At 39.0% G+C, this 70683-nt stretch overlaps 6 protein-coding genes across 6 annotated transcripts; 4 read left to right on the top strand and 2 right to left on the bottom strand.

Moving 5' to 3' along the window:
• Nucleotides 1–15969: 15969 nt before the first annotated feature.
• lbx1b (ladybird homeobox 1b) lies at nucleotides 15970–17256 on the top strand. The gene is made up of 2 exons (XM_063475471.1): nucleotides 15970–16297; nucleotides 16769–17256. Exons 1-2 carry the CDS (start codon nucleotides 15970–15972, stop codon nucleotides 17254–17256), a joined length of 816 nt encoding a protein of 271 aa, XP_063331541.1.
• Nucleotides 17257–24523: 7267 nt separating this feature from the next.
• Nucleotides 24524–31960, top strand: cenpk (centromere protein K). The gene is made up of 10 exons (XM_063475469.1): nucleotides 24524–24611; nucleotides 24844–24933; nucleotides 25699–25755; nucleotides 27410–27473; nucleotides 27596–27642; nucleotides 27727–27809; nucleotides 27976–28074; nucleotides 28739–28874; nucleotides 28955–29008; nucleotides 31250–31960. Exons 1-10 carry the CDS (start codon nucleotides 24609–24611, stop codon nucleotides 31403–31405), a joined length of 789 nt encoding a protein of 262 aa, XP_063331539.1. The 5' UTR covers nucleotides 24524–24608; the 3' UTR covers nucleotides 31406–31960.
• Nucleotides 31961–32427: 467 nt separating this feature from the next.
• On the top strand, nucleotides 32428–40306 carry LOC134628718 (stromal membrane-associated protein 1-like). Its single transcript, XM_063475468.1, has 10 exons — nucleotides 32428–32704; nucleotides 33164–33297; nucleotides 34332–34417; nucleotides 34533–34608; nucleotides 34806–34868; nucleotides 34997–35072; nucleotides 36887–37014; nucleotides 37851–38067; nucleotides 38734–39071; nucleotides 39752–40306. The coding sequence occupies exons 1-10, from the start codon at nucleotides 32587–32589 to the stop codon at nucleotides 39884–39886; spliced, it is 1371 nt and encodes a 456-aa protein (XP_063331538.1). The 5' UTR covers nucleotides 32428–32586; the 3' UTR covers nucleotides 39887–40306.
• A 7654-nt stretch (nucleotides 40307–47960) lies between these two features.
• Nucleotides 47961–51118, bottom strand: krt94 (keratin 94). Its single transcript, XM_063476761.1, has 7 exons — nucleotides 50627–51118; nucleotides 50129–50211; nucleotides 49858–50014; nucleotides 49550–49711; nucleotides 49268–49393; nucleotides 48433–48663; nucleotides 47961–48244 (listed from the first exon to the last, which is right to left on the bottom strand). Exons 1-6 carry the CDS (start codon nucleotides 51044–51046, stop codon nucleotides 48439–48441), a joined length of 1173 nt encoding a protein of 390 aa, XP_063332831.1. The 5' UTR covers nucleotides 51047–51118; the 3' UTR covers nucleotides 47961–48244; nucleotides 48433–48438.
• Nucleotides 51119–61419: 10301 nt separating this feature from the next.
• LOC134629437 (keratin, type I cytoskeletal 13-like) lies at nucleotides 61420–63701 on the top strand. Its single transcript, XM_063476760.1, has 6 exons — nucleotides 61420–61752; nucleotides 62107–62189; nucleotides 62315–62471; nucleotides 62876–63037; nucleotides 63130–63255; nucleotides 63477–63701. Exons 1-6 carry the CDS (start codon nucleotides 61420–61422, stop codon nucleotides 63699–63701), a joined length of 1086 nt encoding a protein of 361 aa, XP_063332830.1.
• Nucleotides 63702–66327: 2626 nt separating this feature from the next.
• On the bottom strand, nucleotides 66328–68563 carry LOC134629436 (keratin, type I cytoskeletal 13-like). Its single transcript, XM_063476759.1, has 7 exons — nucleotides 67981–68563; nucleotides 67724–67806; nucleotides 67460–67616; nucleotides 67188–67349; nucleotides 66965–67090; nucleotides 66653–66870; nucleotides 66328–66556 (listed from the first exon to the last, which is right to left on the bottom strand). The coding sequence occupies exons 1-7, from the start codon at nucleotides 68488–68490 to the stop codon at nucleotides 66439–66441; spliced, it is 1374 nt and encodes a 457-aa protein (XP_063332829.1). The 5' UTR covers nucleotides 68491–68563; the 3' UTR covers nucleotides 66328–66438.
• Nucleotides 68564–70683: the final 2120 nt, after the last annotated feature.

Here is a 70683-nt window from a genome sequence, read left to right as displayed (position 1 = left end):
TAATTTATTCTAATATTAAATTGTGTTTGCGAGCAAAGACAAATGGAGAACTCAAACACATGCAAATCCGGGAGGGAGCCCGGATATGAAAATAAGGGCAGTAAATAATGTTAATATTTTCACTTTTTTCCCTCATGCTAGATGCAGTTTTTTTCTGTTTTGTCTTAGTTCTTAGTTTGTTGTATTTCAGGATTTTTCTTTACGGACAGACGGAACATCCACTTTGTCATTTCTCTGTGATGTCGTTCCTGGTTATTCCTCTGTGTTTGTCCAGGGTTTCGATTTGGGATTCTCTTTGTTTTTGCACCTCTGCGAGGCCGTGCTCTCTCACAAGCGACCCGATCTCTGCCTTAGCCATCAAATCCCACTGCCGCGACCTCTGCCCTACAACTAAACCCTTTCTCCAACACCAGCCCTGATAATAAACATGAGTATCAGGGAGCAAATCACTGTGGAGTTCACGTGTGCTGATATGTGTACATGCCTGCACAACTTCACATTTCTTTGTGTGGATTTTCTCTGTTCTGCTGCATGTAATCTGAGTCAAAACTTTGCATGTGCATCCACCAAAAACTGACAACAGACTGAAATAGCACACGTAGGCCAATCGCACATACCGGCACATAGCACGCCAGACTTCTCCATCACTTCCAAACGTGGATGTTTGCCATTTTTTTTAATCCACAGCACTTTAGAGTTTATGAGCTGGGTCAAGACTGTTGGTCTCACAGGAACAACCTCGTCCCCTCTCACGATTTCGGAGTCAGAAGGAGAAGCACTTATAACGTGCTGCACTCATTTGAAAAGCTGCACCTGTTCCACCACATGGATGAACATAAAGGCCTGGTTATCTATTTTTACATGCAACTCCCACATTAGTAGAATAGAGGTGCTGTTGTAAAACATGCAATTGGAGATTCTGTTGATTGGCTGGTAACTGCTTGTTGATAATAACCTCTTTGATCACTCTGTTTTTGTCATTTTTTCACTCATCATTTAGTGAACTAAAATCCTTATGTAGTGTAAGTGGTTTCATAGAACCAGCTTCATGGCTGTTTCTCCCTGCTTTATTAATGGTTAACAAATTTATTACAAAGATTTTTTTTTTCTGGATATGTTCCAGAAATATCAGAATATATCTCCACAAACTGCTGGTTTTTGGAGAAGCTTTTAACAAAAATAACTTTGGGTTTGACTTTAGTAAACTATTAATCTTCAAAATTGTGATATTTTGCTTTTTTCTAATTGTTAACAAATGTCAAAGAATAACATCAACGTGATCCTAATAATATGTTTAATCTAAAGCATGTTACTAAAACCTGATCTTATATCTTATTTGTCATAATGTACCATAGAACTATACTTTTGCTAAAGAAAATAGATACATGAACATGGCAACATGCTCCCATAAATAAACAGTCCAATAAACAGCCACACTGTAGTTTGAGTCAGCCCAACAGTTCTGCTGCCATAAATTTACTGTAAAGCTGCAGATGTGTATTAATCTGCAGCTGTAAATAGTTCCTGAACAAATGCACTTTATATTTTGGAGCGAGTAACGTGTTAAAGGATACAAGATATCCCAATATCGAGCGATAGAGTCTCTGAAATCTGCTCTGGAAGGAGATTTGGAAATGCAGAGCACTGGATGGAAGCACTGAAAGAGGTACTTGCTGCCTCAGTCTGTGCTACACATGGCCTTATTTAGTGTAAGGCCACGTGTAGCTGTTGTATCATGTTCATTTTTCCATAGTTAAACTTCCTATAATGTCGAAAGTCACAGATCCAACATGTGACACATGCAGATTGGCTGCAAGCTCTTCCTGGCAATGCCTAATTTATTATTGTATCAGAGTTCAAACTTTAAAATGCTGTCAGACATTTTTGAGCTGATTCAGACTATTCAACAGATTTTTATTTTTTTTTAAAACTAAGCTTAAAATAACAAATGTGTATCTTTAGCTTTGGAGGTTGATCAACACACATACAGTAGTTAAACGAGATAATGCAACAAATTGCTGTCTGAAACGATTTAACGACACCTATTAGGTGTTAGGACTGTTTCATGAATCTGCCGTTTTGTGTAAAGTAACATTGGATTTGCTGTGTTTTGAAAATAAATAAAAAGAAATCCAGTACCCACCTGTTTTATTAAATAATGTAGTGTTTGTTCAACTACTTAGTTATTGCTATAGGTAATATACTTGGAGCTGTGAAAAATGATGGAAATTATTGAAGCATAAAAGTGGTCACTTCTTCTTGTGGTCTTTGCTGATTAATTTAAAGACCAAATAAAAAGATTTTTTTTAATGTGAAAAGTCACTGTTCACAGGTGAAGGATGTTTTCATAACCAGGCAGTTCAAAAGTTCCATAAAAACGGACGTTCATTTAAACTTGAAAATATAAAACACTCCTAACCCAACAGCAGCAGATGGAGAGCAGAAAGAGGTATGAGATACTCTTGCAATACTGCAACACACACTCATACTCCCAAATGGCCACACCAGTGGGTATGCAGGTGTTTGTAAGCACAGCAACACAAGCTGTGCGGTTCCTCGCAGCAGCTGATGAAACACAGCCAGCCTCCACCATTTAGTCAGCAATGAACTCCACATAATCAGATTAGCTGGTTTCCCTTATCTAAACATCTACAAGTGTTACTAACCTAACCTAATGCCACCTTATAGCCTGAGAAAAAATCAGCACCCAGTTTCATGTTCTTTAAAGTGGCCATTGTCAGTTTACAGGCCATTTAAAATAATCGTGGTTAATACACATTGTTTCCAAAGGGCTTTTTCGAGAGCATGCCTGGAAGGAAAGCAGATACTCTCTTAATCCAACTGCCACTGAAGCATCATTAATTCCCTTAATGAATCTGTAACCTGAGAGCTGGTAACCTGTGAACTTGTCATCCTGGACACACATTTTGGAGCGAATCACAAAAAACAGGCTTATCTCTCATTCGTAAGGAACTGGCAGTGGAGGGCTTTGTTTTCCGGAGGGATATGAGCACGGTGCGGTCACGCCCATTAGTGAAGGCATTAGCAGAGTGGTGCGGCCAGGCCGTTTCCTGCCACACGGGGTTACGGTGTCACGCCTTGAGCTCTGATTGAGTTACAGTCCAGAGAGAGAAGGTCACGGTACCCCTCCAACACGTCTGCCACTCACATTTTACTCAGACTCCAGAGGTATGAAAACCCTCACATGACGAAATTACACACAAGTTACAGTCCCTGAAGAAAACCTCGGGTCATTTGAAACTAGCGAGTGCACAAGTTGTTTGTTCCAGGGTGTTTTCCAATTGTGCCATGTTTTACTAAGATTGGAGTTTAGCACAGCTAGGTATCAACCCTCAATGCGTTTTAATGCATCTGACGCAAAGTCTGTCAAACCTATGTTTGGATGATGAAACGCTTAAATCTGTGGACATGAAGGATAGCTCTAATAAGTTTGGTTCTACTTGATGAACAGTAGCTGCAGTGAGCCTGGATTCACAAAATGCATGATTGCAAACCAAAGTGGAAAAATAAACTGATTTAACACAGAACCTCCTTGAACTGTCTTTCTCCTCACAAACAGTGTGCTCAATTCTCATTCTTAGAATTATCTCTAGTGTTATGTTCACATCATGGCAAACTAATAACAAGCAGCGGAGTGGGAAAAACCATTCATGCCGGTTTCAAGTCTTGGATGAGTCTTTGATTTCTCCCTTTTGGCAAAAAGGTTTTGAACGTGTCAGCAAACTCTTGGCAAAATTTCAGTTACAGCTGAGTAAAATCAATTAAAATGTTATTAGCTTGTATTAATCTAGTTTGATTTCTACCAGATACCCACTGTACTCATGTGATTTAGAGTATTTATGGCTTCACATTTAAAGTAAGATGTGAACTCTCCCAGTGGGAGCTTTCCCATTTTGCCAACACTGCAACTATACTAAAATGTGAAACTTCAGTTTATAGCAGGTAAAGCTTTTGGCCTTTACTAATGTTCCTTGTGTGCAGTTATCAAAGTTAACAGAGGGTTTATGCAACCACTTAGATAAAGTAAATGGTAAATGGCCTGTATTTGTATAGCGCTTTAAGTAAGCATAGAAACTGAGAATATGCAGTTAATGCTGTAGCAATGGTTTTGACATTTGTTGATTATCCTTTTTACCATGAAAGAAAGTCAATAAAGTCAAGACTGTCATAGTCCTAAAAGCATGTACATTTTAGTACATATATATATATATATATATATATATATATATATATATATATATATATATATATATATATATATATATATAGATATATATATAGATATTACCATTACCATAAAATATAAATTCAGCAACTACCAACTAGAGTGTACCAATGTCAATCTCAACTTTGAAGCAACATAATTGAAGTATGAGGGGGAATCAAAGATACTGTTGACTAACATATCTACTATACATGTGGGTTCCCTACTGAACCAGAGCCTGAGACATCCACTAGTGACATGTTTTGTGTCAGGAAAAAAAGCCAAAATAAACGTATTTAACTTTTTTTCACAAATGAGGCGGATACACCAAAGGGCAGACTCTAGAGCTGAAAAATGATCTAACATAGAAAAAACAAACGCAGCAGTTCCTCTTGGTGCCACTTGAGACTGGTTCCAAAAGGTGCTCAATCCCCATTGACTCCAGTGTGAAAATGCAAAACTTTGTAGTATGAGAAAGCATTTACAGCCTGGTACAATGAATGCTTTTGGTCTCTGTGGACCGTTTCCTTTGACTGAACTTTTTAACTCATCCACTTGGATACTGGAGTTAGGGATGTGACTATTTTGATTAAGTGTCTCAACAGAAGCAGGTTGAGCCAATTGGAGCCTGCCAGGTCTCATGTACCACCTCAAGTTATTAAAATGTTATTAAACTGGACCTCTTCACTGTGTTTGTGCTGCTGGTGCCTTTTGGAGCATTTTAATGGATTATCTGATTAATGTCATTGCTTGCTTTGTTGCAGAAATATGTGTGGTACCATCTAGTACTTTGTTCTCAAGTTTTGTTGAGTAAAATTCAATGTTTTAATACACTGTTACTGGCACTAATGAGCAGATTTGTGTATTTGCACTCCTACAGCTTATGAATGGAGCTTGCTAACAAGCTAGATGGCTTGCTAACTTAGCACTTTACCCTTTCATCCAAATATAGCCATGTCTAGCTCCAAAAAAATCAACATGGGCATAGCAAAAATACTAATACTGAAGTCCTAAGTCAAAGAATGGAGTCACGGTGGTTATGCCCTTCTGTCTATGGGATGCACTCTATCACTAAGCTAATATAACCAGTCCTTGTTTACCTGTGATCACAAAACGTCTTTCAAGCAAAGAAAACCATATACCACTGTCTAGTTTGAGGACCACATGTGAGTAAATACATGTCAAATACCAGCAAACAATCTACATCCACTTGCACAAAACATCACACAGAAAAGGAGTGTGCTAATTCTCAAATGTAGATGTACCTGCTCACATGCACACACACACACACTCACACACACAATCAGATGATTGAGTTCTCTCCTCTTAATAAACCACTGATTCAGCATAAGTATAACCATTGATTGGTGACTTAATTCCCAATTCAAATTATCATCCTGGGTCCCTATCCAAGGTTGACATGAGCCTTGAGCTTCGGTGCGACTAAATTATACTCTGCTCCACTCCCTGTTAGCTACCCCCACCTCTTTCTTTCCCATACACACATACACACTCACACGCTCAGACTCCCAGTTCCCCCATCTTTCTCCCCTGTATACCTCTCTCTCAGTGCAGCCCAGGTGCTGATACAAGCAGAAATCCTCCACGCCCCATCACTCCCAGAACACATACGCACTTACAGACACACACAAACACACATACAAAGTAAGCACATACAAATACACCCCCACCCTGCACACACACACCTCCATTCCCTACACCTCCTCAGAAAAACCGAGGGGAGGCAGCATTCGTCTCCTCTCTATTTGCTGTGTTAGCATGGACGCGATATGAAACACAGGACCACTGTAGTTTTTCTGCAGCATGCTGGCTGCAGTTTGTATGAGGAGGTGGGAGGCAGAAAATAAGAGATTATCAGTGTGATTCATTGGTGGCTGTAGTCTTAAGTCACCCAAGGTTGTGGCCCTTCTTCCTCAATGAGGATGTAGTGCCCAATAACAGCACTTTGTCAGAGAGAGAGCTGAAGGAGACAGAGGAGAAAAGACAAGCAGAGGAAGAGTGAAAAGTAGTAAACAAGATAAAGGAGGCAAAAGAGGAAGAGGAGGAGTGAATTGAGTCTGCTATTGTCTCTGCTTCATCAATATCCTCTTATATAAATGTCAGCTGTACCATTCCCTCATCACTGTTTCACCACCCCACTGGCTTTATCCTCTGGTACAAGGGGAGGGACATCGCTCTCTCTCATCTCTCTTTATCGCTTTTTCTCCCTCCCATCTCCCTAAATCGCTTTCCTCTTTCTCCCCTTTTACCCCTCTTTTCTTTCCCTCCTTTCTTTCTCTCCCTCTCCATGTGCCTCCTCTCTTTATCATTCTTCATCTCTCCTTCCCCTCCCTCCATCCTGTCTCTTTGCCTCTCATGGCGATGCGTCACTAGCCTGCCCCCATGAAACAAGTCAATTTTCTGCCAGCTCGGCGGATGAATAAATCTCCCTGGCTCTGCTCAGAGCGATGGGGATATTTATCTAAGTGGAGTGTGTCCTCCTCGGCTCAACGCCACCGACTTCTCATCTAAGCCCCCACCCTGTTCCCACCACCACCACAGTTTTTTTTTACAGGAGGAGAAAAAAAACTATGGAGAAAGCAATTGCTAAGGAGGAATGTGAAAGGTAAAAGAGGTAAATGAAAACACAAGAGAAAGGGAAGTAGAAGTAGATGGCGAGAGGACAGGAGCAAAGAGATCAAGGTGAGGAGAGATGGGGGAGAGAATTATGAGGTGAAAATATGAAGAAGATGGATAGAGGAGGAAATAAAGGAGCTGCTTCAAACAAAGCCTATAAAGCAGCAGCGTGGCGGAGATGTGAGGCAGGGGCATTAGTTGAGCCTGCTCGGGTTTAAACGGCAGGAACAGGCACAGATTTGGATGAATGGCAGTCCTACTCCTTCGGGCTATACTCATCTGTTCGGGAGAAAGAGACGCAGGTTATTGGGCTCGCTGTGAACAATACTGAGATGAGAGCGAAGACACAAAAACAGAGGCAGAGAATGAGCATTAGATTAAAAGTGATGATAGATTGTTGAGCATGTTGTGGTATTTTCCCTCCATTTGGATGAAAAATTATTAAAGGAGCCCGACAGGCAGCAACAGCAGATCCCAAATCCACTGATGCGTCCTGTGTTGATTGGCAGGGTAATCAGCACAAGGTGGATTAGGGTTCAACTTCTATCTCTTAAATTTTTAATGCAATATTGTATTTTGCAGTGTAACAAGTCCAAGGATTTAAAAAGCTCTGGGCAGTAGCAGGGGCATTTGCAAGGAAAGAGGGGGGTCGCGCTTGTTACTTGCCACAGCATTAAAGCAAAGTAAATAGCTGTTGTGTCTCATTACCATTCATTTTTTAAAAGGGGACTGTTAGTATAATAAATGCCTGTACTATCTTCTTTGGGCCCTCCCCCTCTTTCAGTATTAGGAAGAGTAATACTATCATTCACGCTAGATAAAATGCAAGCAAATATTTCCTTCGCAATTAAAATGGTCAATTTTGCTTATGCACAACAGGCGCCGTATAACACCAAGTTTTGGACTTAATTACCTACAATAACAGTGTGATATATTGGGTATATGGTTCTTTGCTGGGAGAGCATGATATGAAACAAGACGCTTTTAATAAAGTCATAAACACAAGCCTAGGCCCTGTGGAGCATATAATGTGTGAGTCTGCGTGGGAGTGTGCAGTCTTTAATTTGTTTGCACACAAAAAGACTTGGAGATGAAGACGAGCACCTGCACGTGCAATCATATGCACAGAAAGACACAAAAAGAGATTTGTGGTGATGAAACAAGCTCTTGGCCTTGAACTTGATATTTTTGTTGTTATTGTTGTGCGTGTTACATTAAAACAAACCATTTTCAATTGTGTAGCCTACAAATGCAGACTTGTTTTCCAATTATATTGGGGTTAAAGGTTGAGAACCTACCTCACCCTTGCTGCCTCAGGTTTTCTGTTGTTTATGTTCTTACTGATGGTTATTACCATTAACGCATTATAAAAGAGCCCATCAAAGCCTTTTCAAATAGTTCATACAATTAGTGCTGATTCTGAGGGATCTGTCATAGCAATTGTTTAATAAAGCTGTCATACATACTAAGAAACGTATACACTTTTAACCTTTAATGATTAATCATTTATTATTAGTAATAGTAGGAAATTGTGCCATAAAAGTTGTTTCACATGTCCAAGTTTTGCTATATATGTGAGAAAATTCTCTTAAATTTAAAAGGAAAGTGGTGCGAGAATTATTAAGAATTATATTTTTTAAATTTCCAGTAAAAACAGTTGACAAATTTTTCTGGATATTCAAAAGAATTTTTACTGGAACTCAACCAAAGAAGCACTTCCTGAAACTGAAGAAATTATTGTTCGTCTTACTTTACTGACAGCTAGAAACCATTAACTATCAGTGGGAAGATTTTTTTTAATTATTATTATTTGGGTAAATTGGCACTTTGTAATTATACGTTTAAATTACGTTAAATTGTTCTACCGCACATGCACAACCTGGCAACACATATGTTTCACATTTTAATGTACATGTTTGGCAAAGCGCTATAGGTTGCTACATGTAATATTTCTGCTGTCACCACATTAGCATGACAAATGCAGGCACTTTTCATTAGAGACAAATGAAAGCTGTTCTGACACAATTATGGCAAAAACAATAACAGCGCCGTGTGAGCCACTCTATGATTGATAATACTGCAGGGGGGGATTCAGTGGTGTTGGGCTTAACCAGGCTTTCCCTGAGGGGTTCTCCTTTGGCATTAATCAGACAAATCCCTTTGGCAACCTCTCCCCTCGCCATTTTTATTCATAAGCATTTGGCCCTAAGAAAGACATCACCAAGAATACAACAAGAGGTCAACATCATCTTTGCGCAATGTTAACCTCTGCATTGATGAAGCTAATTCACATTTCCTCAGTGCAGCCTACGGGGGTTCAGGAGAAGAGGGGGAGGAGGAGCAGAGGGAGGCACCAGGGTGTGTGTATGTTTACATGCATGTGTGCGCACGGGTGTGTGTGTCTGCTTGTGCCTCTGTGTGTGTCAGCAGCCACTTTGTAGTGAGACTCCCTCTTGACCTGGGCCCCTCCACATGGGGTTTGTATTGATAGTGTTAGCTGAAAGGAGGCGAAAGTGAATGTTGTCCGAGCTCATTGGAATGACAAAGGGGGCATATGGTTGTGTGTGTGTTGGTGTATGGTCATGGCAGCCACCATATTCCTCTGTGCAGGGTTGCCAGGTGCTTCATGAACAGACCCACTGAGAGTCGACAAATCATGCACAAATCCAACAGACTGGCTCGTGGCTCTACTACCCAACAGGGGGTTCTGTGTGGCTGTTTTTCTTCTTTTCCTTTCTTTTGCTGATTTTTCTTCTGAACAGAGTTATATAACAAGCCACAAAAAAAGAAACCACACTAGAGATAAGTGTCAAACTGAGTCACTTGCTCATTATCTGTTAATCCTGCTAATCAGTAGCCCCCCCCCCCCCTTTTTTTTTAAACACGGTAAAAACTCCACAGAGAACAAGAGAATAAAGATAACCTTATGTAGCAGCATTCCCTCCCACACAAAGCCACTTCTTCTGTCATGAATAGTCAGCTCCACCCTAATGACTATTCAATACAGTCTGCAGGCTGCAGATGAACGGCCAATCCACAGCAGCATCTGCTGCAGGCCTAAATCGCCAGACGCCAGCCTTGTAAGAGGGCCATTGCAGGCTAATTGAAAGACAGAGGCCATCACTCAAAGACAGTGTTTGTGTGTATATGTATGTGTGTGTTGAGAGGGAGACTTCACAGAGAGAACGGTGAAAGAGAAGAGAAAAGTGAAGAAAATAATTGACAATGGATGGAGTGAAGGAGGAATAGGGAATGAGGAGGAGAACGAAAGACATCCCTCCTCTCGGAAAGAACAGCTGACCTGTCAGCATTTGGTCTCGTGCGGCCATCTTGAAAAAGCCCCTGCGGGCATTGAATTAACACAACACAAACCCACTTTATGTAATGAGAGTGGCCCTGTGATCTTCTCATATTATAAATACGTGTTTGCATTATATAAGCTCCGGTGTTTATGCATCATTTATAAACCTCTCTTCAATGGTTAAAGCTTGAGGTGATCAGATAACACTGATGATGAAGGATCACAGGTTAGAAAATGTGAAGCAGGTGATTGCAGCCAGCAACAAACAGTAAGTAACAAGTCATAAAAATCCAGTTTGATTTACAATGTTATATATGAGTAATCAACAGAAATGCAGCTGGTATTTACACTTGTGTATGTGACAAATTGGATTTTCGGTTGTTTTCCACCTCAAGGTCTCTTTATCCTCCTTTGCAAGTCTTTGCATCAAATAAGTATAAAAAGGGAAAAAAACAGCCTCCACAAACAAAAACTACAGGATTGTTGTCATAATTCTCCCCAGTTCTCCTCTGGCAGTTTTTATTACCAAAGGCTTTGAATAATCTTTTCCACCCTGCCCATTCCAAATAACACAATCCTTCAGCATCACTGCTTACTGTGTTTTATGGTGAAGTGTAGATGAGAAAGAAGGAACATTCAAATGAAGCACTATCTGCTGCCGCTCTATGGCATCCATAGCGGAGCGGAGGGATTCATCAGCCGCCCGAGAATCTGGGAGCAAAGGGAAATAAGCGTGTGGAAGCGTTTGCTGTAAAAGTGTAAAACTAGCTGTCTTGAAATAAAAAGGAACAGATTGTGAAAGGAAGAATAAAAATGAGGTGAGACATGTTTTCAGTGAGGTTTAATGGTCAAAACTGGCATGGCATGGACGGTTTCTGATGGTCGCATATGTGCAGTTTCAGATTGTGCCTTCTGTAAATGAGGAAATGCTTATGTTCAGGCTGCGCCAACAACAAGTGTACAGGCCCCAAACCACACCAGCACGATCGGGAGCATGCAGCCATTCTGTAACTGGCTGGCAGAGCAGTGTGAGATGAGCAACTGTTCCACCAGGTAGGACACAATAAACAGATCTTATGGCCCCAGGTACAGTTGTTATTGTCATCGTAAGTAAACAGAGAATCCTGGCACACCCGACACCAGCTAATATTCGGTATTACTACAGCCAGAGACCCCTAAGAAGGTTTCTTCTAGAAGAGAAGAAGGAAATAACTCAGCATTATGCACCCCACATGGGGTAACTTTTGTGCTTCTTGTATTTCTTGGGCGACTGTGCACCTGTTTTTTCTTTTCGTGCCTCGGGGATAATGCCATGACTTGTAATTTATTGACTGTTGTGTCTGTCCCCATTTTATGTTCCTTTTTATTTATTTGTGCAGGTTGTGTGTTGATAATCTGTCATTTTTAAAGGGACCTTTGACCCATTTTTTTTTTGACCAGTTGAGAAAAGTAACTTTATATTACTGGCATAAATTTGAGGGCATTTGCTGAAATTTGCACTTTTTCTACTTTCCAGAGATAAATCATTTTTATTTTTTTTATATTTATTAGACAGACACATTAGCATTTATGGACAAAATATTATTAAATAGCAAATGAAATATTTCAGAAAAAACTTATTCTTTGTGCAGTAGATAAAATTGCCCCTTTTAATGTCCAACGAATTTTAATCACAGAATTATGTTTTACATGTCAGATACATTTCTTTGACAATATTTCCATAATTAACATTTTGAATGCACAATTTTAAATTATTGTGAATTGTTTTTGCATTATGGTATTTATGCAAAAACAGTTACTAAAGTTTTGTGGTGGTGGTGTTGGGGGGGTCTAATCTCTTTTTCACAGTTTTTGAAATGTGTTTGTGGATTTTCTGCTGCCCCCCATTAGGTGGAGATAAATTGAATTTCAACTCAAAGTAGTACTCAAAGCTTAAATTTATTTTGTTTTTAACAACAACATATTTTTTCAATGACAGTACCTGACCCTTTGTTTTTATACATAAGAAGCTGTTCCATTGTTATACAGAGATGTCACTGATAACAATAATGATGAATTTTGGAATTTTATGTTACACAAACATATAAAACTCTTATCTGATTTGTTAAGGTTATCCATTGTAATTGGTCATATTAGGCCATCCGAGCTTTTCACACCAAATGTGCACTCAGCTGAGTATTCGGGCTTTTTACTGCTTCGTAGGTTTAGTTTTTATACAGATTTTTTTTAATATATGTTATTATCACACTCTGAAGTATTTCTTGTTGCACTTTACCCATCCATGTGCCACTACTGTATTGTTTTGTTTTTTTTTGTTGCTGCTGTTTTGTATTTTGCACACTGCAATAGATTTATGCGTTGAATATCTGAAAATCTTGACACTTGAAAGCTAGACTAGCTAAATATCACTGGTGATTCGGGAGGCCTCACCCTTAAATAGAATTCATGTGAAACTCAACAGTCTGCTGAGTGACACGGTGCAGTATCATAGTGATAATGGTGCTGCTTAAGATCCACTGTTGCTGTTCCAGCAGCACTGGCACTGCACTGTGAGGCAGGAAACGCCGGGCCATTGGGGATTTGTCAGAGGCCTGTTATTACATCTCTAGTCACATAAAATATGGCTGCCTCTCTAGAGATCCAGCTGCCAGATAAATCCACTCTCCTCCAACCAGACTGGCCCTGGCGATGAAACCATCCAATAGGGTACCTCAGCGAGTGACCTCTGGTAATGACGTGTGATTTATACAGTACATGCTTTAAACAGAGAGACACATTTGAGCCAGGTTATCTCTCCCTCTCTCTATGTATCTATATCTGGTGTCATGTGAGATAACTGGCAGGCCTTTGGGAGACGAGGGAGACATGACACTCGTCTTTGGGGTCTCACAAAATGGCTACAATGTGGACAGTTTCCCCTGCAGCTGTCTAATCGCAGCCTAAGCCTGCAGTGAGCACTGTGTCTCCTCCTGCATGAGGTCACTAACACATATTGCAGGGTGGCACTTTAAGCTAACAGACCGCAGTGTGGATGGCCTAAATCAACACCTGGTTGGGAAGTAACAGAGCTATTGTATTCTGTATGCATTCATACATGTCAAGGAGCAGTAGATGAAGATATTCAGAGTGCATTAAACTAATACTGCTGGATTACAGTAAACCAATGTTTTCAGTGTTTATTACAGATAGAAATTCAATAACCATTTATTCCAATCTAATCAAAATTATAAAGCCAACATTAAGCTTTGGCTAATAAGAACATAAAGTGTGGATAGAGTAATTTTAGGACAGTCACTGATGCAGTTTGTACTGCCAAGAAATGTCCCCTGCACAGTCTAGTAACTTAAGAGATTAAGTTCTCTGGCTAAAGGAGAGCCGAGAGGCAGGACATGTCATTGACCTTGGCAAGCAAGACACTGCAATGATGACACACCACTGCAAATATCTGTCTTTAATAAACAGGAGGGCATAGCACTGAACCAACACCATGATCCACCACAGCTTAGCTGGATAGAAAGACACATGTGAGGTAAAGTGGAAAAAATAAGGTGACTATATATTTTCCTTAATTATATAATTTCCTGCAAATTCACCAGAATGTTTAAACGTTTCATTTCATTGATTAATGTTTTTTTAGTCATATTTTTAGTAATAATAAAAATATCTAATGTTAATTCTTTTTGGCTGGGTTATTGCAACATTGTCTGTTTGTTAGCAATGGCTAATGTCCCTTCATATTAAATACATCAATCAAACTCTGGTTTAAAAGCATTTAAGTTCATGTACATATTAGTTTTTGGCTGCCAATATTTTATTAATATTTTATTGTTTTTTTTTATCTATTGGTCTCTCTAAAATATTTACGTTTAAATAAAAGAAACTGGAAGAAAATGTGTTCAAAAATAGCTTCTTAAATTTCAACAAGCATCTAAAGAACAGTGACCACTGAAATTAGATCTTACCCCCCACCAGCAGCAAATATAAACTGTGTGCCTGATTTTTATTTCTTTTCTTTTCTTTTTCTTTTTACAATCTGGTGAAGTTAAACAGGTCACATCACTGAAAGTCTTTTGCAAACTAACATTGTTTTTTTTTGTTTTTTTAATCTCTTAATCTTTAAAAGATTAATAAATCTTAAATGCACAATTTGTTAAGAACAAATGTTTTATTTTAATATAAATATAATAGATGAGGAAGGGAGCAGGCTCATTTAAAAAATATATTTCACATCCAATTTGTTTTTCTTTTTCCTTCTGCTCATCGTGGTTTTACATTTTGTCTTCACCGCCATATATAAATGATATAAATGATAACCTGAATATAGCGTTATTGGCAATACAAGCTGCCTAAACAGAAAAAATAAGGTAATTTTAGAAAACACAGTCACCTAAGGATTTAATAAAACAGCTGAAAATAAAAATCCAAATATAAAAAACATCAATCTTGTACTAATTTTCTTTCTGCACCACGACCGTCATAATTCTAGATATGATCATAATTTGCTTTAAGTATTTTACAGGGACTTCCATCACCGAAATCTATAATCACCACGATACTGATTTACTGCATCTTCGTTTGCTGTTAAAGTAAATAAATACTCTGTATTGTAACAAACATGATACGCAATTAATAGCGACAGAACTAATAGACTTAAAATTCCCCTATCCGCAATGTATTTGTAATTAACTTAACTTTGTTCATTTAAAGGACTAAAGGAGAAGTTAAACAGACTATTGTGAAACAAAAAACGATTTTTTTACCTTTTAAAACCACATATTTAAATCTGAAGTTTAATTCTAAATTAAAACAAACACTTTGCCGCACTATGCAAAATACCCTGCCGTCGACCTGTGTCCAGCGCCAAAATAAACCCATTCTGTCAAACCTGGAGGATGCGAGGAGATTTGAGAGGAAATGAAATATTTCTCGGAAGATATAAAAGGAGCCTTTTCGCCTGAGTTATGGCCCGGATTTGGCGTTGCTGAGAGGGATGCATGCTGCTCCTTCTATCTCGCCCCAGAGGAGGTATCATCAGAGCTGATATATAGCCCAGCTCTACATTACCTTTACAAAACAAAGGATCATCCACGCTTTGGGTCGAGGAACGTATTCTTCTGACTAAAGCTGCGGAATCTGTAACTGAGTCGACTTGTTTTTTGTTGCTTTTTAACCATCCAAATAGTCCAAATACTTTAAACAAACCTGCTGCTGAACATAACTTTTAAAGCGTTAAAATTGGCTAAAGGTTCTGATGTCTCTCAACCCTTCTTCCTTTTTCTTCCTCTCCCTCTCTCTGAGCTTCCACTTATTTATCCCATATACCTATTCTGGTATCTCACCACACGACTAAATTAGACCAAAGATGATAAGAGCACAAAGCATTATAATTCTGCCCGGCTCCTCCTCCTTCCAGCCATGCGTCCTAATTAATGGGACACCCCCAGTTGCAAAAAGCCCTGCACTGGACTGCAACATAGTCAAAGAGTGAAAGGGAAGAGGGCGAAAGTGCCACTGGAGATAATTGATTACCCACCAATCAATGATAACTTGTTAGTAATCGTCAACTCTTTGGACCTCGCCATTTTCAGGGAGGCATCTCACTCCTGCGGACTTGCTGCTCGCGAGGATCGACACTTTGAACGCATCCCATTTTGGAATAAGATTTTCTTTCCCTCAATCTCCCCTCCTTATCTTTGTTTTTTTTTTCTACCTCCAAACTGTTATGTGACTTTTTTCCCTCGATACGTTCGCTCGTTTGTAACTGCTTAATACTTCAACCAAGTCCTATAAACTCTGCGTACAACCAATGATGACATCCAAAGAAGTGGCCAAATGTGATGCAGTGGAAAACAGGAGGCGAAGTCCGCTGGACCACTTGCCGCCTCCTGCCAACTCCAACAAGCCGCTGACCCCATTCAGCATTGAGGACATCCTGAACAAACCATCAGTGAAACGAAGTTATACAATTTGCGGCACAGCTCATCTAATTTCGTCTTCTGAGAAACATCGTTCCTCCAGCATCCCTCTGTCCAACCGGGGACTCCTCACCCAAACCTCCCCGCTCTGCGCGCTGGAGGAGCTGGCCAGCAAGACCTTCAAGGGGCTGGAAGTCAGCGTTTTGCAGGCTGCCGAAGGTAAATCTACAAGATGAAAAAAAGCACGACAAACACATTTTGACTAATACGCCTGGAACTAGATTTTAAACAACAAAAATTCGCTCAAACGTGTTTATTCAATAGCTCGAGACACTTTTTTACAATTTAAGTGCGCATATTTTCCTTTTCATGTGTATCTAAAAAAGGTGCGTTATTTTTTCCTGGGCCGCTCTTATCACCAGAGCCCTTTCTTTAATTTATGGCCTCGTGTAAAGAGGAAGACCAATTGTCTGATGTTCAGTATTTCCCAGTGGTGTCTGTGTAATATTGTTGTAACTGTCTACCCTATTCCCACAAGGACTGAGAGGCATTTCTGTTTCAAAGACAGCATCATTTTCGTTGTTATGTCTGCGTTATGGGTACTTTTACGCGCACACTGCAGCAGTGCAGAAAACGCCCTGCACCTGTATCTATCAATGATTTTCACTCAGCCTCTCCTCTCCCTCACAGGCCGGGATGGGATGACTCTGTTCGGCCAGCGAACCACCCCGAAGAAGCGTCGGAAGTCTCGGACGGCTTTCACCAATCACCAAATCTATGAACTGGAAAAGCGCTTCCTGTATCAAAAGTACCTGTCCCCAGCCGACCGGGACCAGATCGCTCAGCAGCTGGGCCTGACAAACGCGCAGGTGATCACGTGGTTTCAGAACCGGAGGGCCAAGCTAAAACGGGATCTGGAGGAGATGAAGGCCGACGTGGAGTCGGCCAAGGCCATCGGCCAGGTCCCACTGGACAAGCTCGCCAAACTGGCGGACCTGGAGAAATGCGCCAATGGCACGCTGGGCCACCCGCGAGCCGAGTCCCCCGCGCGGGGAGGCCAGCAGGAGCACGAGCTCGCTCAGAAACTGAGGACGTCGCCGCTGTCTCCATTCTCAGACCACACAACTAGTAAAGAGTGCTCAGAGGACGAGGACGTAGAGATTGATGTGGATGACTGATGGCGCATCGAGGAGCTTGAAGGTCAAGAAACACAAAAAGACGATAAAATAATCCCGCGGAGGACTTGTAACTTACTGCTTATATTGTATACCATATCTCGGAACATGTACCAAATGTAATGACTTTTATATTGGCACAGATACTATTCATAGTGAAGCATGAACACAGAACAAGAATTATGCAGTGATATTTTACAATGTATTCATTAGCAAACTGTTACTTCTTTCGATCAAAGCAATATGGTCTGAAATGACATGAGTAACTTATTTTTTTACAGTATAAACCAACACACACACACACACACACACACACACACACACACACACACACACACACACACACACACACACACATTGTTTTATTGCTTTTCCCGATAGCCCCACACATCACAGTGAAGTGCTCCAGTTTCCATATTTTTGCATGTAAATGCATGATTTGATTTGTGATCATTATCTATTTATTTTTACTTTTTTAATTTAATTGCTTTTGTATTTTCTGCGAGCCAAATCGCGATTCAGTCACTTTGTCACTGCCGGCTCTTCTCCTCTCCATTATCATTATCATTTGACTGTAAACCCTGGCTTCAGTTCATATTCTGCGTCCCGATGCTGCAGTGCATGATGAAGATGAAGATGACGATGGCGGTCGGAAAGGCAAAACTCGGACACTCACAGTTACAACGCGTTTTGTGGAAATGCTCGAGCGATGGCGAGAAACAGTGGTTGATATTGCGGTGATTTTGACAAGCTACTTTTTAGATTTATTGTTTGGATACAATAGATTTACAGTTATAAATTTGTTATGTTTTATACACCTGTAAGTGCCTTTCTAAAATCAGGACATTATTTGAAAACCAATGCACAGACTGTAATGTATATAGGCTACTATGGGAATAAAATGGCTTTTCTGAATAATTCTTTTATGTTGCAGTTCTTGAAATATTGTTTAGGTTTTTGTTGTGGATATAATAGCCCCTTTTAATTTATTTATTGAGGGCAGAAAAATGATTTTAGAAACGGCTCCCCTTGCCAAATCTGGGCGTGTAAGCTCATCAACAGCGGCCTATTTAGAGTTACTATTTTGTTCCTTTGTGTCCTTTTCTACTAAGATGCTCTAAACATTTTGTGGCCCGGAATCTCACATCCCCTTTCACATCCTAAATGCGTATCGTGGCTTCTTGACCCTTAGACGTGTTTCTCCATTCGTGGCAAAAATTTATGTGAGAAACACAAATCTGGTGCCGGAGAAAAAAAGACGAGGAAGCCACAAAAACACAAAGTTTTGGGCCAGTTTCCCCGGGCCTTTATAGACCTTTTTTGTTCTGCGGGACTGGGCCGTAATTTTGAGCGTAAAGCATGAAAAGTGGGGACAAATGAGCAGCGTTCCCTGATGGGACGAGCCACAAAGGAGCAGGGCCGGTCCCCCGCAGGCAGCAATACTGAGACAAGTGTGTCCCACCGCACAAAAAGGACGCAAACGTTTGGAAGCCATATGGTTTTTGAAATTTCCTCACAATTTCAGACAATTTGATGGATTGAGTTAACCCTCCTTTTAAACAGTTTAACTGGGTGCGAACAAAGGCCATAATGCCTACATAGACTCTCCCTTCATGAGGGCATCTGCGGCTATTAATGTCTAGCCCCTTTCTTTGCTTGGCGTTTTGAACAAGTCAATGAATTACAATGAAACTGCCCCTTTTTTGAGAGCCGCTTGTCTTTCTGCGCTTTTTAGCTTTGGAATAATATGTTTGACTTCTGTCCAAGAACGTTTTCTAAACAAGAAATGGATTTTTGTTGGAAGTGTTTTTAATGTTAAGTAGGGAGCCATAAAGAGTTTGGGCTGTGACATTTATGCCAAAGTCTGGTTAGGGAGTCCTTTGTTTGTTTTCTTCTCATCTCTTTTTTCTTAGTCTGCCTTTTTATTTCTTTTGTCTTTAAGGAGTTTAATGAAGCTGAAAACATGGTGATGTGAGAAAGAAAGAGTGTCCAGAAGAGAAGCTCAAAAGGCAAACTCCCATTTAACCCTCTTTGTTAACAGAAACGATAAGTAGAGCTGTCTTCTTGTTAGATGTTTTATAGAGGTTGCTTTTTTATATTTTACTTTTATTTTAACCAAGTCAACCTAAATAAGCTAAATAAGTTTATAGGCCTGGGAGATGTTAATGTGACCAAAGCTTTTGTAAATTCTCTGCAGATAAATTAGAGTCTTTAAAAAAAAAATCATTAGCCTAAAATTTCCTTTAATGCCCTTATACTGCATTTATAAATAGTACGGTTTATAACAGGGAGCAACTACAAGTGTTTATTAGTATAACTGCTCAAGTGGACTAACTGGAAGCTGATATATAAACTGATATTGACTTGCAGCCTAATAAACATGCTGATGATAACACAGAATATGCACAAAAGAAGAAATTTTAATTGCTGGCAAATATTGTACTGTAAAATTCACAGAATATTATTACAACTGCATTATATTGTTTTATAAATTATTTATAAAATGAATATGTGCGCTTTATACATGCAAAATAAGGCGGTAAGGTGGTGTACATAGTATTTATCAAGGTTTAAATTCTAGATAACACTTCAATTGAAAAGTACCTCCAAAAGAAAAAAAATCAATTCAGTTCAATTATTCTGAAAATTGATCTGCAAATATGAACATGTCAGTCTTTAATTTATTTTGTGTGTGTATGTGTGTGTGTGTGGTGGGAGGGTGGCGGGTGCCTATGTGCGTGCTCTGGAGCCTATTCTGAATCAAGCATATTTATGAAGGGAGAGAGTGTTAAGGCAGGTAAGTTTATGGATTTCACTTGCTTATTTTATGAGGGGTTGTCAGGCGGGCCCGGTGATAAGTAATACTACAGTCTGAGGGACCACTTCGTGGTAATTAATCTGGAGGTCTTAAGTGTATTTCAGTATTTCACTTCAAGATAGAAAAAATCACTACTTCAATCGTCCGGAAAATTGAAGTTTGATGCATGAGTCCCTACTGAAACAATAGTACAGCCCTCTCTCTTTTCATCTCTTCCCCTCCCCTTTTTATACTCTCTCCTTTATTATTTGCACCTTGTGGAAAACAGTGTCAGGGGCAAAGTGTACACTAATATTTGAGGCAATAGTCAGGTGACAGCAAAGAGAGCGCTGAAATTAAATTGTTTAATGTTTACCACTTTGTTGTCATTTAAAAATATGACACTAACTTAGAAGAAAAAGATTTTTTAATCTGTTCTTTGATTATTTAAATTAATTATTTGAATCCATAGGCTTCAAATAATCCTTGAATGCATTATTATTATTATTATTATTATTATTATTATTGTTATTATTGTTGTTGTTGTTGTTGTTGTTGTTGTTGTTGTTGTTGTTGTTGTTGTTGATGATGATGATGATGATGAATAAGTATTAAAAAGGAGATCTGTAAATGACCTGATATTTGGCTCGAATTAAATGACTCTATATATCTAAATAGAGCCAAAATGTAGAGTTTTAATCATAGCCTTCCTGTGGAGCCAGTTAATACTTCAAACTTCAATTTTACGGGCGATTGAACTAAGCATGTTCCTGACAGAATTGATGTATGTATTAATTTCCTTTAACTGTTGATTAATTAGGCTGCGCTGAAGGCTCAAATGGAACGGTTTGTTCAGAAATTTGCATATTAATCAAATTCTAGTTGATCATTCAAATAATCAAGGCTGTGTGAAATCGGGGATGTAGCAAGAAAACATCAACTATATTTGGTCTGACTTAGCTTCTGCTGTTTGTCCACTGTACTATAATCAGACAGAAAGAGTCAGTCGGCTTATTTGGACTAAATTGCTAATCCAGAGTTTTGCAACAAATGTACAGATACATTAACTCAAAGTGAAAAAAAAGAAAAACCTTTGCGCTGCTGTGCTTTATAAATAAACAAGAATGGGAGAAGTGGGTGGCAGAGAAGAAAAGTGTTGCATCAAGTACTGCATTTTATACATTTTGGATTCTTAAAATTAGAATAAAATTAGAATAATAAAGATTTTTACATATTGCCACAAGGCTGGGTTTTCAGAAGGCTGCTTCAGATCACAGGTGAATGATTTATGGAGGAGAAAGGATAGTTTCAAAAATGTTTTGCAATTATAGTTAAGCGCTGTGACTCATCTAAAAGGTAATCAGAAGTCTGCAGGTAGATAAATTATAAACCATGTAGACCGCTTTACCTGAAAAAAATGTAGGAGTTATTAAATTAAATGATTCATGAAGTGTTTACTTTGGAGCTTTTCTTCAACTAGCGATGGTGGTGGTTGAAGTCTACAATTAATATAGATTATGTTCCAACAGCATCTACTTATACTATTTAGAAAGTATTTTTAAGCAGAAACAATGCTGTAAAGAAACTCCTCTACACATTAAAAATAATCATAAAATCCATTAGCAGCACATGAATATATGTCCCTGAAGGAAAGATAAAGGATAAAGTAAAGAAAATGTTAGATCTGTGGCCTCAGCTGGGAGTTATTTAGCACATATATTGATGATTTCTATGTGGTGCACAGAACAAAGCATGAAAAACTACAAGTGGGGAAAAAAAGTGAATAAAGTGCATTTTCACTAAAGTCATCTGGAAGCTCATCCAATTGTAAATACCTCATCATTTAATCATATGAGGTCAAAATACATTTGGGTGAACAAAAAGCAAAACAAAAGCAAAACAAACAAACAAACAAACTTACTATCCATACCGTTACATGCCAATTTAAGCCATCCTTTAAAAAAAAAGTGTAGATGATGACAAGCTACAAGCTGCAGCCAGCTCCAGCTTAGCTTCTGAGACAAACAGAGACACCTGCTGGTGTCAACGGGATAGTGACCTGCACTTCACTGAGCAGCAAACCAGCCATGCTGTGTGTAATGTGTCTGTGTGTGTATGAAAGAGTGTGTGTATGAAAGTGGTCGTATATTATAAAGCTGCAACTGAATTATCAAATATGATACATATTTTTAGATTGCTTTATTTGAATGATCAAAATCAGGCTGGTGGAACAGTTCATACAAGACTGGTAATGAAAACATAAAGTTAGAGGTGGAATGTAATCATAATGGTAAACAGTATCTAAAAAGACATAAAGCAAGATTTAAAAGGAAGCAGATATTGAGTATCTAACCTCCATCGTCCTTAAGAAAATTGTGTTGTTTTTTTTTAAATAAAAATAAAATAAATAACTAATAACATAAAAATAGTAATTTCTTGATTAGATGAGTATGAATTTAATAACTTGATTCCTACATCTTATTGACTCTTTCTCATTTCTCTAAGCCTTTCTTTCAGTGAATATCTCTTATCAGACTTACTGAAGAGCTAATGCCATATTCAGGATAATAACAGATTTCTTCTTTTACTTCGTACACTTGCATGAAACCATCCTCATTTCCTGCAGCCTTACTACATCTTCACCTTGTAAAAATCCGTCTAATGAGTTTCTACCCTGACATGCTCTTGGAATAATGAATGATATTAATACTACACACATGCCTTGTGTGTTGAAAGAACTATGAGTGTTGATCTTTTAATATTTTCAAAATAGAAATACCTCAGGTATAAGTCATTCTTTCAAAAGCATACATAAAGTGAAAATCCACAAGTGTAGCACTCAAGTATAACAAGTATGTTTGTGGGTTAATGAACGGTATTCGTACTAATTGAGCAGGTCAAGCGGTGCTTAAGTAAAAGTCAAGATATGAACCTATGAAAAGTGCCAACTGTCATATTTAAATTGTATAATACTGGATATTTTATGTAGTGTGAACTTGGGTATTTTAGACCACATGCAATAATTCAACATTGCATGTGAATAACATTAAAACTTTGGTTTCATCAAAAATGTAACAATCACCTCATCCTCATCCTCTCACTACACACAGATTGTATGTCTTGGCCTTTCACAACCACACATTCTTTCTGTTGTTTTCTTGTTAATATGCTGTAATGACTAGTTTCACGCTACTTTACCTCAGCGTTTTTCACATTTATCACTTCTTTATCACCATTTCTTTTTCACCCTCTCTTTTTTCAGTGTCTGTGATCTCATGTGTATATGACTATTTTCATGTGTACATGTTAGTTAGTGTTTGTATGCATTCTTGTGCCGATGAAAAGAGCCTACTAACATGCACATAAAAACATAATCGAGCACATGTGAACACACATCACATATATAAACACATTTAGAATAATGAAAAATATATTTACTATATATGAAATAAATGAAAATATTAAAATAGTATTAAATATATTAATAATATAAACACATTTATTAAGAGGAACCATTAGAATATCTGATAAACACACCTGTTCTAACATATATAGGTAACTTCGGCAGTAAGAGTAACTAAAAATGCTTTCATAAACATTTAGTTTGTTTTTCAATATGTCAGCATTTTATCTGACATTAGAACATAGATTATAAATGATTATTCATATATATATATATATATATATATATATATATAAATTTTTTTTTCTTTTTTTTTCTCATTGACTTGACAGCCTTATTGTTGACAAGTAAAATTTCACATGTCAGGCCTGTTACCGTGCAGTTTTATGAACCATATTCAACATCAGGTACTGCCATTGCCCATCTTAGCAATCTCTATATACTCATTATGAACAAATGCTAAACATCAACTCCTGTGGCAAGAGTTCTCAGACAATCAACACTTAAACAGCCCATTGTACCTAACGGTCTAATCAGTTTTTTCTGAGTTGATCCTACATAATCGTGTCAGCGTCCCAGTGGCAATTTGATGTTGTCACTGAGAAGAAGTTAATAAAATAAGTAAGCAATAAATAAGCGTCTATCTAAATGTAGTTGGTATAAATATAGTAAAAAGTGCATTTTTTCCCTCTAAAGTATGTGGCCCTCCTTTGGGACACGTTTAATCAATAATTATCCATTTTTGTATTTATTTTAATTCTTCATTATTCAATACTTTGTTTTTTAACTAATTTTACCATGTATTTTTTTTTTTTTTTTTTTTTTTTGCTTTGGTTGATAGTCAGTAGGGTTTAGACTTTTTATGTATTTTTTTCTATTAAAGAGGGAAAAACAGCCCCTTGGTGTTCATGGCTCTGTAAAGATGTTTCAGTACTTACCCTTGCTTTCATTTGGGAAAACGGATACCTGATGGGATCTAAAACTATGCAAAAACTCGTTTACAAACGTTTTAACAAGCTTGCGCATTTTAGCGCAACAATGGCGCTCACCAACATCCTCTCTGTCGCGGATAATACGTCATCAAAGTTGGCGGTATTTTGAAAAGCGAGTAGCGTCTAGTGTTGTGGTCCGTGGAGTAGGGAACTGTTGCTAAACATGGTAAGACTGATTGTCGTCTAAAAAAACTCTCGTTATTTACACGTGCTTAATATAACACACGATATTATATAATGTTTAAATGCCTTGCTAACGTGCGTTTACGTACATTCAACTTTTCACCTTAGCCTGTAGCTAACAAGCTCTAGAAGAAATTGTACCTACTTGCACCGCTCCAGTTTTTCTTTAGATTAAAACGTACACAAATGTGCGTCTTTGTTGTTTACGTGTTCAGGCAGACGGCCGGGCAGCAGCGCAGCTGTCAGAGGCCGCCCAGTCTGAGCTGCTGGACATGTGTGAGGAGCAGTTTGCGCAGCTGGAAAAGGTACATGTGGATCCAGTGTGTCCAAATACTTTTTGTCATGCCATACATATTGTTTTGGGGGGGACTGGGATAGTATGGAGCCACTGCAACAAGTGGGGTGACCAGGTAGTGGTACAACGTGAGAAATATATTACTGATGTTGATATGATTTTTTTCCACTTTTATTTTCCCTCAAATGTTTCTACATAAATAAGATTCAAAAGTTGATTCTGTTCTTGAAGAAGTCACTTGGATTAGTGATGAAACATTTCTCCTGCTGAAAACTACATTTTCTTAACTGGATGATTGAGCATGCATCAAGATATGCAAGTTAAGGAAAATTTGTTCAGAGTTACTACATTTTAATTCCGTACAGTTTTTCCACTTTCTTGTATAATTAGAAAATACTTTGAATAGAAACTAAATGGGGTTTTTTCATAGTCTTATATGATAGGCCTATACTCTGTTGTTTAGCTGTTAACACTCTTACCTGTTATTTTTTTATCGTGGATTTGGTTCTTTCAGGTAATCATCATTAGGTTTCAGTATCGATGCATTCAGAGATCTGCAACTTTTCTTGAACCACGTTTCTTCTGAGAATCAAAATAGTTGACTAGGCTAGTAAACTAGAACCAACCAAAATCTGACCACATCACATATGTAAATATGTTTTTAAATCTGTGTAGATAATTTATCTCTAGCCCCTTGTCACATACTTTGTGATATAAGGCCATATTAAACTTCACTAAAAGGGTAAAAACTATAAACTGTGTTTCTGTCTTACAGATTCAGAATGAGATTATACTGTGTGAGCCAGATTTTTGTGAGAATCCACAAGAACAGGTGAGATGATTGTTTCCAAATGTTCACTTGTTCATTGCTTTTGCTGCTTTAACCTCCTAAGACCCAACAAAGAATTATCTTTTTACCTGATTTTCTCTACAAGGGCCTGATATCCACATATGAGGACATTCAATTTAAATTTCAATAGAACAGTGGCAGTATAATGTCCTCCTAAGTGGATATCAGGCCCTTGTAGAGCAAAATTAAGAATTGTGGTCTAGACAACCCAAAATGTGATCTCCACATATGTGGACGCCAGGTCCTAGGAGGTTAATGTTACAGAAAAAAATGTAGAAATCCTTAATTTTAAATATCTGAGAAAATTCATATCTTTTTTTTAACATGGTTTTCATTTATCAGTTTTTTTTAATGTGGTAAAAAATAACTGTAAGGAAAAAAAAGTATATATTCCACCACAGACCCGATATGTGAGTAATTCCAGTTTGTTACCTGAATGATTCATAAACATTACAATTTTCACCAGATAAACCATGCTAATCTCCATACTAATACTCTTGCCTACTTTATTTAGGCTCCAGTAGCTTCTAATTCTCCTAATAGCCTGATACCCATGTATTAGGAGCAATTAGGAGCTTTTGTCTCTTAGTTACTTTGTATTGTAAATTGGAACTGTGATAAAGTATTGCAAACTCTTTTGTTGCAGTTTTGGTCTGGCTTTCAAAATTGTTACACCTCTGGCATTTCTTTACGTGTGTGCTGATTAATTGGATGATGGTTGCGTCAATGGGTTCCTTTGGCCGATCAGCAAATAAAATATCTTAATCAATTGCAGCCATTACATTACAGCATCAAATTTGTCTTTGTATGTGATCATTCAAAGAGGTTTCTTTATTTTCCCAACACAAACGAGAAAATGAACAACAAAAACTAAATAATAGAAAATGACAACAAAACATTGGATTAATTATCAACCATACTGTAAATTTCAAGCAGCTTCCAGCCCAGCATTTCACAATCTTTGCATCATTAATATTAATATCTTTTACATGTATCATGGGTACAGGACATATGAATTTTGCATAAAATGACTTAATGAAGAGGCCAAGATGGCACCTTTGGTTTCCAGTGATGCTCAAAATTAGCATTAATCATAAACATGTTGTATGTGAAAGGTGTTTACAGAGGCAAGATACGTTACAAAAAGAGCAATTTGTTTTAATAGTTTGTATAGTCATAAACAGTTCATTAGTGCTATTCAAGCAGTAAAAAAATGTAAACATTGTGAGCATCAGCAGTGTCAACACTAAAAGGAACCGCTGAGTGTGCTTTAAATGGTGAGGTTAGAGACTCCAGCTGGCAATAACATAGCATTTCATGCCCGGTCAAATGCACCCTTGGCTCCATAGTGTAGTGGTTTACACATTTGCTTAACAAGCAAAAAAATCCCCTGCTTGATCCCGGGAGGAGATGCATATCTCTTTGGAGTTGCGTCAGGATGGGCATCCGGTGTAAAAACCTGCCAGATTAAATATTTGTAGAGCTTCCTGCTGTGCCGACTCCTTATAAATCAGGGAGCAACCAAGAGTAGCTGCTGATAAAGTGAGTTTTGTGTTTGTTTTATTTGATGTCAGACAGCTTCACTGTGGCTCATCATTGTGATTTGTATTCCACGTGACTTTTTTTCCTCCCATAGTCAGTAAAAAGACTGACTGCAACAGAAGCTGAGCTGAAGCAGTGGTCGACAGTGGAACCACAGTGTAAGTTATCAGTTCTGGTCAACTGGTGATTTCAGGTTTCTAAAAAGAAATAAAGAAATAAATCATAAATGTTGTGTACTTTATCTTTTAATAAAATTGACCTTTTTTTATTTTTCATGCAGTGCTGGCAGAAAATTCAGAGATTTTGCTCGAAGCAGGAAAAGAAGAGGTGTGGTTAAGTTAAACAGTGAACTATTGCTTTTGCTCATTTACATGCATCACTTACTCTATGTAATCTTTACTTTTTCCATAGATGCACAAGCTGTGCTCTGAACTTGAGATGGTTGCTTCCTGTTATGAAGCCAAAAGAGACAAACTGAAAAAGACTAAGGAACTGTATGTAACCCTTTTGTTACACTGTACATATTACATTACTTACTGTCCTTCTTCTGGTTTTATGGATGCCTTTCAGGATTGAATGAAGGAGACCATCCAGAGACTTTCCCTTTGCTATACTTTGTGTATAGTTGTGAAAATGTGATGCTTGTGTGTTTGTTTTTAGTGAACTAAAATGGCTGGAGGAGAAGAAACAGGTGCTGGCTGCCGCCAGTGGTCACAGTGAACGACTTCAAATTGAAAAGGAGAAGTTGTCAGAACATACGTGAGTAGGAATTCAGCGTCATACTAAACCAAAAGGGATCAGGTGTTTATTTACACAGAATAGAGCAGAAAACAGAAATGCTTCAAGGGTAATATAAATTAATTCAGCTGAATTCAATTTTATTTATACAGCGCCAAATCACAACAGCAGTCGCCTCAAAGTGCTTTATATTGTAAGGTAGACCCTACACTAATACATTCAGAGAAAAACCCAACAATCGTATGACCCCCTATGAACAAGAACTTTGGCGACAGTGGGAAGGAAAAACTCCCTTTTAACAGGAAGAAACCTCCGGCAGAATCAGGCTCGGGGAGGGGCGGGGCCATCTGCTGCAGCTGGTTGGGGTGAGAGAAGGAAAACAGGAAAAAAAAGACATGCTGTGGAAGAGAGACAGAGATTAATAACAAGTATGATTCATTGCAGAGAGGTGACATAGTGAGTGAGAAAGGTGACTGAAAAGGAAATACTCAATGCATCATGGGAATCCCCCAGCATCCTACACCTATTGCAGCATAACTAAGAGAATTCAGGATCACCTGATCCAGCCCTAACTATATGCTTTAGCAAAAAGGAAAGTTTTAAGCCTAATCTTAAAAGTAGAAAAATAAATCTTATAAACTTAGAAGAAGAGTAAAATGTTGATGCATGTGCATGCATTCCACAGGATACTCCGGGACATCAAGGAAAAAATACAGAAAATGAAGGTCTACCAGGAAAGGCTGATGGAGAGCTTGGGGTACATCCTGGAGAAACACGTTCCTCTCCCTCAGGAGGATTCCAGTACAAACAAGAAGAAGAAGGTGTAGATTATGGCTTTGCATGTGAAAAGTGCCTTATTATGAATTCATTGCACCTTACAGTCTTTTATCTTAATTTTCAGAATGTTCCTCATGAGATTCATGAAAACTTGATTTCACTCAATGAAATTCTGGAGGTGAGTTTTCTCATACTAAAAAACTAACTGTTTAACTCGAGTTTTTTTTATGTAATCGAAAAAAATCTCAGTCTTTGTCTTTGGACGTGTAGGTGAATGAAACAGGTGATGAGGTTTGATATTGAGGAGAGAAATGTGAAAGGAAAGATGGACCACATAGAGGCCCCCTGTGTTGATGTCAGGGGAGAATGTAGCTTGGCAGCATTGGATGGTAGTCTGTATGATGACTTTGGGCATGAAGAAGAGGAAGTGAGTGAAGGGAAGTTGAAGTTGAAGAAGGAAGAATGTTGTGGAGAGTGCAGGAAGGGGTTGAGGCAGGCTGTCAGTGGTACGGAAGTGTTGCCAGATGGCTGGCAAACTACAGCTAAGGTTCTGGGGGAAACTGCTCAAAGGGTGTCCTCTGGACAGAAGAAAAAGGACAAGGACACTTGTTTTTGGAAGGAGGAAGTAAAAAAAATCTGTTCAAATGCAGAGGTTAGCAAAGAAAAAGTGGGATGGTCAGGGAGATGAAGAAAATGGATGAGTGCTGGGAGGTTAGCAATGAGAGAAGTGGCAAAGTACAAGGCTTGAGTTAAATGTGAGGCTGGACACTAAGAAAGGTGAAAATGACTTGTATGAAGCATGTGAAGTGATATGTAAGACGTTATCACAGAAATGGAAATGTGCTAACAATTGAAGAGAGTGTGGTGAGCGCCTGAAGGAGCTCATGAATGAAGAAAATGAGAAAACACAATCCTGAAGAGTAAGAGGATCCCTGAGGAATGGAGTACAGATTTTCAAGTACAAGGGTGATGTGCATCTCTGTAGCAATTATAGAGGGATAAAGTTGATGAGGCATACCTTGAAGATATGGGAAAGTGTTTTTGAAACTAGGTTGAGAAGAGAGGAGATGATTGGTGAGCAGCAGCATGGCTCCTTGCCCAGAAATAGCACTACAGAGTCAATGTTTGCTTTTATAGTATTAATGGAGAAATATCGACGGTCAAAAGGATTTGTACTGTGTGTTTGTATATCTACAAACAGGGTATGATAGGGTGCCAAGAGAGGAAGTGTGGTACAGCATGAGGAAGTCATGTGAGGCTGGTGCCAGACATGTACGATAACAGCCAGACCTTGGTGAGGTGTGCAGTAGGAGTGAAAGATGAGTTCAAGGTGGGGTGAATTACATTAGGGAATGGAGTAGTAAAACATTGGTCAGGAAAAAAAAGTATATAAACTAAATTTTCATCCCAATATTTGAAATACTTCTGTTTTGAAGATAGCTTCACACATAGTGTTTCCTTTTTTTCACATCAACCACTGACACTTTTGTATGTGACTGAAAAGTATCCTAGATATTGAGATAAATGGTAGATTTTACTGAAGATAATTTTATTATCTCTGATAAAACCCCCCAGTTATCAACCTCGAGGAAAGAGCTGGCACTCCACCAACTTTTATGGAAAACATATCCTAAGAGATGTGGTTCTTTAGCTATGACTCATTTCTTAATGGCTACTTTTCTTGGGACAATGCTTGATGGTAACATCAGTGTTGTTAACTCTGTTCAGGTGGATGCCTTTTGAGGTATGCACATAGGAGAGGCATTTAACAAAACAGATATTTGACCTATTATAGTAGAATAAATGTGTGTTTAATTATTAATTATTAGCAGCTGCATATTTCTTATGTCAACAAGTCACATGTAAATTAGTCCTACGTTTGTTGGCTGTGGTGGAACTGGAAATTATAAAAACCCATTGTTAATGTTACATTTTCTATAGAGATGCTGTTTAAGGCCCTATTTTAACCACACCAGTGCAAAGAAAGCAGCAGGTCTGACGCATGTGGACTGTGTGGTTGTGTCATGCTGCTTTTGTTTATCAAAGTGAAAGGACAAAAAGGTTGACATAAGTGCTATAAAAGAGAGGGTGTAGTGATTAATCGATTCACAGTAATGATCACACATGGCAGCAAAAGCTGATGTGTACCAAAAGGCATGATATCAACCTAACGTTTAGACCTGAGGGCAGCTTTTGTGATTTTATTTATTTTTTTAACTTGTTCTGTGATTGAATGTTTCTGTTCTTGATAATCATGTAAATATCCTTTATTTTTGTTAGTGGCCATCACCTATTCCTTCAATAAGTAAAGGAAGTAAAGGCAAAATAAAACTCTAAACTTGTAAAACTTTTTAAACTTGTACCTTTACTGCAAATATGCTTCACCCTGGTCTTCATCTCCCTTTTTATAAACCTGCAGATTCTCATGAACAAGGCTCTGAACACACCGCACGACCCCTATGTGGCGATAGATGACACATTTTGGCCACCGTATGTAGAGATGCTGCTCCGTTATGGAATTGCAGTGAGACACCATGAGAATAACTTTAAGATCCGCTTGGAAACCTTTTTCTGAACCACTGGTGCATTAAAAATCTAAAGCACTGTGCTGAAACTGAGTCTGCTTGTGCAGGGAAATCATTATGCATTTTTTTGTAGGCTAGTAGGAAGTCTATGGTGGAGAAACAGTGATGCTAGGGCGTTCCTGAATTTACTATATGCATGTGTAACATTTCTATGTACATACTTTTTTTTTATTGCTGTCTGTTTAGACTTCTTAAATACTGTTTAGTTAAAATGTCTTGTAAGCGCACCTATTTTTCTAGTTCTATTTTTACATATTCAAGGGTAATTCAAATGTATGAGTGTTTTATCCAAAGTATGTGTTCTAGAAATCCCGTGTGCATGTGTGTTTTTCATGAGAATTCATATTTATCAGCGTAAAATTAAATTGATCTTAATTTTGGTTTCATTTAACAGTTTTCCATTATGTTTGAAAATTAGGAAAATATGTTCAGTAATGTTCTGTGTGTGTGTGTGTGTGTGTGTGTGTGTGTGTGTGTGTGTGTGTGTGTGTGTGTGTGTGTGTGTGTGTGTGTGTGTGTGTGTGTGTTTTGTTTGTGTTTATACATTTTCTTGTCCATGTTTAATAAATTTGGAAACTTTAGATGTGGTGTTGCTATGTAATTATTGTTTTGAAGAAATGATCTCTGGATATCTTCATAATGTTGTACGAAAACAACTAGCATAATGTAAACATTTTAGTGAGGTGATCATTTCTTCATGAAAATGTTTTCAAACTATGTTTGTACTTACAAACAATACACAGGAAAAAAATACAAACTGACAAAGTAATATGTGCAGACAGTCCACACAAAACACACAATATATGCAATGATCGATGGTTTCAGCTACCACATACTTAAAATACTTAGTCGATTTTTTTGTTGTTTTTTTAATTGCAGAGATTTGTTTAGATCCTTGCTTTTCCAGTTTCTTGGCGGAAATATTAAAATTATTTCGTCAGAAACGTTTTGCGTCATACAACGTCACGCTTCCCATCCAATCCGGTGAGGCCGCCGCGTCAGCTCTAGAATACCTGTGGGCGGAGAAGCGATTCCGGTTCCGGGTGTTTTCATATCCCAGTCGGAGGCGATCATACCTCTGATTATGCTATTTTATCGGAAACTTTTCTCGATTGACCACTGAATAAATTAGAATTCTTTTAATTAAGATTGCCCGATCAAAGCCGACACCATGGCGACACGCTCGGAGAGAGAGAAGGCCCAAAAACTCAACGAACAGCACCAGGCCATCCTGTCCAAAATGCTGAGAGAGGAAGACAACAAGTACTGCGCCGACTGCGAGGCGAAAGGTGCGGTGTTCGTTTTGTCGGCGATTTTATTGTTTAACTGTACAAAGTTAGCAGTTTCACTCAGAATCAAACAGTAACGGTAACTAACAGTATAACATCCGCGCTTCTTAGCTTAGCTTAGCTAACTGGCCCAAGCTAGTCACCTGACATTCTTCCCTTTAAGCTAAACTAAGTGGTTAACTAGCATGCTAACTTCTCTAAAGCTACATAAGCTCCCCACAGGGCTTCTCCCTCGTCGCCGTATGCTTAGTTACCGGGATTTGCAAGCGGTAAACAAACTGTGTCAGGTCTTTCTCAGAAACTTCAGCCAACTTTTTTTTTTTTAAATTAGATCATTGACAAAGAATGTAGAACTTGCATCATACGTTTCAAGTCACAACAAAGACTAGCATGTTTGAGTGTTTCTTCGGGCGTTTTTGTATCTTCATATCCCAAACTGGGTTTAACTGTCATTAACAGGTCCAAGATGGGCTTCCTGGAATCTGGGGGTATTTATCTGCATCCGGTGTGCTGGCATCCACAGGAACCTGGGAGTGCACATATCCAGAGTGAAATCAGTCAACCTGGACCAATGGACAACAGAACAAATCCAGGTACTGATTTCTTGTTTTTGCACTTTTCCTGTGTGCATTACTGAACTGACCTACCGGGCAGTAGCCCTGGGGGCTGTGAGAGGTCAAGGGACTCTGGGTCTAAGTCCCTCTTTGGACTGATTTGCTTACTGGCACAACATGAATACAAAAAAATGCAAAACAGCTTAAAGGTGTACCATAACTTCTCTACACTGAAACTAAATAAAGAAGACAATGTAAATGAACACAAGAACTGAATGCATTTCTCCTTTTTTAAATGTGACATTTAAATGTCTTTGCCAAGTATTCCGTTATTGGTTCTCTAATCCTTTTTTTATGTACAGTAAACATAAATATGGTTAGAAACTGTGAAATGTTTTTTGGATTGGGCATATGTGTTCTCCACTAAATGTAACCTTCCTTGATTTACAATATTGCTGATTTTTCATTCGCACTTCAGTAAACTTGGCCAGACACAAAAACAGGAAATTCTGTTCAGTGGCTAAAGACATAATTTCTTGTCCGTAATGTGGGTCAAGCTTTAATTTTCATTATGCACTGTCATCAGGACTATCAATACCCTTCATTTATGTCATTTGGAATTTACCTTAATAACCACTCTTTAAACTGCAAATTATTGTACAAGTGAACTTGCTGTCATACTAACAACTAGTTGACATTTTAATGATAGCTTCAAAATATCCAGGCTTGTGTTGTTAAATACTTAATTGCCAGGAATATTGAAGAAATATTGGTGTCAAACATCAGTCAATGACTAAAACCAAAACTAACTAATGTAATGTTGTCATGTGGGTGCAGTATTTTTAACCTTAACAATATAAACTATTCAGTCAAACTGCATAAGTTGGCTTATCACTTGGGGGTTATTTTCTCATATCTGAAAAGTGCCACATTAGGTATTGTACACCCATTTTTATCTGTTGTGCCATATTTGTGATGAGCGAACATATCATGTGCTTAGTCAATTGATTGCCCCAATGAAACACTGTATCCTAACATTATCCATTTTGTTTACATCTTTGTCTTCTCTTCAGAGTATACAGGACATGGGTAATACCAAGGCCAGGCAGCTTTATGAGGCCAACCTTCCAGATAGCTTCAGAAGACCTCAAACAGACCAGTATCCTTCGCTTAGAGCAAATCCACAAATGTAACAAAAAAAGTGCCATGCAGCATATGTTTAACCATTTTTTCCCTTTTCTTGGAGTTACATTTTTTCTTAACACTGACCTCAGAGCAGTGGAATTCTTCATCAGGGATAAATATGAGAAGAAGAAATACTACAGCAAGAATGTGACCAATGGCACCAGTGTATGTATCGACTAAACATTTCATGAAATTATTCATTTATTGTATTATTTTCTAAGTTTAGTCTGTTACTGTTATCTTGGAGCAAATGTAACCCACATAATTTCCTTAGTTAATAATAAAGTATTCTGATTCTGATTTAGATCTTCATAATGTTTTGTACTCACTCATTCTTCTTTCTTTTATTCTTTTTTTATCAGCCAAAAGATAGTAAGAAAGAAAGGGAGCCCGACAGAGGAAGCAAGGTGTCATCTTACACCAAGGTAAGTCTCGCATGTATTCCAGTAATGATAAAGCTGTCTCAATGTGCCCTTTAGCATTGTTTTCTTATCCACACTAAGTTTGTTCTGCTTTTGAATTTATTTTACAACCATTTCATTTTTTTTTAAAGAGTGAAGAGTCCAAGCCAGCTCCCAAAATCAGCCCTGCTAAGACTGCAGAACCCTCTGTGAACCTACTAGGCCTTGGTGAGTGTGAAAATGATTCAAGTTTAGCACCACAGATCAATTTATCGCCAGAGGACATCCTTATTGGGGGATTTAATGAGAGTAGAATGTGCTGTGGGAAAGTTATGACTAATATATTGTGTGTGGAATTAGGCTAATTAATATGTCTGAGTTTATTTGTTTTTATTTTTAAGTGTAGATAAGTTTCCAAGGTGATATCTGCATGTAGTACATGACATTTAGCAATCAAAATACACTGTAATTTACACTGTAAAATCACTGTTTATGTGATGGTGATTACCTCTACACTTTGCTCAGCTCTGCATCTTGATGCTGTGGTGTTACCTGAGATTGTTTACTTTTTGGTTCAGCGTTAAAGATTGTCTCCACCCTTAGCTGTGCCATGTTCTCATTTCAAACATGTGGCTCTGCATGTGTTTACCAAACAATGGAGGAGAGAGAAAGTACCATATTTAAAGGGTTTGGTTGTGTCACCTATCAGCATATCTGTAACACAGCAACTAAATCATCTCACTTGTAAATGATAGATGGCAACACCACTTCGTCTTCTCCGCTGTCTGTATCAACATTGCGCTGACGTCTTTTCAACACGCTGCTGTTAATTGTGGCTGTGATGTTATTTCTGTTGCTTTCAATTTAAAAAACCACTGCAAGGTTTTTGAGTTGAAAAGAGGAAGTGCTTCAGCTGCTGCAGCAGACATGTAACTTCTTGTTTCTACTTTAAATCTTGATGTTTATCTAGAGTATGACTTTTGTTGGATCAGTATTGTAAGTGTAGCAGGAAATGGTAACATTAAATGCTGTTAGGAGAAGGGGCAACACTGGATTGCACAACATAGATATCTCTGCCATACTTGCACCAAGTATAGGTTTTCTTTTGGCTTGATTGCAAGATCACTTAAAGTAGGTCTTTTAGTACATGCAAGGTTTTCTGGCATGGATAGATTTTAGCATCTTCTTCCAAAGAGCTATTAACTAAAGCACTTTTTTTTCTTTTGTAGAATGTTTTTTCATTTATTAATGCATTTTTGACATCTTTGATTTCTCAAATGGTCAGAAATAAAGGAGAATGCATAAACACATACTTGTTTCCTTTACAGTATGAGGACAAGCTCTGTTTGCATAAATAGTCACTCCCCAAAAGCTCGTTCTGAGCCAAGAGGAACTCTGATGTGAATGGAAATGGAAGTTATGTAGATTTTTCTGTCTTAATGTTCAGCTGTTTTGTTTGAACAGTGTGCGACTTCGCCATTAAATTGTGAAATCTTCACATTAGTTCTTGCTTTTAAATTTCTGTACTTTATTTTTTTCAGCATTATAGCTATGATCGGTTTTTGGTTCATAGGAATAATTCATTTTATTAAAGAGGCTTCCTTTATTTACAGTTAAAAGAAGATGGTGTTGTGTTTTTGACTGGCTTAAGGGTTGCTTGCATTATTTGGATATCATGTTTACTGTTATTTTTCTTCTGTGGCTAGTGAGCTAAATGGGGTGAGCTGATTAATTTTTTATTGCGCTAGCTGTTGTTCTCACTGCATGGGCAGCTTTGTAGCTGTGGGAGGTTTTTACAGTTGAATATTTAAAAAATAAAAGAAAACACAATTTCATGAAAGCAGTTCTGTTCACTTTTAACACCCTTTCTATGTCAATTAGCCCGTTCTATAAGGATTATATTCCTGAACTTTAAATAAAGATCTTTTAATTAATGCAGACCACAATCAGGAAATGGTCAGTGGGTAGTGGGAACTATTATTTCCTGATGTATTTTTTTAAGTTCCACCTGTAAAACTAATTTTTCCTTCTTTCTGTCACAGACGCACCAGCAGCTGCATCAGCTAACAACGGTAGCACGAGCACAAGCCAGAACAATGACCTGGATATATTTGGCCCCATGGTCTCCAATCCCCTGCCCTCATCCACATCCACAGCTCAGTTTTCTCAGGTAAAACTGAGAAAGCATTCCCCAGTTCAGATTTAAATCCAAATTCCGATTATTGCTCAGCAGGGCTTAACAGTCACTGTTGCCTGGTTGTAAAACTGAAATTAAATGTGCAGTAAAAAATAAAAAGGCAAATGATAACCATCAGCGTCAATAGCCCACATGACAGCAACACCAGTACTGAGAGACAGTGAGTTTAAATGAAAGAGAGGCAGAAACACACTTCAGAATATGAATGCAGTAAATCAGGCACTCTTGACTTAACATTGAAATGGGGCTTAATGCAGTGTTTACTTTTATTATCACCACATTCATTGATTTTTGATTAATCAAAGAATTTATCAGTTAGGTATAAGATTTAAATATATTAATCCTTAGTAAATTTAATCAATAATTATCTTTTGTTACCTATATTATAGAGACAAAGCCTTCGGGGGTGTCGGCTACTAACATCTTACTAATAGATCACAGCTGAATTATTCAGAGTAATCATGCTCGATAGGCCCATTTTGTATTTATGATCTACATTTATACATAGCTAAAAGAGGCAACTATGTTTTTTTAATACCTATATATTTGCCAGACAACAGCTTGTAGCTGTTTGCAGTACTGGCAAAGTTACTGTCAAGTTCACAAGACCCCCCAAAAATTACTGTTATTGATAGATCTACTGCTGTTTGGTAATGGTAGTTGTCTGCTAATTTGTAAATTTTGTGTAGTTGCGTTTGTACAGCACAGAATAAAACCGTGTGAGCCATAGATTTGTCACAAAAATGGGTGCTTTTTTTGTCATCGGACCTTAAATCTTCTAAACATCTCAATCTCTTTCCTACCTCCAGGTGAGCTCCAATAACTCGGCAAGCACTCCGACACAAGCTCCAGCAGCTGGAGTGTCAGGAGGAGTAGCCAACTCAGGGTCATTACAGGGAGACCTCGACCTGTTTAGTGAGAGCAGTAGCACCACTAAAGCTGATGACGCAGCCAAGAAGCCCCTGTCCAAGGACTCCATCTTGTCTCTGTATGGGACTAACAGCATGTCCCAGCAGCCCCCCACCGGTAAGGATTTACACACAAACTGAAATAACACCAGTGCCATATTGTAAATTCAACCCTGTTACGAAGAAAAATCAATTTTATGTAGAAACAGTCATGCTTAAAACTTTAACCACAACTCTTTTTGACCTATGAGTCCTTTTTGTTTTTATTGGATTAATTTAGATTTTTCGTGTATTTGTTTGTTCAGATTGACTACATTAGCCTACATTAACAGCTTTCGTTTTGTCACCTAATAGATGCAATTCTTTCCCTGCCATTGATGAGCTAGAAGATGCAGAAACCCTGGATTCTTATTTGTTATTTAAATGCAATGCAGTCTTTTCAGGTCATTGATCCACTGAATTGAAAATAAAAAATTCTTTTTTTGTAAACTGCCTCCTTTTACCTGCAGTACCTTAGCAACACACCAGAGGGCCACAGCCCACACTTTGGGAACCACTGCCCTTGACTAATACTTTGCTTGCTAAAGTAATGCAAATATGGTGACATCACATGATCCACAAGGAACAAGTAGATACCTGTATTTTGCAGCTCAGTCTCACAGGGCTTTGCTGACTTATCTTCCTGCTTAACTAACAGACTCCTTAAAACACACAAGCAAGTTTTCAAAACAGACCCATACCTCAAAAACTAACTTTTTTTTTTTATGTTCTTGCCTCCTCTCAGCTGGCATGTTCATGGGCCCCTCTCAGATGCAGTTTCCTGTCCAGGCAGCAGCTGGTTACCAGGCCTTCCCTGGTATGGGTACAGCCATGCCACCCACTACTGTCATGGGTGCCATGATGGCTCAGAGCGGTGCACCCATGATGGGGCCCAGTCCAGGAATGATGGTTGGGATGACGATGCCTAATGGCTTCATGGGGAACGCGCAAGCCACTGGTATGATGGGCATGGCCCCCAGGATGATGGGACCACAGGGTGGTGCAATGCCTACAGGCATGATGCCTGCTCAGGGCATGTACGCCATCCAGCCTGGCCAGCAGGCTCAGTGGAACATGGGTCAGGTAAGGAAATAGCTTAGCTGTACTGCAGCATTGTGTGAGGTTATTTAACAAGAGACCGCATGTTAATACTTGTGCTACTGGTTTCAAGTATGTCACAGTGACAGGAGACTTTTTTTTTTCTCAAATGTGACCACACCCAGAAGAGTTGGTGCATTGCACAATAGTCCATTGTGAAGCCCTCTACTGTACAGTTTGTAGAGATAGAGCATCCAGTATTCACTAGATGGCAGCACAAGCATGCAGCAGATTTGTAACTATGCACTAAATCCCTAATATATACTGTAAGTAGTTTAGTTGTAAGTGTGGACACTCAAACTGAAGATAAACTTGAAGCAATCTGTACACATGCTATAAAAATTGCATACTGTCTGTACACAATTATTTCCCATAATGCAGTATACACAGAAATTGTAGGAGCTGCTCACAGCTGTAAAGACTAATCTATTATTAGCATAAAACATTACATTATTTAGAGTTTTATTACAGTTAGCACGCAGGGTGGAACTGGGACACAGTCAGAACTTCAGTAATGAACTACTAGCGGGTGGATGAGTAGTAGTATAATGTTGTCCCAGTTAATCTTCAGTGATTATTTCTAATCCAGGCAAGGCGTAGTAATAAGTCAGATGTAGGTGATCCTGCTCTAGTGTTATTCACACTAACCTCTGTAACATCCCCAGGTGAACCAGCAGATGTCAGGGCTGACTCTGAATGGTGCGGGTGGTCAGATGGCCTTTGGTCAACCTCCGTCAGCTATGGGCGGGTGGGCTCCCACCGGTTCTGGCCAGACTCTGAGCACACAGCTATGGAAGTGAGCCTTCATGCGGGTCGGTGGTTGGGCAGAGTAAAAGTCGAGGTTGCAGGATGTGCTTCTCCGTACCTCACTATGAACTGATGCCCATTTCAATCACGGACCAGCCTTCAGAACATGAAAATTGTATCTCTCTTTTTTTTTTTTTCTCTCTCCTTCTCCCTTTTCTGTCTCTCTTTCTCTCTATTGTGTGAGTGAATTGGGAGTCATACAGGATTACAGCCTGGCAGTTTCTGCCTGTCGTATGGTTTTTGATCATAACTTTTATTTTCCTTTTTTGGAAAAAATGACAAGGAAACAACAGTCCCATCATCAACATCGACATATCAGAAAAGCTGCAGGACCAGTTAAACAAGCTTTTATTGTATCACTGTATCATTATAAGATTATAGAACATTTAAATGAATAGTATTTAAAGGGAGAAGGGTATGACTATGAGGTCAGTTGACACTGCTCCCAGATGTACAGCGCTGTATAACCTTCTTTTAAAGTACTTGTGGGTCCCCTATAAAATTAAAGTGATAATAAATAATTTCCTTTTACGTGTGTTCTGTAAAACAGATGTCAACTTTTTTTTTTATGTCTCAAATTGGTGGAATGTAATTGTTGCAGGGATACACCCACTTTTATTTCTCACATTTGTCTAACATTCGATCTAGTTCTGCTGTGGCCCTAAAAATAAACACAGTGAACTTAATAATCTTCACAACATGTACCATGGATGCATTCTTGTTTGCGGACTCGCACAAAGCACTTTGGCCTTGTACATGAAGCACGAGTCTCCCTCTTCACAAATCCACTAGTCTGCATTCCTATAGTGCTTCTCGATCCTGGGCCAAGCATTCAGACCCAAAGTTCATAAAAGTTCATAAAATCATGAACTAAACTAAAGTTCCTGATTTGATGTATTTTTGTTACTTAGTCTTTACAATTTTACGACACAGGTTACATTTATGAACTGTTTTCATGGAGGCAGTTGTTCAAAAAGCGTTGGTTTTTCACACTAGGGTGGGGTTACTGATTACACTGCATGCAAACTATTCCTGAAACCAACTGAACCACACCCAGAGCCACCCCTTCAAGTGGACCAGTTCACTGTGTGCAACAGTCACACAGAAAGAGAACATTGTAGCTGTGAAATACACATTTTTATCATCAAGATGGAATGAAAAATAGACGGTGGGTACTTTGCAAACCAAGAACAGCCTCACGTGAGGTGGTTATGATTCTGAACAAGTAATGCACACTTCCATCTTCTTATTGAAGCAATACTTATTGAATCCCTTTAGGGAGTTTCTTTAAACCTGGCACAATCAGTTTTCTCATGAGTTGCTATGACCACGAGTCACTTGAACTCATGGTCACTGTGTCTTGATTCTAATTTTTAATAACCATAATTCAATATTTCAAAACGACGACAAAATATCCCACAAATATCTAACTGGATGAAGTAATTATATCCAAAAGGTCATGTATCACAGCTTGACATCACATTGTTCTGCAAAAACATCTTTCGTAACATTATCCAGAACCTGAAATTGGGAATAGGATAGAAGGAATTTACCATATTTCACATTTGAAGTCATGATACTACCTACCTACACACGAGTAAACTCAAATTTTACTGCTTGGTAGAGACATGTAGCCTTTGGTTGCTATTCTAATTCCCAACACTGAGAGTATCTGACATTTAGCACAGCACAGCTCTCTAAAAGACTATGCTGCTGCTGTCCTCTAGATGACAGTGTTGAGACAGTGGAAAGTTTTAGCTGGACAGAAGTATTTCACAGCGACTTATGAAAAAATGGGATTTAAGACCCAAACTACACTGCACCATAGTGTGGACCGAGAGTCCCTGTGGGCTGTGAGTAGGTCTGTGAACCAAAGGCGTTTTTCTGCTGTGAGTCACTCATCCTCTTGTAGAGCAGAGTGGAAGAGGTTCGCTTGACTGTGGTCACATTATTTCAGTAACTTGTTCTCTGTGCACTGCTAGTAGCGCCAACACATTTTAGCCCTTCACTTGAGTTAGAGGCTTTTATTTAACAATAGAGCTCTGTATAGCAGCACAATGAATCTAAACCAATACACAAAGCATCTTCAAGTAAGTCAAGTTAGAGCTTGTCTGTTGAACTGTGATGGATGTTCAGTTCAGCAACACAACGTAGATGTGACTATGCCATGCTCAGTTATACTGTATGTTATAAAGTTTAAGTTAGGTGCATGAGAGTAAGTCTCTCAGTAAAGAAGAAACTTCTTACTAAAGTGTGGCAGTAACAAGCACCTGGTGGCAGTATAACATTATTCTTTGTAATAAAAGGCCAAGTTATATGATAAGTCTTTGCCCCAAATCTCCTGTCTATTCTGCGGATATACGCTCATGGTGTAATGTGTATTTACGTATTTGATTTTATTTATAGGGGATTTAACTTGGTAACTTGCTGAGTTTTCTCCCTTCCTAACATTGCTTGTGCAGTATTACATACAGTATATAAACTTTTTTATATAGCTGGTGCAGTGAATGCCCTTTTGTTGAAGTTAATTTGTGGGCCTTGCAGGAGCTGGAAAATCATAGTCAGACTATGTGTTTACAGCCAGTAGCAGTTTTGTAGGGAAAATATGCTTCAGTCTGCCTCAGAGTAGTTTTGATCAAGTGGTTTTTGTCTTTTTCATCCGGTAGTTACTCCGAGTTTTGTGTTTGTTAAATGGTATTTTAATTGTGTGCTTTTCAGTACACAAGACATGTCTTTTGTTTCTGCACCTATTGCATGCTAGGATGTGCTCCTCTACACATCCACCCAGCTCATGGGAAACTTTTAGAAGTGGATGTGGTTTGAAAAATCAGTTTTACAGTCATTGGAGAAAAATGCTACAGCATCAAAGCTATTCTTTGGGATAAGCTCCCTCTTTCATAGTAGTAAACATTATTGTAAGCACAGCCTTGCCTAAATAGGTCCATACTGGTCTTCACGCTGTGGCTTATCAAACCAGCTCTACCTGTTAAACAGCCACCATTCAGTTAAGTCGGAAGGATATGTGTCCCTGAAAGGTGTTCAGTGGTGAGAATGTACTGAAAGTGAATACTCTGCTTGCACAGGATGATCAAAACACTTACAGAAGCTTGAAAAATAACATGTAGCTCATGCTTGGCAGGGCTTGAAAGCCCCTTGAATTTGTTTGGCCTTGTTCCACTCTATCTCTCAGCTGTTTCTGCGCCCTGCTGCAACTCCAACCCAGTTTGAAAACTTTCACAGTAAGGTCTGATGCCATAAAGCGTTTGAGACCTTTAGCAAAGAGGTTAGGCATTCCTCTCAGCTTGTGTGGCAAACTGTACAATGCTCCAGAATAGAGTCCACCATCCGAGTGAAGAATGTTCCGGCTTTCACCAGCCCCTTAATGGACTTTTTGACCCTGAACCATTAAGAGTGCTGCCGATTAGTACATCAGGCTGTTTCAGGCATCTTTAATACTTAACTAAACATTTTTCTGATAGGAAAGGTTAATGTAGTTTAGTTAAATTCCACATTGATATACAGCAGGCCTAGTGAAGTGTTGAATAAACTCTGCTTTCTTAATATAATCTTGTTATCAATTGGGTCAAGAAGTAGTTTTGAAAGGGTGCAGTAAAGCTTCTGTACTACATGTGTGCCAAATGCCTGCTAGCAGCCAGCTAACTTAGCTAAGCACAAAGACTGGAAACTGCTAGCCTGCCAGTCAGGAAGAAAGCGTGTTTTGTCCAGTGTGATGAATTGCTGTTGACTGTGGAAATTCAAAACTGTGCCAATAGATAAGCTGTTATTAAAAAAAAAATATGACTACAACTAAAGGTTACTGTTGCAGTTTATGTTAAATGTTACATGCAAGGTATTGTGTGAAGGTTTCTTGTATGGATTAAGACACTAATCGTGATAACGCTGTTCTACCTTCTAGCTAATGTATGGTGAAGGGTAGGTTACCGCCTGGGTGGGGCACATCTGACTATGAAGCCAAGAGACACTTCATGCTCATACTTTGACTTGTTACTCACGAAGTAGGCCTGCAGTAACACACACCTTTCTTTATGATCCTATTTTTGTTTTTTATCCTAATAGGGACCAGCATGGACTTCTTTTTAAAACCAAAATAATATTTCCCTTGTAGCAAGTAGAAAACATGTGGGTTTAAGATGCTTCCAGATGTCTTCACTTTTCCCTTGAATTAACTTGAATGTTCATCTTTTATATACAGTCTGTGATTCAGCGGATGGCGAAATTAGCTTAGCCTGGTACTCAGCATGGGAATAAATATATCCCACCTAAAAGCTGGGATGTCATTTTCTGTCTAAGTTAAATATTATACCAGATAAGTTGTTAAAACAAGTGGTGAACACAGCCAGAGATTAGTGATACTATTGCAGGGGATGAAACCGCTGTATGATGTGGAAAAGTTTCTTTTACACAAAGACCAAAACCACTCAATTATTCAGCCGATGCTGACTTTGACGATCAGTTCATTATTAGTTTGATTGAGCAGATTTTTTGTTATATGCCAAGTGTCTTCCTCTTTCACTCTATAAGCCCCAGGCTAGCCTTGAATGGCAAGCAGCCACAACAGCGGGAAAATACAGAAATCCCTGTTTGCAACTTGGCAGTGCTTTTTATGGGATTCCTTTATGTAGCCACGTGCAGACAGTTATTAACCTGTTAATGCTGCACATGACATGACAGCTATTTATTGTAACATTCATTATAAGGTGAGGCTCCTCTACAAATTAAACCAAATTGCTTAAACACTTCCTCTTCCAGTTATGTGGGAAAGTCAGTGGTTTATAAATCATTCATAAAATTGCAGTAAGAATATATAATGTTTGGTCCTCTGTTATAAAGTAATTGATTGTAAAGATTTCAGTCAATGTCATGGCCCACTTGGCCCAGATTATGGAGGAAACTTCCATAGACTGAGAGTGATTAAAATTTTTGCAATTCAGCCAACAGTGGGTGTCTTCATTGCTGTCTTCAAATAGTTGACTTGCATAGCCTTTTAATAGTCTGCAGTAAATGTGGATATAAGTCTGACTGTTTTGCACTGTGGGAAGAAGCCAGATCACCCAGAGTAAACCCATATAGACTCAGAGAAAACATGAATACTCCACACTGAAAGGCTCCAGCAAGCTGGTAAATTCAAACCTATGACTCCTTGCTTTGAGGCAATAGTGCAAACCACTGTAATATTAATGTACATATACTGCTCAAAAATTAAAGGAAACCTTTTTAATCAGAGTATAGAATCAGCTCAGTTAAACTTCTGGGACATTGAACTGGTCAGTTAAGTAGCAGAGTGGGTTGTAAACCATGAGGCGGTACATGGCGATACAGCCTCTAGGATGGTAATACCTGGTGATACGTGTCATTTACAAAACGTTTGCGGTGTCTCCCAGCATTAGATTAAGAAGCACTGCCACAACCATACAAAATGATCTGCAGTCAGAGACCATTGTTTGGTCTGTTACCAGAATTGGCATGTCCATCACTGGCTCTCTGTGCTGTTCATAGATGACGGCAGGTTCACTCTGAGCACATGATGCATTTACAGGTCAGGAGAAGTTGTGGAGAATGCTCTGCTGCTTACAACAAAGTTAGCTGGTTTGGTGATGGGTCAGTGGGTCAGAGCTCTACGGGCTAGACAACAGCCTGACTCCCATTAGGGATCAGGATAAAACCCTTGGACCCATTGACGCAACAATGCACAACAATACCCCACCTCATGTGGCAAGAGTATGCAAGAAGAAGATTTCCTAGGTCAACATCCGTCTTCTCATTAGGACCACCGACATTGTCAGGCATGCATATAAGCACATGGGGGCCATACAAACTACTGTGTACCATTTTGAGTTGCTACAATGAAATTCTGGAAAATGGACTAGCCCGCCGCGTCATGTTTTTCACTTTGTTTTTCTTGGTGTCTTTGAATTCAGCCCTCTGTACATTGATAATTTTCATGTATATCAAATGAAGTGGGATCCTCTTACTCAGTCCATGTCTGTATAGATATCCAGCATGTTTTGTTTTTTTTTCCATTGAGACATGATTTTTGAGCAGTATAAAGGATTGGTCTAGCCACCATGACATTTTGTAGCCTTGAACTGACATTGAACAACTTGTTATTCATAGGGTAGCCACACCCTAAAGCATACAGTGCCTCGTGTTTTACTGTTACTAGTTTCATAATTTACAAAAGTGTGCCATGCTGCATTAGATAGTGAGTGAGATCCTAAACTCTTCAGGAAAATTTACTGAGGTGATAGCACAGTGGTGCAATGGTCAGCACTGTTGCCTCACAGCAAAAGGATCCTGGGTTTGAATCCACCAACCAGTTGGGGCTTGTCTTTATTGGTTTGCATGTTGTCCCTGTGCCTGTGTAGGTTATTTCTGGATACTCGACCTTTCTCCCACAGTCCAAAAACATGTCTCTTAGGTTAATTTGTGATTCTAAATTGGCTGTAGGTGTGAATTATTGTCTACCTGCCCTAGACTGGGGATAGACTGGTGCTCTACTCCACCTCTGGGACTGCTGGGATAGGCTCCATCAGTCTTGAACTGGATAAGCAGTGAAGGAGCGATAGAGACCATAAATTCCTCAGGAAAGTTTTTACTGAGTTTATAGATCAAATGAGCTGTAGGGTCATATTTCACAAACTCCAGTGACTTTATTTTGCAACTGGAGGAGTCCCCCTTTTTCCAGTCATTAGAAAGAATGCAGGTTCAAAGCACTCAAACATGGGCTTCAAATTTCAGACCCAGATTAATCTTTTTAATGCATTTCGGTCTTCACAAATGCTTTCAAACATATCAGCAGTATACTGTCATTTTAAGCAGTATTAGATGCAAAGGCTGACATGCCCTAATGTAATGTAATGGTGTAATATATTTTAACATGAGATTAGAAGCTTTGGATTATTATTAGACATGTGCATGGTAGGACACTTTGTATTGTCTCAGTCTGAAACTCTTCAGAACTGCTGCTGAGCCCTCTGACACAGATTTTTGATAATGCACTACAAATATAAAAGTTGCTTGATTAAAAAAGGAAAGCATCAAAGCACATTTTAATCACTGAAAAAATTACAAATTGTCAGTCAGTTGCTTTCCAGCGTTTCCAGAGTTTTCCAAAGATGGGTCCAGCGGGTTAGCAATAATCTGAGTAAAATAGTCTGGAGTTGGTTCAACGTGTTTTTATGACCTCCGCTTTGAATTTTTATCTTTATAACAGTGTGGACAGACTCTGATGTGCTACAAAAATGGGTCCAAATATGGGTGAGAGAATCTCCTTAGAGAAGGGTAGAAGTTGCAATTTAATCCACTTCTCTTCTTGCCAACAAGCATTACACCATCACTTGAGAATTCGCTCTAATTTCAGAGGCTGTGACTTAACACACACACGAATAGGCAGAAATCTTGTCTCTCTTTCTTTCTTTCACACGAAACATACAATAAGCTAGCAGCAACCCCACCCTTAACAGTTTTTCGTCATGACAGCCCACACTGGTCATTTGGCTTCCCTCAGACTTCATAAAAGGGGGCAGAGTTCAGTACTGATAGCACAGTGTTTGCACAATGACTCTCTTTGTTCAGTTAAAGGCTGTTTGTATTTCCACTCTGTGTTTCTGTCCTGGCCGGTGTGTGTTCTTGTTTCCAGGTGACAGTAGTTACACAGACTTCATATAAAACTTTTGAAAACCCACATGGGGCAAGGATTAGTCAACCATCTGGGTGTGTCTTTCTCTGAGTAAGACTTGGGATCATTTGCTTCATTTGAGTTTCTTGTCCTGTGTGAATTTTTCTAACATCAAGTTTGCCATAGATTTCTGCCCGGCTTCTCCTCTAAGTCCTAGTGCTTTCCACACTGAGCTGTTAACCATTGTTCACCCTTTCCTGACAGCAGTGCTGTTACGTAACACAGATTTCCACAAGCCCATATCCCACCTCCCAGAATTTATCGGTTGCCATTGCAACTGCATAAACAGAGCAATGTTATGGAGGGGGAAAAATGTGTACTCTGAGTATGTTCTGAAAGATCAGTAAAGTGACAAAACAACACAACTCTTATATTCACTGGCAGATTTATTTTTCAGAGACATCACACACACAAACACACACAGTACATCAGGAATTTCGTCTTCTGATTTGCAAACTTGGATCGTGAACTCTTAAACAGGTTTTTTTTTTCAACATTTTTCAGTACGGTTTCCTCTCATTTAATAGCTTTTATTTGTGGGAGTATGTGTGTGTGTGAGTGTGCATGTGTCTAAGAACAGCTTGTCCTGCCAGCTGGAGCTCCTAGCTGGAAGTGCACACAGTGGTGGTTGTGACTGTGGTACTTCAGCCCCCTGTTAAAAGAAGGAAGAAATTTTTAATGCTGTGCTTCTAGCTTTTATTACAGGAACTCATCAAGTCTTCGTGGTATTTGTTAAAGAAGACATCACTTACTTGTACTAATTGGTCTAACAGTGAGAAAAGAAGTACAGTGCAAGAAATGGGTGCATTTTCATGTAAAGAGTCTCAAAAGCACATTCACCTGTGTTTATCTGGACTCTTCTGATTCCAACAGGCTCCTGTAGGTTGCAATTTCCTGCTCCAGCCTTGACTTGATATCCAGCAGCATCTTGTAGTCCTGGCCCTGTTGCTCAATGCTGGCACGAACGTTGGCTAGCTCTCCTTCAAGCATGTTGATTTGGTTCTGGAAGCCGGCGAGCATGGCGCTGTAGCGAGCCTCTGTCTCTGCTAACGTGCTCTCCAGAGCCCCTTTCTGTTAAAGTGTGAGGAAAAGCAGAATTAGGGCACACAAGTAGTGACGCCTAAATCATGTTATTTGTACGTGCAAACAATTCAGTGTGTTAGGTATATTTGTTCTTAGGTATATATGTTTTTCTATACTGTTTTTATCTCCCTTTATGAAAGTATAAAAGGTAAATGCATTTAAGTGCATGTGTTTTTTCTACCAGAGTGTGTTTGTTGCAGGGAGTGTTCAGTGACTAACTCCAGCTGAGCACAGATAATCCATGGGAGTACAGCTTCTGAGCCATCCAGTTCAGCATTCCTTCAGCTTTCTTTAAACTCTTTTATGTCTCCCAGAATCTGGACAGATGTCTGTGAAATGTTTTCCTGACCATGAGGCCCTCCCTCCTTCCTTCACTGCTCCAATCATTCTTATCTCGCTCACTCGCTCTCTCTCCTTCTTCATTCTTGCAAAAAAAACCCTTTCTTTCCTGCCCTCCCCTCTGCTCCACACCCTCTGTCATCGTCCCTTTCTCTATTTCTTTTAGACAAGACAGCAATGTGGGGATTTTGATCATATAAGGCAATATCAGTGAGATGTGAACAGATGGTTTGGGGTTTCATGTTTTTCTTACCATACTAAGCTGAGACTGCAGCTCAATCTCCAAGCCCTGCAGTGTTCGCCGTAGGTCACTGATCTCTGTCTTGGACGTCTGGATTGTCTCTGTGTGGATGGTTATCTCTTTTGTCAGGGTTGCCGACTAAAGCAGGAAATAAAGACAAAGTTAGATGATAGTAGTTACTCTTCTTGGCTTCAGAGATTGTGTTTAATTACAGGATAGACTGGTGCAAGCCTAAACCCAGTAATTTGCAATGTGTGGGATATAATGACTTTGTTTATGTGAAAATCTTTTTACCTTGTCATTAAACCAGGCTTCCTGATCGCGACGATGTTTATCAGTAATTGCTTCATACTGTGCACGGATCTCCTCCAGAACTTTGTTCAGGTCTTGCTGAGGTGCGGCATCTACCTCCACGTTGACATTGCCTGTAAGCTGAGAGCGCAGTGCTGCCAGCTCCTGAGCAAACACAGAGAAAAAAGAGGGATTTAGATCTGTTTGAGTGTTTCAATTGAATTCAGCTCTATGGAATAGATGATTTTTTTTTACATCTAGCAGTGTGTATATAACTGATGGCTTGTAAATTCAAGATATCTATAAATCACCTCTGCATGATTTTTCTTCAGGTAGGCCAGCTCATCTTGCAGGCCTTCGATCTGCATCTCCAGGTCAGCCTTTGTCAGGGTGGTCTGGTCGAGCAGGCGGCGGAGGTTGGCAATGTCAGCCTCAACTGACTGGCGCATCATCAGCTCATGCTCGAATCTAATCATTTTTTAAAAGTAGAGAACACTGATATGAGACAACAGCCACTTTAAGCCATTGTGTTTGATCTTACAAGGACAGTCAGTCCACAAAATTATAACAGTTCTTGCTTACTTGGTCTTGAAGTCATCAGCAGCCAGTTTGGAGTTATCAATCTGGAGCAGGATGTTGGCATTTTCCATTGTGGCGGCATGGATCTTAAGAGAAGAACAACATTGTGAGTTAGTTTCGGTTACATCATTATACATTAGTTAGCTTAGGCTGGTTTTGATTTTGATCTGTTGCTAGCTTTGCATACTTATGTTAACTGTTAACATGCAGTTCCTCTGTGCTGCAACACGGTCTGAAGTGTTGCAGCTAAACTAAATGATCACGCACAGTGTCACTCAGAATGTGTCAGTTTTCCTTGTTTAATTTGTGATTTTGCAATTAATACATATTTGTTAATTGTTCACTAAAACACCAAGTATTCAGTAGCACAATAGATTATGCAGTCTGTCATTATGCCTATCATGTATCTTGATTTTTAAAACGCTTCCTTGTTAACCATTTACAGCACAATAGATATTTGAATTTTCTGGTATTTAAGCAGTTAAGCTGGTACACACATACCTTGTCCCTCAGGCCGTTGATGATGTCCCAGTACTTGCTGTAGTCCTTCTCAGCTGCTGGTCCCTTCTTCTCATAGTACTCTCTGATCTGTTTCTCCAGCTTGGCGTTGGCTGCCTCCAGAGAACGGACCTTCTCCAGGTAGGAGGCCAGACGATCATTCAGGTTCTGCATGGTGGCCTTCTCGTTCAGGCGCACTGTTCCCTGGTCCAGGGCGCTTGACAGGTCAAAGCCACCGCCACCCATGCCCAGGCCGCCACCCATGCCCAGGCCGCCACCCATCCCCATGCCGCCTGATGAGGACACAAAACGTGCACTGGAAGCAGAGATGCGAGGTGTTGATCTGAGGTTGAACCCAGACACACTGTGGGCCTTCTGGGGAGCACTTGATGTGTAAGTGCGGGTTTGTCTGATGATAGACATGATGGCTGTCTGCTGGTCAAGAGAGGACGCTAAAAAGAAAGAACCGTTACACAGCTGTAGACTGCGGCAGGACTCTGGGGTTTGATGGAGAGAGGCAGGCTGTTGATATAGTGCTGCTGGTGTGGGGCGGGCCTGGATGGGAGGGGCAAGGTGGAGAACTGGGCAGGGAGTTTTCTGTTACAGCTTTAAAGCGACATTTGTTTTCTGTTAAGGACCAGGGTTTGGTTTCTGCACACCCTGTGAGGGAACTCTTATGGAATGTGTGTGTGTGTGTGTGTGTGTGTGTGTGTGTGTGTGTGTGTGTGGGGGGGGGGGGGGGGGGGGGATTTCTGCGAGTGTGTATGTGTGCAGATCTTTGTGTGTTTTTGTGTTAATACGTTTTGTGTATGCGTTTATAAATACCTGCCAGTATAGTCGTGATCACACTACCCATTTGGTATCTCACTGTAAATGGAAAGGCTCTAGATTTATTTTTTTGATGTTCCACCATATGGCAACATTCATATGAGCACTTTGCAAAAAGAAAAGTTTCCATGAGTCTCTTTCACTTTAAACTCCACATGATGATGAAATCAAGCTGTAGTAGAGTTAGTCCAAATGAAGCATTTAATCTCACAGCCTTTAACCTTACAGGGCTTTGTACAGATGAACAATTTGATTAATCTCCTGTTTGCAAAAGACTTTGCTGTAACGCCATGCATTTGTCTAACCGAACAGGTAAAGTTTTTAAACAGCTATTCTTTTAAAGGCAAAAAAGAATAATAAATGATTGTGGACTATTTAATTTAATTTATGACCAATGTTTTTCAGTAACATGTTAATTTGTGACTGTGATGGCTCTCAGTTAGATAAAAAGAATGTGTAATAAATAAATGTGTTACTGGGTGCTGAATGCATTAAAACTTTCCAGCCTTGACCTACTAACTAACATTGTTTTCTGTATTTTCAGTCAAGAGAATACATCAGCACCCCATTGTTCACTATTATCACACACAACATCCCCCCTCAGTCTTGTATCCTGTGTGTGTGTGTGTGCGCGCGCGCGTGTGTGCGTGCGTACGTGTGTGTGTGTGTGTCCGCTCTTTTTGTTGGTTTTGGACTGTGTCACAGTTCTTGAGTGATGACACAGAGCCCCAAGAGATTGTGCAAGCAACTTATGTGTTAGCACATGAATGTGTGGGTGGTTCAGTGTGCACACATGTGTGTGTCTGTGTGCGTTGTCCTTATCTCAGTGTTGGGCTCTGGCCAGTTTCTGTGCTCTAGCATCTGGTGTCAGCTGGGGGAGACGAAAGAGGCACAGGGGGGTCAGTTTACAGTCAGAGGGAAAAGTGAATCATGCTTCTTTTGTACTTTGTTTAAGGGGCAGAATTTGGCCACTCTATACTTAGCTGGGTTACATAATCTACCTAAAAAATTACAGATACAGATTTTTGTCTGGACTACATCTGTACCATTAGAAGCTCTTAAAGCTCAGTTTAACCTTCAAACTAGAACTCACCTTTGCTTTACTTTACTTTTTTTTTTACTTTCATCATGTTATTTGAATGAATGAAACAAATTAGGACTCTTCTTTAGAAAAATCATGGTGGGAAATTTACAGTTAGACGAGTGCACCAATGCCACTTTCATGCCTATGCCCAAAATATGATGCAAAAAGTCTCGATGGGTTGTTAATGCCTGCAAGACACGGGTCACATGACCAGAACTGGCCACAAAGCTATCAGTCCCTCTTACTTAAAATCTTGAAATGAATCAGTATTGCACAATTTATTAGGCGCATTGGAGTGAAACGTGCATCGTACTATAAATTCTACTTATGACATTTATAAAGATATAATTGTGGGCCAGAGTGCAGGAAAGCTGGTAGGCAACCAGCAGTAACTTTGCATGGTCAAAGTCAAGCAGCTAGCAGTAGCTTTCTGCTTAGAGTGCATATTTATATTTAAAGTGCACATATGTAAGAAACCGCAATGGTCTTTTTAGAAAGTATAAGTAGTATAAGTGTCCTGCAAAACCTAAAGCATAAAGCATCTTCCAGATATGCACTTGTTTCCATCAGTTTGACAGCATCTTAATGTGTATGCTTCACGTCTGAATTAAAGGCCTGGTCGGCACGCCCAAGATCACAACTGTGCATGTCTGTGCGTATCCCAAAAGGATAAACAACAAAAACATACATTTTAAAATGTCCGTTTTGCCCCCAACTCCAAATCATTTTAGCACTTAGGTTAAAGCATTCCTCATGTATGATGGTTTTTTGTCCTTTTTCAGAAAATAGATTCTTCTTTCAGAGCCTGTATGTAAAGGGTGGGGTCCAGCACAGACATCTAGACACACTCAACATTCAAAGGTGTGGTTACACTAAAGTTAGTGTTGAAATTGCAAGAGCTTTTGTTCTCTCTGTCACTATCTTGTGAAGGTCTGAGCCCTGAGGGTCATTACAACAACGAAACAATGTGTATTTATGAGTAACAGAATGCTTCTGGTTCATCAGGTTGATGAAGCAATCAGTAGTTCATATTCTTATAAAAACAGCTAAGATTTAATCCTGCAGTTTGTGCCAGATCAGTTCATCTCCTTATCAATTCTACTTTGTTTTGCCAAAACACCATTTAAGAAAATTAAGCCTTTGTGTAGCTGAAATAAGTTTGTTTTTTTAAGCGTTAAAGACTATAGGTGTTTATTATAGCCTTTTACGGTCTTTAAGTGTCTGTGAGTTACAGTTTTCCCTTGACTTGAGTGGAGATAAAGACATGTCTAGTCTATTTGTATAACCCTTAATCACCTTTAATATGTATAGTCTCAGCGGGCGTGTCAGCACTCACATTATGAAAACAGTGAATGAAAGATGAATCCTCTAAACTAATATCCTCACAGTGAGTATGTAAAAAACTCCCACTCGAAGCTCAAAGGGGAAAAAATGCACCAAACCCTGGGGGAGTTGGTGCTAGGTTTCTCATGAGCTCTGATCTTGTATACGCAACATTCTGTCTAAACAACACTTGGAAAAAAAATTTAAACTGAGACTTCCTGCCGTTGTAACCGATAAAGCATGAATCAAACCTGGCACAGGTGCTGAGAAATATGCAGGTACGGGCAGATTCATTACCAAAACAGATGAGTACACATTAGAAACGTGTTAAAGCAAAGTGGTTGACTTCATGTCTGACTGGGTTGGTCAATCAAGGTGGGTGTTTTCACTAAAACCAAAATTATGACTCAGCAGGTTATAATCTCCATGACAGGTGACTCACACAGGCACTTTTCTTCTTAAGGTCCATTTTTATTTAAGTATCAGTGCAACCTTCTTCAGTTACAATGTATTCACTACGGTGATGTGATGCATGTGACGACAATGTCTTCAGACCTGAGCTTCAGACTCAAATTGATGAGCTTTTTGTTATCAAGCTGTTGATGATTGAGAACAAAGTCTATGCTCAATGTTTACTAAAAAATCCTCCAGAGTCCTCCATCAGTGGCCTAATAGATAAAGCTAAATCATTTAAATCCTGTTAGCCGCCCCTTCTACCTTTGTGGCAATCCTAAGGTGTCTGAGTTTGTCCTTTGTGAAGCTTTTATTCATACTGAGTAATGCACTATCTGACCCAGTAAAAATATTACTCCACCTCCACCTACTTCAAAGCCCTTAGACAAATTGGCTTACTGCTTATTTACCAAGAAGTCAAAATGAAGATAAGATGACCTGATAAAGACCGTTTACAACCTGCAACCTGTTCAGATAACACTCTGTTTCATGACTTGCTTGACAGCTTTTGTGACTATTTTTCTAACACGGTAGTGCTTTTCTTTCTTCTGTGTATATCATGTCATGAAATAAGTTCATGTAACAACAATGCACTTGACTGCCTGCAGAAGTCTTGTCTGAACTTCATTTTATTCGTCTGAATGAAAATCTGTTTTCTGGCTATGTTACAGCCTTTCATTGAGTTCCCACAGTTGCATTTCATTGTAATAATGTAGACTGACTGATATGAAATTGCAGTTTTTTTTAAATGCTTATTTTTAAAATAATAGTCCGATCAAGATTAACTCAATTTGAGCTGTATGTGGCTCTTAGACTAAAATTCATTACCCATGTTTTAAGTCCTTACGTCTTAAATAAACCACAAATAATGACTGCATAGTGAAGCAAACTTGCAGCTAACAGTAACAGGGGGAACAATAAAGTACTCCATTCATTGTGTTCAGTTTCCTTTTCTCAGCTGTAAGGACTAATGAGATGGTTTCTATTCAATATTAAAACAAAAAGAGTCACAACCTAAGAACATGAGAGGAAGTCCACTGTTCTCCTCAAAGTTACCATAGACTCAAAACATCAAAATACTCCACTATTTGGAAGACTGTTTGTAGCATAGCAACTACAAGGATGGCAGTGTGCATGCGTCACTGTGTATACCTGAACCTTATCTATTGTATTCTGTAGTGTTCTGGATGGTTTGGATTCCTTTATCTGAGCATATCCGAGCAAAGTGTCCTTGCCATCAGTTTCGTTGTACAATGAGAATGACAGTTGGCTGGTGTTCCCATGTCTTTCACAACCAGGCTACTTTCTTTATTAATAGTTGGCACATTGTATCATATCAGTGGCGTTTTATTCTTTTTTATTGCCTCTTGAAATCTATTGCACACATGGACCAAATAAAGTTTAATTATTGCCTTTTTATTTGTAGATTACACCGAATCAAATGTATCTCATCACACTCGTTTTCTAACACATCTCTTGTATTTGATACCTGCACAACAATATATTCATCTGAGTTGGTTTTTACAACACGCTGTAGACAAACTGCAACGTTAACATCAGAATGGTGGTGTGTTCTCTCGTATTCTCTCAAGTGATGGACTGGCACAATGGCATGTGTCAGACACGGTGACGCCTTCAAACTGGCCAGGTCATGTGAACTGCTGAAATCATTTAGCACATTTTTAACAAAATGTTCACTTGTCCAATATTTTGATTTACAAGCAAAACTATTCAAAGTCAGCTGCACCTTTTGATTTGTGATAACTAGCATGTACACTATAAATAGAAGGGTTATAGATCCACAGTTATGTCACCTGGTGGTGTGTAAAGATGCAGTTTAGTTTAACAGAAGAGAGGACAGTGTTAGCTGATTCAGCTAACTTTGTTGGCAAAAGGCAGAAAGCTGTATGGGTGCATCTATTAAAAGTACTATTTGGACCTGCATGAATGCAAATACTCCAGTTTTGCTGCCAACAGGATATTAGTGCAACTGACCAGACAGCAAGCCATAATGTGCAAAATAATTTTGGAGCATTTCGGCACATGTTGGCTCACATTTCAAAGTAACCTCAAGTGGCCATGATAGGAAGTGATATTTTTGGCACGTAATCATTGGATTCATTGTTCAGGTCGAGGTTGCTTAGTAAACACAGAAAAATACAATAAACAGTACCTGTGATAGTCTCATTATTGTCATGCTGCAATACAACTAAAGCAATGGGACAAAAGACACGGTTGAAAACAAAAGTAAAGCTGCAATTAAATAATTTTTTCTAGTTTCAACATCTGGTGTGCAATCGTTTTCAGGGAATACAAATTAAATAATTCAAGGTATTTGTGCAGGAAATACTGTGCAGCCTTACTGCACCACAGTGTATCAATATTAGCTCAGCAGTTAATGACAACAGTGCCCTTGTATATTTGTCTGGATTTATCGTCTATGAGTGAGCTCCCAAGTTATATGAACAAATAAAGAAATAAATAAAACATCTTCAGCGTCTAGCTATGAATGCAACTACGTCTTGGTTACAGATATACAATGCACAAACAGTAGGGAGTGGAGCTCATTGCAGAGAAAGTATGAATCACAGATGTGAGTCTGTATGGAGCAACACAGTCCTTAGAGTCTCTAAATGCACCACACCCTTCCACAGACATTATCAGATACACTTTAACTATCAAGTCTGTACCATACAATCAACTCCCACTGTGCAATATTTCTGACAAAAGTCCTGGGCTAATTTATTGACTGAACATTCAAAGTGTGAGTGTACCAACCTGTGTGCATATGTATATGGTGGATTTTGTGTGCTCGATTTATATTCACTCTCTCATCATGCAGTAAATCATCAGCTGTGCATATAGACTCACTCATGTCCATTCATCAACAGTAGTTTGAGCAAACTAAAGTGTGTTGACCCACCATGGTTCATTCCAGCAGTGAAGCCACTGTTCAATGTTTTAAAGGAGAGCTTCTTCTCTTCTAAAAGTACTACAAGCACTTTCTGGATTCTATTTAATTACCTCAGAGTTTGGTAAGTGCAGCTAATTTACTGCACCTAAAGCTACCCTCTGCAGAAAATGAAGGAAAGAAGAGTACAATTTAACTTCCATCTGCTTACATGGTCTCTTGTCTATTCTAAAAACATCTAATACTAAATATATAAAGAAACTAATAGAACATAAAAAGATCAGACACAGAGACACAAGGAGAAGGTCAGATAAGGTCTTTATGGGCTGATGTACTCTCTACAAACGGAAAGGCTCTCACAGGGCCACACCCTGCATACAGGTGAGATTTTCAATAGAAGTGCACCATCTAGTGATATCCAAAAGTATCACTTTTGTATCACACACAGAACTGCTCACTGTGTAGATTATTAAGCATGTTTTCAGTGACTCACCCTGCCACACCCAAAGGGGTCATGAAAGTTGTGTAAAGTGAGAGCAGCTGGTATGCTACACTTAATTTTCCAAAAGACAGTTCGTCATCATCTTCCTCTCTTATTGAGGCATCTGATAGATAAATACAGTCAATGATAGAAGGAAATTGATGCTGTAACAATATTAGTTTAATAATAGATAATCTTGCAGTTAAAACATGAATATCATGTCACAAAACAGGCACACATTCTTGCTCTTCCCTGAGACACACAGAGTCACATACAAAGTGTGTAACTATTCAGCACACACTCATTCGCAAGTATGCACAGAGTATCCAACATGTAATGACAGCTGCAGAATGTTTCTGATTTAATGACTAAAAGAAGCTGAAGTTATGTAAAGAGTAAAAAGAAAAAAAGGCGCACAGTGGAGCTCTAGATCTTTATTGCAAGTCAAAATGTGGGTTCCTTTTGATCTGTCTGCCTGGTCTTCTTGTTGAAACAGTAAAATTAAGTGGGTGTGGAGAGCTGATGGAAGGTGGTGAGCCCATGCTTGGTCAGGATTGGTCTAAAGTTGAATCTTGTAAATTCTTTTCTTGCCCACCCGTTTAAACACTGGATGATCATTTAACCACACAATGGGCATAAAATCATTTAGATCCATTGTTATCTCAGATTTAGGATCAGTGGGATTTAAACTGATAACGCTGTGACATTGGAATTCACTCTTCCTTAAATCGATTACATTTACCCTCATTGAACAGCTGCTGTTATGAACTCTTATTTTGAAAAAAGAAGTTTTTCAACTTTTTAAAAAGTATGCAAGTGTGCCTTGATATGCAATCAGATATACAAATCAGAGAACCTGTAGTAACACCACAAGGCATTGGCGGGAAGTGCAACATTTTTTTTTCATCTTAAGCTGACCTAAAAGATCTTTCAACAGTGACCTGAGAAAAAGTTTTTGAAAGGATTATGGTAAAGTGAAAAGTTGTCCGTCAGGTCAACCAAGGCCATCAGGTTGCTTCTTCACTGGATGGCTGTTAAGCCCCCAAGGCTTTGGGGAAAGCAGGCTGACTTTCCAAAACTGACTATGTTGCTCAAAATCAGTCAAAATAAATTGAATAAATATGATACATAAAATATCCTATCATGAACTAGATGAGATGACATGAATAAAAAACACATTAAGAACTGAACGATTTACTGCAATGTGAACAAGGTATTCTTGTATCCTTATTGTTTGTACCTTATAGTTACAGTTGTTTGCTGTCAATCAACATGAGCTCAGTCATGTGAAATGTTTTCAAAGTCTTGATGACATCATGTGAAAAACTAAATACACCCTATGATTTAATAGCTTGTTGAACCACCTTAAACAGCAATAACAATAAAACAGCTGGTTTTTGTGTGACTTTATCAGTCTCTCACACTGTTGTGGAGTAACTTAGACCCACTCTTCTTTAGAGATTGCCTCAATTCATATGGTTTGTGGGTAATCATTTATGCACAGCTCTGTCAGTCTGGCTACAGCATTTCAGTCCAGTTGAGGACTGGATTTCAGCTGGACCATTGTAACACCTTGATTCTTTTCTTTTTCAGCCATTCTGTTGTAGATTTGCATGTATGCTTGGGATTATTGTCTTGCTGCATGACCCAGTTTGTGCAAAACTTTAGCTTTTTGGACAGATAGCTTCACATTCGACTGTAGAATACTTCACTCGTTTCAAAAAGAAGAGAATGTGGTGTCTGACATGCAGCTCAGGGGTTTTTTACTGTTTCTCTGAGCTTTGCACAATCAGGGCTTTGGGTAAATTTTATGCAAGTTTCTCTCAAGGAAAGATTGAAGCATTTTGTTAACACATAACTGAATACTTCAGACCAGCATACTAACAAGATTAGCTTTTTTTAAAGGTTGTCACACTTGATGATGATAAATGGAGATATCACACACACACAACACACACACACACACAACACAGTCTAAAATTGAACTACTAAGTCAAGTGTTTAAAACAGGAATCACCTTATCAATAATAATATTATTTATTTAGAAAAAATATAGTTTGTAGTTTCTGTGCTTCTAATGCTACTTACTCTATTGCAAAACAGACTGAGACTGACTGTCATTCCTTAGATACAAATCAATCATCACTCATTCCTTTTTCTGGCCTCTCCCAGCTTATCGGTGTGACTGCTGAATGAGGAAGCTGAAGAACTCAAATGATGGCAGAGAGGCAGCCAGGCTACGTGACTGAATGATGATAGGTTGGTGGGGGGAGGGGGTACAAGGTGATTGTTTTCTTTCATGAGTGTGGGCTGATAACTACAAACCAGTAAAACCAGCTGGCGCATTCTCGATAGGTTAACATCTGACTTTTGCAAGTTGTTTACACAATTAGTGAAACATATTGCATATGAGTAACCTACTTGTTGTGGGCCCAAAAGATTGCTAATACTATTATAAGACAATCAGCTATAAGCACTAATTAAAGATAATTTTCTGTTAGGTATACTTTCTCTAAAATGCCAGAGACATTCCACTTAGGACTTGTATGTGTTTTAGTGTCTCGCTCTGTGGATCTTACTGGATGCCCCATCAGCAAATTAACATGCACACAATGACAGTAGTGACAAGATAATGTTTGGCAGGTGTAATGTTTACCATGTTCAACCGCTTAGGTTAGCATGATCACTTAATTGAGCTACTGGCTGTGTATTTGCCTACCCTAAGATATATTACATTTTAATAGTCATTTTTATTAAAAAAAAAAAAAAAATTAACAAACAAGATTTTAAATTGCTAATTAACACAGAACTGCTGGTGGCTCATGGGATCATCCCTGTGCTAGATTTTCCTTCCCTTTGTATTTTCTCCTGTTCTGAAATTTGGAGTTTCTTGTATAGACAAGTGCTGCATGCGCTTGTCTGTGTGATCACTTAAAATATAAACACATCCATTCATTTATTGTGTCACAGTTACATTGTGTAAGCTTTAATTAATACAGTCTTTTGTCTATTGCCTAGAAGCTTATGTGGCAAAAATAACTTCAGCTGACATAGAGTACCACACAGGTGAAATTATCGCTGGTATGTGTTATTTTTGTCACTGCTATGAGTAATTAGGGTGAGCGACTGTTTTACAGGATAGCCACACACTGCAGTCTCTTAGGATTAAAAGAACCTAAACTTTCACTGTTTCATACATTCTCTGTAACTTTGGAGTACTTAACAAGACATTTAACATGTTAACAAACTGCAGTTTATATCATTCTTATTTCATATCCACACTTCAGTGTAATGCAATTCCACCCTAGGATAAAAAAAAGTATTCAGATTTGGATTTTGAAATGTATGTTTTTCTCAAAACCAACATCTAAGCAAACAAAAGGGAGGGGCAAAAAAACAAACTGATGAAAGGATTATCTAGAAAAAGGAATTTTCAACTTATAACTGTGCTTTCACTGAGTTGCAACAAAATGTGGAATCACAAGTTGGACCTGAAAAGAGGTGAATGAACCCCTACCCACTGGTCACCACACCCATGGTGATGGAGAGATTGCATAGAGGGGTGGGGGGGTTGATCTGTCAACTGCATTCTTACCTTTCAGCGTATGCAAGGCCCATCCCACTTTGGCAACTATATAACCACGATACCAAAGTTAGGCACTCAGCTGCAGATCAACTCCAGTTATCCCACTTGGTTCACATCAAGACCCTTCAACATGTCTATGAGGACAAGAAGCTTCAAGCAGAACACCATGAGTGTCTATGGTGGAGCAGGAGGTCGTGGAGTCCGTATCTCTTCATCCCAGATGAGCTATGGAACACCAAGCTTGAATCTTGCTGATGGTCTCGACCTCCATGTTGGGGCCAATGAGAAGGCCACCATGCAGAACCTGAATGACCGTCTGGCGTCATACCTGGATAAGGTGCGCAAGCTGGAGAAGGAGAATGAGCGCCTGGAGAACCTGATCCGGGAGTGGTACCAGAGCAGAAACGTGGTCTCCCGTGACTACTCTGGTTACTTCGCCACCATCGAGGATCTGAAGGAAAAGGTAAGAGAAAAGATAGAGATAAGAGTCTGCCTGAGCAGTTCCTGCTTGTCAATGTTCAGTGTAAGTGTAACAGAAGAGGTATCTTTTGGTATCTAACTTTTCAGTTAGATGAGCTCATTCATCATTGTCAAAGACTTCGATACTGACCCATAAGTTAGAACAATTGTTATTTTTCATGACTGTCATACTAGATTCACTCTAACTGTCAATCACATCCTGCTAAAAGTCCTGAATATTACAATGTTAATTACACAGAGAGGCAGCACAGGTGTAGAGAGGAACTCAAATGTTGTTACCTGAAGTAAGAGCTTGATTGTTTTCTGACTGTTTCCATGTGTTTTTGCCCACTCTTAGATTTGTATTGCCTCCATGCTCAATGCCAAGACCGCCCTGGACATTGACAATGCAAAACTGGCTGCTGATGATTTTAAAGTGAAGTGAGTGTGCCCTCTGTATGTTTATAACCCTTCTACATTCACATGTACACATGTCTGACTGACAGCTCCTGATCGTGATAACCCGCTGACTTGTCCATCTGCCATTTTGTGTGAAATTCACTCAGGTATGAAAACGAGCTGGCCATGAGACTGGCAGTGGAAGCAGACATTGCTGGTCTGAGGAAGCTAACGGATGATCTTAACCTATTGAGGCTGGATCTGGAGAATCAGTATGAAACCCTGAAGGAAGACGTCATTATACTCAAGAAAAACCACGAAGAGGCGAGTTTACTGAGAGGGCAACCTTATTAGATCACATCTGTTTTTCATTGCAAGCTTTTGTGGCTGGCTGTTCATAATTCACACATGATCCATGTTTTACCCCTGATAATACAGAGGAAATGCAGTGTTAGGTTCATGCTTTTATAAACAGCTCTGCCACCTTCTCCTTTTCCCTTTGCTGCCCCTCTTCTCTCTGCACACTTCCATGTATTCTTCTCTTTCTCCATTACCTCATTGCTTCTGTTTGTTCAACACCCGCACCCACCACACACACATGAACACACATGCAGATTAAAGAGCCAAAAACACGCATGACTATCATAACAACAGGTAGATTATTTTGAGGATTTGTGATTTTTTTGTGAAATAATTTGTGAAATTTTATTGCCCTTTGACCTCTGCAGGATGTGGCTCTACTGAGGACTCAGATGGGTGGCCAGGTTAATGTATCCGTGGACGCTTCTCCCTCTCGAGACCTTAACGAGGCTATGGCAGAGATCAGGCAGCACTACGAGGGTGTGATTGCAAAGAACAGCAAAGAGCTCGAATTGTGGTATCAAAACAAGGTGAGAAGTGAAGTTATTATTGTTATTATTATTTCCATGAAGTGATCTTTCAACTGGAGTAACACATATTATGATGTTTTGTTTCTGCTCAGATTGCAGAAGTGGAGCAGGAAGTGCAAACACAAACTGAGGTTCTGGTCACAACACGAAGAGAGATTACAGAGCTGAAGAACACTCTCCAGAGACTGGAGATTGAACTGCAGAGCCATTTGAGCATGGTAACACACATCAGTTTGATATCACTGGAACTGATGTCATTTTATCTGTCCATTAAGTATGAAGGGAATGTTAGCAGTGTGTTAGCGTATCTTAACAATTACCATAAAGACGTCCCTAAGTCTGAGTTGGTTATCTCTTCCATGCTTTCTCTGCTCTACTTCCACTCACACAATTACTGATTGCCTATTACCTTAAAAATTTTCTTCTGCAACTCAAACAGAAAACATCTCTAGAGGGAACTCTGGCAGAGACCCAGGGACGCTATGCCATGCAGCTAACAAACCTCCAGAATATGGTCAAAAGCCTGGAGGATCAGCTGTCCCAGATCCACAGCAGTATCACCGACAACAAGCTCAACTATGACATGTTGCTGGATCTCAAGACCAGGCTGGAGATGGAGATTGCAGAGTACAGGAGGCTGCTGGATGGGGAGGATGACAGGTAAGACCTAGTGAAGAGAGAGAGGCAGTGGAGAAAAATTAGAAAATATGATGAGAAAATCGTGAGTCAAGGGAGGGGACATTGGAGACAAAGGGGAAAAATCTGCTTTTGTTGATTTTCTTGAAATTGTTTATCATATACAATGATTCACACGAATGATTTCTTCTCTCCGCCGTCCCCAACAACACTTATTGCAGCTCAAAAAAAGGCAAGAAAGTATTTTTCATATCATTCTTTTTTTTAATTGTCCAAATTATATTATAAATTTACATTAGATACAGTTTTAAAAAATGTCTTGAGAATTTGTCATGATTGTTTTCTGCTCTTTTCCTCAGTGATCAAAAAGTTCATCACAGTGGTGGAGACAGTTGTGGATGGAAGGGTGGTGCAGACCAACGAGACCGTTGATGTTAATGTGGATCAACTTGTGGATCAAATGAAACAATTTAGTAAAGAACTGGAAGAATGAACAAAAAATAAAGATCGTGCAGTTGAATAAAAGTTTCATGTGTGGCATCTACATAATCAGTGTTTTGATTGTAGTTCACTAGCTGGGCCCACGTCCTCATTTTAGGTTTGACAGCGTTTTAGAAGGTAAAAGTGAATACTTTGACATGAATTGAGCTGCGGTTTGGGGAAGGCCTCAAAGGGTGACTGGCGATGGCTCCCAGGCCTGGCAGATCCCCATGTACTAAATAGAAGTGAGGAAGTTAAAGAATGGAGAACAAGGAGGGAGGGAGGGTGGGGCACGTAAACGAGAATGATCAGCTTGCAGAACTGGGGGGAACCTATATAGATGACAGCCAGAAGGAGCGTGTTTGGAGGCGTGGTCCTGCTCCTGAAATCCCGATACATAATCTCCAATACAAATTTTAGCGTGTGGCATTAGTCAGTGTGTTTTTTTTTAACATGTGTGACATGAAAAACTAGAAATAACTGTCAATTTTGCAGCTTTAAGGTGAATTTAAGCCCCTTTCCCCCCCTTTCAAACAAGTTAAAGGGGTTGATTTTTTTAAGAAGACACCCTTTCAAATTGTAACAATGCTTTAATTTAAGCAGACAGGCTTTGAGGTTTTGAGTGACAGCTGGAAAACTTTGACGTGGCTGTAGCTGTTAGCAGTCTGTTAAGCTTTACCTTGGCCAATTTGAGTCACTCAAAGTCATGTATGTGGTGTTGGTGCCTGTTGAAGTATTTTAATGAAATTCCATCTATTTTCTTAACCACTTCTTCAGTTCAGGGTTGTGGGGTAATGGGGCTGGAACCCATCCCAGCTGTCATGGCGTGAGGAGTAAAATACACGGGTCAATGCAGTGAGACAGACAGACATCTAGGCTTTAATACGGGGGTTCACAAATCACTGTCTTTTTACATTCAGTCCATGCTGAATACCAAGATATTTTATCATAAATGTGGACAAAGAAGAGGTTTATATAATTTAAAGTCATTTTATGTAACTCAAACCTTTGGTTAATCAAATTCAATGTGTAACAAAAAACTGTAAGCTCAAACTAAACAACCTTTATACATAAGAAACACTTCTTCTGACAAATAATAAGTTTATCTCTCCTGAAAACCAGCACAAGGAAAAAATAACAAGCTGCCATCTGTTAAAATTTGTTTTGGAACAGGTACTAAACAGAAAATAATCTAATAATGGGTTCTACCTGGTGTAGTACAGGGAGTGCCAGGAAAGAGTGGGTTAATGATGGAGTGATATAATGATTGGTTTATAGTAAAGAGATTCAATGATAATGATAATGTTGTTTCTTCTGGTTGCATTGACATTGTTTGCTTACACGTTTTAACAACTGTGCCTCTTCAGAATTCACCTGTGGATGTACTAAGTTAGGTTTTTGGGGCATTTTGTCTCAGTGGACAACTTCTGTTCAAAAACAAAAACATTTATCCCAGAGTTTGCTATTTTAAAGACACATTTAAAGCTTATCAGTATCCTTACATTTTAAATGATTTTTCTAAAACCTAGACAAACCCCTTCTAGTGTTTAATTTTCTAAAATGCATACATTCTCTGCCCCCTTGATACAGCTTTAATCACGTGTAATAAGACTGGCAAGTCTATCAGAATCCATGTGGTGAACATTTTGCTCACATCACATATGTTAGTGGTGGGAAGATCAATTAATTTTAATGAACAAGAACTTGCTGATTCTTGATGCCATACACACGTTTTTCCAAATACGAGATATAGTCGTGTCTAACGTGCCTGCATATAGAAATATGTGCATTTCACTGCATATGTAAAATGTTTTACTTTATTGCTCTCTTTCTAAAGACTATAAAGCATCTTGGGCTCATGTGTCATGATGGAAATTTTGAAAAGAGGCACAGCCCATGAGTAAGCATTACTTTTAGCTTTTGTAGTTAGCAAGATGGCCTCAGGCTGCAACGTTATATTTACTGTTATGTTTGATTTAATTCTAAGCCAAGTTTATATCCGTATTTGTCAAAATAATAATATTACCTTAGTCTTCACAAATGTCATGAAATACCTTATGAAATATAAATATACCATTTAAAAATACCTTCTTGGTTGATGAAAAACTGTGGAACTGTCACTATCATGACATTTGAAATTAAGCAGACACAAATAAGACAAAATTCAAGTCAGCAAACTGAGAGCCTTTTATTGCATCACTTTAGTATTTGAAGGAAGTAGTAGTGACTCAGATGTGGAATTTGTGTACTCCAGATGTTGTGCTGTGTTTGCTGTTTGAGACAGTTTAGGTTTTGGCGGTGTGGGTAGTGGAGGACACCACCTTGCCATTGCTTATTTCCTCAGTGACCACGACCACTTTTTTATTGGTGACGCTGGAAGATCCAGCGGGTGCTGGATGGATGCTGTGAAAAGTACAGAGCTGGTGTTAAAATCAGTTTAAGATTTAAATTTGCAGAACTAGCTTATGGTGAAAGGGCAGAATTCTTCATTTTTCTTACCTGCCCTGTCCATCCAACAGCCTCCTATACTCTGCAATCTCCATTTCCAGGCGAGTTTTGATGTCAAGGAGCATCTTGTATTCTTGGCTCTGGCGCTCAATATCAGCACGGAGCTGCATCAACTGTTCCTCCAGGCTCGTCACTTGCATTTGGAGGCCTTGAAGCTTCATAGAATACCGTGCCTCTGTTTCAGCCAGAGAGTTTTCCAAACCTGCTTTCTGTTAAAGAAAGGAAGAGATAAAGAAAATCTGTCAAAAATCTGAAGCTGGGATTGATGAATGAGTTTGAGTAAAGCCAAATGATTTTATTTACCATGCTTAACTGTGACTGTAATTCAATCTCCAGGCCTTGCAATGTGCGACGGAGGTCAGTGATTTCTGTTTTGGATGTTTGCAGAATTTCTGTGTTTGCAGTCATCTCTTTGCTCAGCTCCTCTGACTGCAACAGACATGAGATTCAAGGCAAAGTTCACATATCACTAAATAACTTCGAACAACAATCTATGCATTGAAAACCAGATCTTCTCCAGACTTACCTTTTGATCAAACCAAGCTTGAAGTTCTTTCCTTTTTTTGGCAGTTATAGATTCATATTGGTCACGGATCTCAGCCAAAACACTGTTCAGGTCTTGTTGTGGTGCTGCATCCACCTCCACGTTGATCTGACCACTCATCTGGGTTCTCATTGCTGCCATTTCCTGGTGGACAAATGGTTCAGTATTTTAATTGAGTTGGTTGTATTGTACAGTTGAATAAATTTGTTCCATTTTTAATTTGCTTGAATGACTGTTCACTGTTTTCTACTGACCTCCTCGTGGTTTTTCTTAAGGAAAATGAGCTCCTCCTTGAGGCTTTCTATCTGCATCTCCAGGTCAGATCTGCATAGTGTCAGCTGATCCAATAGTCTCTTCAGCTCAGCAATATCTGCCTCCACTGATGTACGCATAGAAAGCTCGTTCTCATACCTGTAAGGCCACAAGCGATCAGATATTTCATCTCAACAGTTCTGTTTGTTTAGTGTAAATTAAAAATTCACAAAGTTCAACAGCATTTAAGCACTACTATCCCATACTTGGTTCTGAAGTCATCTGCTGCCAGTTTTGCATTCTCACAGGCGAGAAAGATGCCTCCATTGACAGAAATGGCATCCCGGATCTGTGTGATTATGAAATACCATTTTTTAAATAACTACTACATATTTGTGCAAACATTAAAAACAACTGATTCTCACTTATATTTCGAAAGCAACTTCTTAAAGTTGCATCCATGCATTTCATAATAAATTAAAACATGGTATCACATTCAGATTCACTACTCATGTGACATTACCTTATCTCGTAGGTCAGCAATAGTGGCCTCATAAGCTGAGTAGTCACGGGCTGAAGGGGAGGTCTTATTTTCCAAGAATTGCCTGATCTTGAGCTCAAGTTCACCGTTGGCCTTCTCAAGCTTGTGCACTTTCTCCAAGTAGGAGGCCAGGCGGTCATTCAGGTTCTGCATGGTGGCCTTTTCATTGGCACCAACATTGATATCCCCACCGCCAGCACCAAAACCTGCACCAGCACCAAAGCCTCCACCAGTACCAAAGCCTCCACCAGCACCAAAGGCTGCACCACTACCAAAGCCTGAACCACCACCAAAACCTGCACCACCACCTCCAGTGGAAAAACCATAACCACCACCACCACCACCAGAAACCGAAATTCTTGCTCCATGTCCACCTGCACCACCGTGCACGCTTCTAGCATACATCCTTTGGACACTGCCTCCACTTCCACCTATGCCTGAACCTCCAAAGCGCCCAGAATAACTGCTATTGGATGTTGATAAAGTCAGCATTGTGAAGGTTGCTCAGGTGGTCTGACTGCCTTAAACAGACGGAGATGGCTGAGATGCACAGCTCTGCTGCTGGACCCTTTTTATGCTGCAAAAAGCTACTGCTGCCTTCAGTGTGGGTGGTGTCATACAGGCACAAAGGGAGGAGCATTACCTAAAATGGTTGTTCAGCCCAAGTGTTCACACAGATATGCATTTTGTGCAATCATAAAAAGGAGAAAGTGGGATTAAGTATTTACTACTTTTGTAAGGTATCCAAATTTTACAACTGGCTACAAAATTCATGCTGAATATTGTCATTATTTCATTCAATATTATTCTGCATTCCATTGTTCCATATTAATGTGCATAAGGACACCAGTATCTTTATTACTGCAAAATGTAGTGTAAATTGTAAAACAGCCACACCCATCAACATGTGCCTCAAGTTAGTTATACAGTTAAAACTGTTCTGTCAGGTGATGGGACTTCATTAATTTTGTAGCATAATTTTTGAAAAAAAGAGCCAAACCAGGCAAGCCACACCTGTTTTGTTCCCAAGGTAATAAGCACTGCAAACACAAGTTTTTTTCACTTGACTCTCAGCCAGCAGCACACTTATTCTCACACATCTTTTTTTCCCTCAATGTTACCTTAAAATATCATCTTTTATGTGTTTGTTCATTTTGCCCTGCAATAGCCTGCAGGTTTGCCTGGCAGAGTATTATAGATGTCAAACAAGACTTAGCCTTATTCAAGATTTGGCACTGCACTGCTGGAAAGCTCACCAGAGATGTACTTGCTTGTTATTGACTTTTCTTGGCATTGTACTTTGACGTGTGCATCATGCCCGAATAAGAACAAGCTCTTGCTTGTTTGCTTCTTTCCATCTCTCCACAGCAATTTTAAGTCATTTACAATACCCTGGGGGATTTTGCTCAACGGTTCTACATCAGTCTGGTGCAAATGTTAGAAAGGTTTGAAAAATTGCAAAACATTTACCTTTTCTCTTTACTCTATAGTGTCTTTATATTCTTGGGTTTTTTGGTTGTTGTTTTTTTGTTTTGTTTTGTTTTGGGGTTTGTTTGTTTGTTTTTTCATTTTTAATGTAGAAAATGATTCTAACAATGCATTTATTTTGTTTCTAGCCAGTAAAAAGTTTCTCTTTGCCTCAGAGAAATGACTGTTGCAGAACTTGCACATACAGTAGATTTAGCAGTTACCACTTAGCAAAACCAGATGCTGCTAATCATTTGCAAGTTGCAAACCCGTCTCCAGCATGTGCTAAACAGCTGTAAATTATATCTGAGATGCTGACTGGTTATTCATAATTGAGGATAATTTATGTGCACAGAGCATAACAAATAGTGCACTTGAATCACTTAGATGAAGTTTATCCCTTCAGTGTCATTTGCTAAATATATATTTTTGGATTTTCTGCTGATTAACATTTTAGAGTGTATAACATGCAAAAAGATCGGTCAGAAAAACAAATGTTAAAGAAATAATAATGTGTTGTAAACGGCAGAACATTTTTAGCAACAAGCGTCAGTGTCATGAAAGTGATTTAGCAAGGCTGACTTAGCTTATGCTGTCTTACTATTTTACTACCAACACAATTGATTTAAAAATAAATAAATTACTTGAATAAAAATAAATTTGCTACTGTGAGAACACAAAGGAACATTTATGAACTTCTAGGTATGAACATTTTAATAATGTGGCTAATTGGCTGCTGTCAAGAATCCTGTCAAAATGATGAACAGCTCATGTTTCCTTAGGCATTAGGCAAAACCTGCACAGACAGGTATCTCATACTCACTGATCTGTAGATCACGAAATCAATTGAAAGCTACACAACATGACAAAGTGCATTCACTTAAATATTTTTTACTTACTTGTGCTAGAATGAAACATTGTATGAAGAAGTATTAGAGTTAGTTTGGTTAGTTTGGAGGTGTTTTAAAACTTGCCACCCCTGCCGTCAGCATTATGTTAGCAATTAGCCAAGATGTTATTTCTCCAATATAACCACTAACTTCTACACCCAAGAGTGCACTTCCCTTTTTCATAAAAAATGATCTACTGATGCAAATCCAAATGTAAAGAAAAGTAGCACAAACACTTATTTTATTCACAATAGAACATAGAATTCAAGTCATACATTTAAACTGAGAAAATGTATTATTTTAAGGAAAATATGAGTCCATTTTGAAT

The sequence above is a fragment of the Pelmatolapia mariae genome, linkage group LG6, assembly GCF_036321145.2.
Source record: "Pelmatolapia mariae isolate MD_Pm_ZW linkage group LG6, Pm_UMD_F_2, whole genome shotgun sequence".
NCBI lineage: Eukaryota > Metazoa > Chordata > Actinopteri > Cichliformes > Cichlidae > Pelmatolapia > Pelmatolapia mariae.
The sequence above is the reverse complement of the archived record's forward strand: the minus strand, read 5'-3'. Positions and strand labels throughout refer to the sequence as shown.

Excerpts from the sequence above, each read along its gene's own strand:
- lbx1b (XM_063475471.1), top strand. The coding sequence starts at position 15,970 with ATGATGACATCCAAAGAAGTGGCCAAATGTGATGCAGTGGAAAACAGG. Across the intron at positions 16,298-16,768 it reads CGTTTTGCAGGCTGCCGAAG|GCCGGGATGGGATGACTCTG; the intron begins GTAAATCTACAA and ends TCTCCCTCACAG.
- krt94 (XM_063476761.1), bottom strand. The coding sequence starts at position 51,046 with ATGTCTATCATCAGACAAACCCGCACTTACACATCAAGTGCTCCCCAG. Across the intron at positions 50,015-50,128 it reads GCTGATGACTTCAAGACCAA|ATTCGAGCATGAGCTGATGA; the intron begins GTAAGCAAGAAC and ends AAAAATGATTAG. Across the intron at positions 49,712-49,857 it reads TGAAGAAAAATCATGCAGAG|GAGCTGGCAGCACTGCGCTC; the intron begins GTGATTTATAGA and ends GTGTTTGCTCAG.
- LOC134628718 (XM_063475468.1), top strand. The coding sequence starts at position 32,587 with ATGGCGACACGCTCGGAGAGAGAGAAGGCCCAAAAACTCAACGAACAG. Across the intron at positions 32,705-33,163 it reads CGCCGACTGCGAGGCGAAAG|GTCCAAGATGGGCTTCCTGG; the intron begins GTGCGGTGTTCG and ends TGTCATTAACAG. Across the intron at positions 33,298-34,331 it reads GGACAACAGAACAAATCCAG|AGTATACAGGACATGGGTAA; the intron begins GTACTGATTTCT and ends TCTTCTCTTCAG.
- LOC134629436 (XM_063476759.1), bottom strand. The coding sequence starts at position 68,490 with ATGCTGACTTTATCAACATCCAATAGCAGTTATTCTGGGCGCTTTGGA. Across the intron at positions 67,617-67,723 it reads GCAGATGACTTCAGAACCAA|GTATGAGAACGAGCTTTCTA; the intron begins GTATGGGATAGT and ends GTGGCCTTACAG. Across the intron at positions 66,557-66,652 it reads CTGTTGGATGGACAGGGCAG|CATCCATCCAGCACCCGCTG; the intron begins GTAAGAAAAATG and ends TACTTTTCACAG.
- LOC134629437 (XM_063476760.1), top strand. The coding sequence starts at position 61,420 with ATGTCTATGAGGACAAGAAGCTTCAAGCAGAACACCATGAGTGTCTAT. Across the intron at positions 62,190-62,314 it reads GCTGATGATTTTAAAGTGAA|GTATGAAAACGAGCTGGCCA; the intron begins GTGAGTGTGCCC and ends AAATTCACTCAG. Across the intron at positions 63,256-63,476 it reads TGCAGAGCCATTTGAGCATG|AAAACATCTCTAGAGGGAAC; the intron begins GTAACACACATC and ends CAACTCAAACAG.
- cenpk (XM_063475469.1), top strand. Across the intron at positions 27,643-27,726 it reads TCGAAGCAGGAAAAGAAGAG|ATGCACAAGCTGTGCTCTGA; the intron begins GTGTGGTTAAGT and ends CTTTTTCCATAG. Across the intron at positions 27,810-27,975 it reads CTGAAAAAGACTAAGGAACT|TGAACTAAAATGGCTGGAGG; the intron begins GTATGTAACCCT and ends GTTTGTTTTTAG.